This window comes from Xyrauchen texanus, chromosome 3 (assembly GCF_025860055.1).
Source record: "Xyrauchen texanus isolate HMW12.3.18 chromosome 3, RBS_HiC_50CHRs, whole genome shotgun sequence".
NCBI lineage: Eukaryota > Metazoa > Chordata > Actinopteri > Cypriniformes > Catostomidae > Xyrauchen > Xyrauchen texanus.
In genome coordinates this window covers 51,498,972-51,571,060 of record NC_068278.1, presented here as the reverse complement: position 1 = coordinate 51,571,060, position 72,089 = coordinate 51,498,972, and the positions used below count along the sequence as shown (strand labels likewise).

General features: G+C 37.5%; 2 protein-coding genes across 5 annotated transcripts; one reads left to right on the top strand and one right to left on the bottom strand.

Annotated features, from left to right (window-relative positions):
* Nucleotides 1–8,129: 8,129 nt before the first annotated feature.
* On the top strand, nt 8,130–19,036 carry tbx1 (T-box transcription factor 1). 3 transcript variants are annotated; one of them, XM_052093317.1, is made up of 8 exons: nt 8,130–8,746; nt 10,080–10,419; nt 12,904–13,005; nt 13,278–13,449; nt 14,741–14,896; nt 16,345–16,412; nt 16,686–16,786; nt 18,013–19,036. In XM_052093317.1, the coding sequence occupies exons 1-8, from the start codon at nt 8,560–8,562 to the stop codon at nt 18,393–18,395; spliced, it is 1,509 nt and encodes a 502-aa protein (XP_051949277.1). In that variant the 5' UTR covers nt 8,130–8,559; the 3' UTR covers nt 18,396–19,036. The 3 variants fall into 3 exon arrangements, with proteins under 3 accessions (XP_051949277.1, XP_051949270.1, XP_051949285.1); XM_052093310.1 differs by having other exon boundaries at nt 10,029–10,419; XM_052093325.1 differs by lacking the exon at nt 8,130–8,746 and having other exon boundaries at nt 8,777–10,419.
* Nucleotides 19,037–23,209: 4,173 nt separating this feature from the next.
* LOC127620282 (guanine nucleotide-binding protein subunit beta-like protein 1) lies at nt 23,210–63,470 on the bottom strand. 2 transcript variants are annotated; one of them, XM_052093474.1, is made up of 7 exons: nt 63,426–63,470; nt 48,328–48,480; nt 48,043–48,168; nt 47,604–47,766; nt 42,481–42,573; nt 32,835–33,044; nt 23,210–24,491 (listed from the first exon to the last, which is right to left on the bottom strand). In XM_052093474.1, exons 2-7 carry the CDS (start codon nt 48,438–48,440, stop codon nt 24,225–24,227), a joined length of 972 nt encoding a protein of 323 aa, XP_051949434.1. In that variant the 5' UTR covers nt 48,441–48,480; nt 63,426–63,470; the 3' UTR covers nt 23,210–24,224. The 2 variants fall into 2 exon arrangements, with proteins under 2 accessions (XP_051949434.1, XP_051949426.1); XM_052093466.1 differs by lacking the exon at nt 63,426–63,470 and adding an exon at nt 58,955–61,323.
* Between the last annotated feature and the right edge of the window lie 8,619 nt (nt 63,471–72,089).

Here is a 72,089-nt window from a genome sequence, read left to right as displayed (position 1 = left end):
TTTTTATTTTAAATCATATTTTTTTATCAATTCTGTTTTCCCATACAGTTATCTGATATATATTGTATATTTAAATATGTATATAGAACATATATGTAGCCTACATATCCAGATGTGATTGGAAATCAGTACTATATGTACTATATAATATATGTTTTGAAATATAGCCAATGCTGCATATATGTAGTATGTGGGGTTTTCTAACAGTAAAAAACAAGTATGAATATATATTTTATTTGTGTTTTGCACATATTGCCATATATCAGATTTCTGGAAATAGAATCTAAATAATTTTCTATATAATTAATACAACATCTAAATACATGTACTATTTATTTAGACAAAAAGACATCATAGAGACATCAAGTAGTTCTAGACTGTATAGTGACTGTAGATGACACCTGTTTTAGTAAGTATTATTAGTTTAGAGGTCTAATCAAATCCTTGACATTACAGAAAACTGCATGTGGAGTGGTGATAGAAATATAAAAGAATAATAAAAATTGTTATTATTATTATTATAAGATAAATATATTACAAATAGAAGTGTATTCATGTTTAGTTGATGACGACAAATATGGTAATTAAATCTTTACAAACAATAAGACAAACACTTGAGCATAACATTCTCAACGTCAGCGTTAAAAGATATTAACTAAATTCTAAAAGGAGTCAACAGTAATCTCATCATATCTCAATGATCTCCAGCCTGTGCGTGACAGCAGTGGAGTTTGTCGTCCAAGGTTAGTGTTCGGCTGGACACAGGGGATAACTGTTTCATTGTCCGTAACCTTTGTTTTTTTTTTACGTCCCAATACTCAAATGACAAAAATAAAAAATGAACAGTTTAACAGGAAACCTGAATTTTTGAGCCAAAAAGGAAGCGTGTTTACAGTAAAAGTTCTTTAACCATGCCCAGCTCGTATCCCCAGTTATTGTCCCATTTCCCGAAAGATTCCATGACAAAACTATCAAAACTCCAACGATACGTGAAACACCCTTCTGTATGCAGCTTCGGTGGATTTCGTTTTCAAATATATTGATAAACCTATGCAAGAGATCGAGACATTATTTAAAACATACAAACACCAAAAACAAAAATCAAAAATCAAAACATTTGAACAGAAATTATTCAACCTGATCATTACTTATAAATTGTATACTGATTATGAAAATAAATAAATTTTATATTCATAATTATATGCATATATAAATACGTAATTACTATTTTGCTTATAAAATAATGTAATTATTCTAGAACAAAATTGCATTGCCAACATCGTCCAAACCCAAACAGAAATCTGATATATGGCCGTATATGAATACAAAATCACAATGTAGGATACACCTACGTATATATGGGCATAAATGTACATAATCAAATTTCACTATGATTTTGGGAAACACATATTATGAAATGTTGTATTAGGGCCTATTTTAAATTGCATGTACAAGTACAGTATGTGACATTTTATTTCAGTTAATATTATGGACATGGACACAGTAAAAAAAAAAAAAAAAAAGTATATAAAGTGTATAAAAATATACAGTTGTATTGTGAAGAGAATATAATTTACAGTCATATATTATATTCTCGTCACAATACTGTATATTTTTATACACTTTATATACTTTTATTTTATTTTTTATTTGTTTTATTGTATGTGTATTCTATATTGTGTGTATTGTTTACTGTACATTGCATATTATTATTGTGTTGTGTAAGTATGTGTACATTTGATATGTAAATTGTGTTGTGTAAATATGTTGTTTATTGTAAATTAGTGTATGTCTCGTCACTGTCATGACTGCTATGTTGCTCGGAACTACAAGATTTCCACCCACTGTTGCTCTTGTGTAGGCTATATGGTCGTGTGACAATAAAGTGATTTGATTTGACATTCTTATGTGTTTTACACATTACCATATGTACATTTTCTGTAAGGGAAAATGCTCTATTTCTTCATACGTCACTAACATTCTTTCGCTTGCTTTAAACGTTAAATGCATCATGCAAATTCGCAAAAAGCCATTTTTACAAAGACACTTTTTTGGGCATCCTTCTATGTTTGCGCACAACTGCTATGTGAAACCAGCCTGGGAATCAGGGGACATCTACTCAGCAACTCAACTGTCAGCGGTCAACTGCTCACTTCCTGCGGGTCCTATTCGGGGATTTGGGCTAATATTTAGATAGGATAGGATTTTATATACCGTCCCCATATATGAATGGTCGAAATCAGCGCAGCGCACTCATCTGGCACGGCATGATTTATTATCTGCTAATTGATATCGGGTTCTAATTAACATCTGACCGGCCGCTATTCTCCCTCCAGGGTTTTGTCAAAAATGGCTAGATATCTAAAAAACGCCCGGAGGCTGTATGCTGCAACTGTGAGCTACATGCAAGGATCCGCTTCATAAATCTTGTATGTTGATAGAAGCAAATATCAAAAACAGACCCTAGTGAAAAAATTCAAATAAGTCCTTTTTTTTTTTTTTTGGTTTCAATGGAAGGCATGAAATTAAAGGACTAATTTTGTTTGGGTGTTTGCGATGTTTCCCTGCAGGTTAATCGTCCTCGCATCTATGAATGCGTACGACACACGTCTTAACATATGAAAGATTCTCGTGAGCTTTCTAATGAGGCATGGGTGCGAGTTCATGTCTCGTGTTACCATAGCAGAACACAAACCCCGCGCGCAGGACCACATAGTTCACATCTCCCTCTCTATACATTACCAAGAAATGCATAAACAACTGCTAGACTTATGCCCCTTCCATTTCATAAATATTCATATGAACATATCAATATCTTTCAGCATAGTTTTCTTTACCTTCTATTTATTCTTTACTCTTCACAACTTACTATTAATATCGTAAGTAATATAAAAGTAGCATCAATAATAAACTATACACCAACACAACCACTAAGAACAACAATAGGCTATTGCATTCCGATATAGCCTTATAATATATATATATATATATATATATATATATATATATATATATATATATATATATATATATATATATATATATAGGCTATATATATTATTTGAAACAATAGGCATATTTGTTCTTAATTTTGTAATATGAGCGTGTAATATGAGAACGGGTTGCAGTAAGAGGAAAGTCAACTGATTTTGTATTTATTTATTTCATTATTAATTTCAGTGTTTTGTTTAAACCTGTACTAAAATAATCCGAGACAAAAATTCCCGTGCTTATGTTGCGTATATAAAGGGCAAGTCTCATAGTTAATTTAGAAAATCAATAACAACAACTATAATAGCCCAATAATAATGACAATGATGGTTTTAACATTTTGGATGCACTATTTTGGAAAAAATAAAAAATAATAATAATAATGGACTTTTACGGTATTTTACTATTTCAATCTCATTATTAGCATAAACGAGCACTATTTTCGTTTAGATTGTTCTGTTGTGATAGAATGACTGTCCAGAGGACCGTCAACTGTAGACGAAAGAGCAGTGAAATGAAAGGCGCATCAATCCCTTCAGAAATATAATAAATGATACAGTTATAAGTGTAAAGAATCTTAGATCATTTTAGCACTGCAGACCGATCATAAATGAAATGAAAGCAGTAATCTGTCTTCATTATTTTTGGCTGGTAGCCAAGAGTGTCTAATAGTGTTTAGTGACTGATGTGAGTCTAAAATATCATGATTGACTTGGAAATAGTTCGACATTTTTTTTTATTAGCACATATTGAATTGGCATGTGTTTATATACTTTTGTAACTGTTATAGTTACATTTTCAGAAATAAATACAAAAATCTAAATAAGGATCTCTCTAAAAAGGTGCTAATTATACTGAGAATTAAACTCACGAAAGAACACAAGTAACATTTGCTTTTCATTAACATACAGTTGCCAAGATATAAAGAGATACGTGGTCAAAAAGGTCCTTTCGATCAAAACAATGAATTTAAAGAATTTACAAACCTAGAAATCTGTATTTTATATCCTCTAGCAATACCTACAGGTTATATAAATCATATGGATTGAACGTGAACAAAAGCAAGAAAGTTTTGTTCAAACGTGTTCATTATTTTTTTAAAACCATGCAGCTAAAGAATCGGGAACACTTGATATTAATAATAGCCCGATCAGTTAACGTACAGAACACTGAAATAGCAGGCCTGTCGAAATAATCACGATATATATATATATATATATATATATATATATATATATATATATATATATATATATATGACTGAATGTTCATGGACCATCTGCGTATTAGCAATATTGGATTTATTTATTTATTCATTCATTTTCTTAAAGAAAGTTATTATAGATCCTTGGAAAAACTCCAAACAAGACCATAAGTGCTAATTAATTTAAAGACATGACTTTCTATGGAAGGCTATATATCAAGGGCGTAGCAACCGCAGGGACGTAGGGGACTCATACCCCACACTAAGGTGATTTTGTCCCCCATACTTTTTCAAGCTAAACCCATACTGAGTCCAAATGGTGGATTTGTATACAGTATGCTTTGCGTTTTGTTACTTTGGGCTGATTGAGCAACCATCCAGCCATACACGGGTGAGTTTCATGAGCCAATACAACACTTACGTAATAGGTCGTCAGTCAGATAGTCTAATCAATGCAGCTCTGTTCATTTTTAAAGTTGGGCTTAACAATGCTCATTGATCCTCATTGATCCATGCTTTTTAAATGGCATTGATGTTGATCTAAATGAATAATCTAGAGATGCTGAACACACAAACAAGAGTTATTAATTAGCATATTGTCCTTGATTTCATTACATGAAATGCACTGCAGAAAAATACAAAGGGCAGTCCTTTTTTTAAGCCGGAGTTTAGTGGAGTTGGAGTTTATGTCAGCGCCTGTGTCTTCATTAAGTTATTCTTTTTAAATTATTTTTGTGAGGTAAAAGTTTGATCAGTTATTTTTGCCAATTTAAGTAGATTACTAGATCGGTGTTAAATATGTAAAGCTATTTTTTATTATCAGCTCCTGATTTTTTTATTTACCTCTATCGACAAACTGTAGGAAAAAAGATAGATCTGCTGTGTTCTTACTTATGCATTTTACGGAAGTGAATTGATATGCAGACACCTTTTTATACATGAAAACGTACGGCTGTTATTGAAACTCATTATTATAAGACTATTATTGTTGTCTTTTGATAAAAGTCTCAGCAGCTCACAAACTGTAGAGAAATTATAGATTTGCATTGTTCTCTTAATGCTTAAAACCTGTACTTTAGTCTTTAGGTCTGCAGACATACAAATGTTAAAGGATTACAATTTTCTTATGATCGCTAATTCAGTGACTTACTAATTTCTCACAAGAAACTAATTTGTCACCACCTTCTGCATCACCAGATATGGTCACTGAACAAATCATGAAATGGATCTGAACGAATTCTGGTAAACATACTCAAAACACTAGGAGCCATTTGGATACATTTAAATCCCACAATGCACAATAATTTTTTTTTATTGTGTACATGCACAAATGTCATTATTGTAATTGACTAAATAATTTATTCAGGACCAGCTTGTATGTCATTTATTGTCTTGTGTGAAACAGAAGCAAGTGCTCCATAAGATGCCCTTAAAATTTGCAGCTAATTTATCAAAATGTTGCAATTAATTTGCAGTACTTGAATCTTTAACATTTTACATCTGCATTCTACATGTATATTTACATATACATTCTTAGTATATAATATGTATATATGAATATAATACTTCTATCATACTCGTATATTAATATATGCTGTAATATATTAACACTGCACAAGTAAGGGGTCTGTGCAGGTCACCTACTGACAGCTGTGCCCCCACCCCACTTTTAAAATGACTGCTACGCCCCTGCTATATATGCAGATAGAAATTGCACACACACACACAAACACACACACGCACACACACACACACACACGGTGGATTCTTTAAAGCGCCGCAGAGAGAAAAAAAAAACAGGAAATATTCCTCCATTTAAACAGCATCCAAACCACAAATTAATTATGTTTTTTTAAGTTCCATTACAATGTAACCAATGCTCTTTTTTTTATAACTAAGATTCAATTTTAATTGTCTGACATCCCCAAATGTCATGCATGTATAAAATAAATAAACAAAACAAAATAATAATATTAAAATAATTAGTATAATGATTAGTTTAATAATAGTATATTATTTTAATAATATATAATTAGTCTATTCATTTAACAATAGTTTAATTATTAGATATTATTAGTTTCATTAAAACATATTGGGAGGAGCTTGCCAAGAAAGTAGCTAAACCCCCAATCCTGAAAATCTATTTGTTGTGTTACACTACTTTACTTTTTGTTGTGTTATCCTAAAATTATGATTTGTAACGTAAAACGTGCGTCAGAACAAATGAATAAATAAAAAGAAGAAAGTGTGTATTATCTGAAAGGCAACCCGGGTCACACACAAATATAAATTACATTTTTCCCTCATGTTTGAATATTCTATTGATGGATTCGCTTAAACTTGTGCTTGCAGAGGATGCAGTATGTCGCTCACTTACACGAAAAAGTGTTTATATATTTATATGGAGAAATGACATATAGTGACATATTTTGTCTTTATGTAGGCCTAAACTTTTTATTTACATTAGCTACCTGTGGATTTTTCAGTGCGCAAAGTCTAGCATTGTTTTCCGTTGCGCAACTTGTACATGCCTGTAATGACAAAGCGCAAACTTTATGGTCTGTAAAAAGACCTTTTTTTTTTTTTTTTTTTTTATCAAGCTCTGAATTGTGTCTGTTATCACCTGTGTATTTACAAAGGACGCTTCCGACTTGTCAGTGACGAAGTGATCTGGAATCAGGCGCATCTGATAAAAGAAGGAAATACGCATGCACGTCTGCTGCTTGATCTTGCACAAAATCACTGCACATAAACCCAATTTCTAAAAATAGAACGAAATAGAAAAAAAAAATCTATCCAATCTAGTCGGACAGGCCATGTTTGAGAGATGCGTCACCAAAGTAACAATTTGGTTTACATATTTTTTCTCTTTTAACATCAAAATCTATTAATCAGAGGGATATAAAATGGACATTTAAAATGCCATGTAGCCTCCATGTTAAAGAATTGATCAGTCAGAAAAGCCACCAGGAATTGGCTTCAAAAAATAACTTATAATAGACTAATTATTATATTTGAATTATCAGCTCACACATCAACTCTTTCCATATAAAGAAACCATCACGTTTGTTTTTTTTACGACCGATAACATGCTAGGAGTAAGATAAATATCCAAAAACAAATAGTGTTAAGCTGCAGTGAAAACAGTTGTGTCGTTAACTAGGTTATCTCATTAGTGCCCCGTTGCGTTTGCCTGTTATTCAATCGCCCGAGTGTAAATTAGATTAAATCTGGTTGCTATCGCTGCTGGTCAACAAAACAACTTTTGTTACTATTCATTAATTATGAACCTTGAAAAGCCGATAACCAGTTAGATTTTGTATAGCCTACCAGAGAGAAGGGTCAAGTGCCAAAGCCACGCGCTGCACTCCTTGCGTTACACGCGCACTTGGGTCATTTTCTGACTGCATGCATTGACTTGGTTTGCAAATAGGAAAACATTTTAACTCAGCATTTAATGTCTGGCTTACCGTTACTCCCAAATGAGAACAGCAGAACTGCATCAGTCATTTAAATATTTTATACTTACTTTGGACTGGTGGATTGTTGATTGCATTGGAGAAATTACAACTAAAGACATAAAGCGACTCGAGCAGAAAGTACAAATGCATTATAAGTCTGCAAGGTCATTGTCCTATAATGCACATTAAGGGATTTCAAACCCTACACAATATGTAAGAATAACTAATTGGCTAGTTACTGTAGCCTACCCATGAACTAAAGCTGGATTAATTTACTGAGTAGTTCAGAGTATCTGCAGTTCATTGCACATTCAGAGTATGCAATGTTTTCCATTGCATACTCTGCACAATATATAATTTGCTATAAAACTGCAGCACTTTGAAGCCGGACATCCTCGTGACGTTTTTCTTTTTTTTTTTTTTTTTTTTTTTTTTCTTGCCCATGAATTCAAATTTGGTTCCGTGATTGTCAAGGTCCTATTCAAATAAAACATCACGGAGATCGTGCACACTTTTTTCTCCAAGCCGTGCACGGGAGGCGTGGAGCTCGTGTGTTCTGACATTCTTTCCCGCAGTAGCTCTTCTCCAGCGAGCTCTAATGACATCAGCCAGGCAACGCGTCTGTAGAAAAGTTTTTTTTAGTGGAAGAACGATGTTTTAACACGGCTGGACGTGTACGAGCAGATCTTTTTAATTGGAGCATATGAAGCCGACCATGCCTTGCCAAATTCCGTGGGAATAGTTTGTTTTGAAAACAGTGGAGTTCACTAACATCGCCAAAAGGCCCATTCCCAACGAATGCAACTTCGAGTTATTGTTTAAACTGTCTGTATTCTCGACATGGAATAGCTCGGAAGGGGGAGTACAGGGTGAAACGTCGTTCCTTGACTCGGTTTCTCGCTTATGGACGACAGTAGTCCCCTTTCTCCAAAGGCAAATGCTTTCAGTATTGCTTCTCTGATTTCAGCGAGGGAGCAAGCAGGAAACGCAACATTTGACAAACACGGCATTGGCCTGGAAAAGCAAGTGGCACAAAACTGCTCCGGATCCTTTAAAATGCATTACAGCACTGTCACGCGGGAGATGGAAGGTACGGGCACGATCTTGACAACAACCTTGTAATTTGTCGGGCTCGCGCAATTTGTTTAACTTGACGCGTACTGCAATTTCGGTTAATGCCACATCAGAGACACGTGCATTTCAATATTTGACTACAAACATATTCACCACAGCATGCAACAATAAATTAAAAGCTGTGTTGTTGTTGTTGTTTTTTCCCCGCACATTAATGTGTAGAAATTGCCTTAAAGCACACAGTTTGTTCAAAGTTGCATATTACACCTTCAATGTTACATGCACGTATAAAATAGCCATTGCATGGTCCACAGATAACAGAAACTTGCAGAATAAAATAATAACTCTATAACTTAAAATTCGCGCGTGATAGAAGAAGTCTCAGAAAAGTCAAAAACAACTCTGATTCCACCTCCAAACCAAGTGTAGCTACAAAACCACGAGTCTGTCAACAGAGCAGTGTCACAGATAGCCTAAAACTGACCGCAAATCTGTGAATAATAGGAAATAAATTAAAGCACACCGAAGAGTTGTGTCTTCGCTTATCCAATGAACATCACGCGACATTCGTTGTTTTGTTTGTCCTTGTTGCGCGGGTGTTTGCTTTGCAAATAAAAAAAAAAGTTTACTCTCCGCTGTGCCAGCTAACCAGTCTATTGTTAGAGGAGGGTGATGTGGGCGATACACTTAGCCAAAAGTAAATGGGTGCCGGAAAGCCCATTATAAGGGGCGCACTTCTCTGTCAATCAGTCTCGTCCCAAGGCGAGGAAAGGCACATTACCTGCAGTTCATTATCTAAATAGAAATAAGAACCGGTTTTATCGCAAAGGGGAGGCCCTATGCGAGAGATAAGAGAGAAGTCTGGATTTCAGTTTAGCATACAGCAGTGGTGCAGGAGAGAGACCGCCTGAAACAGTTCAGCACGCAACCCTTATAAAACAACGGAGCGCGTATACGCATGCGTTTGTGATAATCGGTAATCAATTTAAACGTACTAAAATAGTTTGGAAAAGCGGCTTTTTTACAGATTCAGCGAATAAGAAGACATTTCTTGAGCGGGGGTTTCATTTTAAGTAAGCTACGCCCAATGTGTTAACCTAGGAGACCATCGTTCGTAAAGTTCTTGGATACACCGAATTTCCCATAAAGGCGAGGAACATCGTTTAATCTCTTGGGGACATCGTACAATTACTTTCTGTTTGTTAACCATAGGCGAAACCATTGCATTAACTTTTACGTTTTTGCTTTGAACTCGAGTGCAGCGCAAATTGTAAATCCAATTTTTGGAATGATTTCAGCAATATCAAGCCCGTGGCTGACGCAGCTGTCCCATTTTTGCGATGTTGCAGCCTTCACGACCAGCAGCCTGAGCAGTCTCAATACGCCCGGGAATTACCATCTTTCTCCTTCCCCCGGGGATCCGTACAGCCATCATGAAAGCCAGTTCGAACCGTGCCCGGCAGCCCAGCACGGCTACAACTATTCCGGACCCAACCCAGCACAGGCCCCGACGCAGGGAGACACCGGGACATCCAACTGTTCCTCGTCGTCATCAAGCTCAACGCCAAATAAAACGCTGGTGAAAAAGAACCCTAAAGTGGCCAATATTAATGTACAGTTGGAAATGAAGGCGCTTTGGGATGAATTTAATCAACTTGGAACTGAAATGATTGTCACAAAAGCTGGGAGGTGAGTTGACAGGCTTCTATACTAAACTTTAAATGCGCTGACATTTAGTTGTCTTCTTTAATTACAAAAAGGTAACACTTTACAACCACTTTATTAATAACATAAACACATATATAATGCTTAACAGATCATTAATGTAGCCTACATTGAAATATAGTTAGAAATATAATGCAACGTTGATTCATATATAGGCCTATGCATATGCATGTATTAATGTACATGTATTACTGACCTGTTAAACATTATAGAGTAAAGTTTGTTAGTGAATTATTAATCAAAGTTATTATGAAGCGTCACTCCAAAAAATCTTGCGTGAAGCTATAAGCAAAGCCGTTCATACGCACTTGTACAGGGGAAGATACATGTATCATATTATTGTCCGTTCAATAGCTTGGAACAATAATGAGAATTTACAATTGAGTGTAAATAGCTCATTGTGTGTATTTACTCAGTGATAAGACAGGATATGCAGATAGCACGAGATAACGTTAAAACATGTTTTGCTCACCATTCAATTGCAATTGCATAGCTGTGGTGGCTTATTTCTACAGCCCTTCTGTTTATTCAGGTGAATGTCGAACGCTTTGGTTTACCATTTCTTCTGGTAGAACAGACCATGATTAAATGCATGCATCATATACTATAAGACTAAGATAATAATCAAAATGCAGGCGCGAGCACATACACATTTGGATATATGACCAGGCCTCAGCCAGAAAGGAGCATTGTATAATGCTCAAGGAACATGTAATGTTACATTATAGTTTTTTTTTTTTTTTTTTTACAGTTAAAATCACACTGGAAAAGGCAAACTGGAACACTACTTTTAAGTCATTAACCCTTATTTAAAAGCATTGCATCTGCGTAAATGCTGACAGTGAGGTCAATAAACCCCTATATGGACCGTTCATTTAGTTTAGTGTTAATTTGCTGCAGCTGCTGTGGCCTACTAAAACTCAAAGATTGTTTGAGCAAATTGGGGTGTTTCTTCCAGTAGGCAGCCGAACATCGCAGGAACACTAATCTGTCCGTTAATATTATAACAGCCTTCAGACAGATGTTGCACATAAAAGTACAGTTTCTTAAAGCCTCCCCACCTATTTATTCTATTATTTTCTAATTTGTTCCACAGTTACTCATGGCCTAAACATTTGCACTGAATTATAATTTTTCTTTCACGATTTTACAAGCGACTCTACCCATACTAATTATCATGCAGTAGTAGGAGATTGCTGCAGGCCTGAAGAGGTTACGTCATACATTTTTCGAAATAAAGCATAACTTTTGTGACACCTACAATACAATTTATTTCAGATCTGTAGCGTGTTTGAAGGTCAGCAAAACAGGCAAGGTATTTATTGGTTATGTTACTATAGTTAAGACGAAAAAGGAAAAGGAAAAAGACACTAGTCTGGACCTCTATATCAGCATGCTAGATAGTTAGCTGCACTGGAAAATTATTTTATTCAAAGGCAAACCACAACATACTTCAGTGCCAATTTGCACTTGTCAGATGCTAACTGTATTTCACTGGCTTCGTACTTGCACTCTGAACAATGACAACAAAGTAATTCTGCATTCTACAATACATTTATTTGAGAGATGGCATACTTTAATGGAGTTAGTTGCTGCTTAGCACTTGCACAGATACACTGTAACTGCTATATAGCCTATTTATTTGTGGATATAATCATTTAAAATAATGTATTAGTAAGGTTAATTCATGACACTTTCAAAATCACGGCCTATTTAAAGCATACTCGAGGCTAAATGGTGCAGATGTGGCAGAAACAGAGAACAGGATATTTAAATAGCACAGATATTACAAAAATACATAGTGATATATTTTTTGCTGGTTGTCCGCTTGCCCGTGTGTGTGCGTGCGTGTGCGCGCGCAAGGTCATCTATCATTCCAATGGTGCTCGCTACTTTGGATCTAGGGAAGGCTCTTTAAAAGCTACTTTAGCTTCACCTACCCACAACTGGCACCCTGAAAAGACACTCACGTTCACTGAACAATGATTCCAGTATCACTTTCACTGGTATGCAACATGTGGTCTGCCTAAGCTTTAGAAGGTATCTCTGTATTTAAATAGGCTTACTACGGTTTCATAGTAATGCATTTGTCAATCCGCTTTTGAAAACAAATTCGTCCTTGTATGTTTGTGCTGCTTAAGCGACAAATGCATGCACGGTTGTGTGTAGCCTTATCTGCGTGTGTGTAAGAGATGTTTCATAGTGGGTATGAAGAAGTGTGCTGGAGATAGTTCCTGCGCGTAACAGTGGGCCTAAATGGAAAAATGGTATTACGGAAGGCTTATTTCATATCAATATGAAGTCAAAACAAGAATGCATGAACATCAGCAAGATTTGCACCAAAAAATTTGTGATTTTCAGTATCTTGATTGCATGAAGAGAAACTTCCATTCATAAATGCAAAACCTTAATATCAATAACCAAACGGATTCTATCTGCATTCTCCAGGCGAATGTTTCCTACGTTTCAAGTCAAAATATTTGGAATGGACCCAATGGCAGATTACATGCTCCTGATGGATTTCTTACCAGTGGATGATAAACGATACAGGTATGGCATAGTCCCACTATGCACTACAATAGTAGCTATTTATAGTAGGGCCTATAGTGTTTATATAGTAACCTTCATGAATCGTTTATTTAAAAAACATTATGAAGAACAAATCAGTTCAATTCATGCACATTCAAATATTAATATAATTGAATCGTGCAATAATGCATTATGGTTTAAAGAATAGCGTGTTTCAGAGCAGCAAACCACAAATGTGTCCCTTTCCAGGTGGCGCACTGAGGTCATTTTCCATTCTCTTCCCTATGTTAAAGGTATGCCTTCCACAGTTCATCGTGGCTAGTAGCTGGAAAAGCTGATCCAGCGACTCCAGGTAGAGTGCACTACCACCCCGACTCACCTGCCAAAGGAGCGCAGTGGATGAAACAGATCGTTTCCTTCGATAAACTAAAACTGACCAACAATCTGCTGGACGACAATGGACACGTAGGTGTTATTTGCCGGTCTTATTGTAGGCCTACGTTTTTGAATATTGAGGTGTTGTCATCTTTCATATTTATTAGAGAAAAGCACCAGTGGAAGAATGCGAGTAAATATCTATAGGCTACATTATTTCTGTGACAAGAATGCATTTTTTAAATGTAGTATTTAATGGCGTTATTCATGTATATAATGATATAGCAGTGGCAATAGTTCGACATTTACACTCGGTTTACTTTTGCTGTATGTCTACAATTTCAGAAGTTAAATATATGGTCATTATTTAACGCGTAGTTACAAATGAACACGGAAAACTTGTAATGATTAATTATTAATAACGAATTAATTCATGATTCATGGTCGTTAGAACCTTTATTCGTTTGCTTATTGTCGTTGAATAGATTATTTTTACTTTAAAAGAATAACATTTGTACATAAAAATATAAAACAATTAAGATATCCCTGATTAGTATTAATGTAAATTAGTAAATATTACAAATTAAAAAATGTGAAATATATATATATATATATATATATATATATATATATATATATATATATATATATATATATATATATATATATATTGCAACCCGATTACAATTTATAACGTGACACACAGTTCAATTTTAAATAATTGAAATCATTGTCAACTATTGTACGGTATCAGTTCCTTATGTCCCGAGCTGCACGTCAAATATCAGGGTTTGTGTCCCTTGATTTATTGTCCACACTCTTATGTCACGATTCTATGACCTTTAATTGAAGATACATGTTATGAAATGACATTACACACACTGGAGTTGGACATCAGCTATTCAGCAAAATTATTTAGATTTATTTGAAGTTTGAAACTCATTTCTTTTAATTTTCCTTTATTTTGTGGTTTTATATGTGGTCAAGCATAACATGTCCACCCTGTAATGGGAACATATATGGGAAATTATTTTAATTTTAACATTTCAATATATTTGTTAACAGAAATATAAATATGTTTGCTAGATATCATTCACAAACCATGTTAATGTCCACCAGTTATTTTCCACCCTGGGTTACATTTTTTTTTAAACTGGATGGACATCTGGTTTATTTATTATTATATATATTTTTTTCATTTAGCTTGAACAGTATTACTTTTAAACATCTTTAACATATCCCTTCAATTATGAAAACAAAGATAGGTTATTTGTTTTTTATTTTATGTGATAATAGTCATTTATAATGACATCATACGGAGCACTGTCAATGTGTTCTACACTGATTTATTTAATCATGTGAAACTCTTTTCCTATTGCAGATAATCCTGAATTCAATGCACAGATACCAGCCCAGATTTCACGTGGTATACGTAGATCCTCGGAAAGACAGTGAGAAATACGCCGAGGAAAATTACAAGACTTTTGTTTTTGAGGAGACCAGATTCACCGCCGTTACCGCATATCAAAATCACAGAGTAAGCCCAAAGTCAAGATAGGGTATTATGGGATAGTTATAGTTTTAGAACTGACTTGAACAAGACTTTTTTAAAATGTAAGAACATTTATGCAACTTTTATGACTTATCTTAAATAAATTACCACTTTTCATTACTTTTTACATTTAATTTCCAATGCAAGAAATTTCGATGGGGGCACAGATATGGCAATTTACCATAAGATTTAACATTGCTGAAAATTATGTGTCACCCATCTATCCATTTATCAACCTAAATAACGTTTAAGACAAATTAACTTATATTCATAAAAAAAAATTAAGCAAATGAACTCACAATTAGAACAACTGAATGCTGGTGTTAAATCTCTTGTCTTGAGGGCCACAGCTCTCCACTTATGCATGCACTTTTTAACTACATCATTTACATAATTCATTCATCTTTACCTTATAGGTAACATTTCTTAAATCCATTTCCCTTCTTTTAGACTTTGAGCCTCTGAGCTCTGACTGAATTACATGGCAGAAAAAACATTTCTCATTAAGAAGTTTGAGAGCACTCAATTGGCCAGACAGCTTAACTCACCTTCCACCTGAATTGTTCAAAAATTGCTTTATTTAATTTATTTTACAATTTAGTTGAATATTTTGTCTTGCAAAAAAGTAAAACGCATTTAAAAGATAATAACTAAATAATACAAATTGGTTCAAAATCAAATACATTTTTAAAGAGGGGGCACAGTGGTTTGACTGAGGGGGCACTGCCCCCTGGTGCCACCCCCCCCCCACCCCCGGTGGCAAGAGCTATTTTTTTTAATCGCTTATATTTAACAGGGCTCTAGTCATTTTATGCATAAAAAGCAAAACATATTTGTGAATATAATACATTTTTAAAAAATACACTTGAATTTTAGAAGAGTTGAGTGCTGAATAAAGACTGTGGTGTCAAACTGATGCTCCCGCACAGCTGTCCATTGTTTTTCTTCTTTTTTCCTCAGTCTTTCCTGCTCTGTCTTCTATCAGTTTGACCTCTTGATCTCCAACTCTCACCGCAGGCTTTACATTTGTTTTTCAACTCATTCCGGAAAATCACGCACACATATCTTCATCCAGCACTTTTCCACAGCCAACGGCGCACCTTGATATTTAACATAAATAGCTTTCAATCTGTCTAGAAATAAGTGTTTAAGCATGTTAACATAAATACAATCTTCAAGAGTCTACGCTATTTCACGAATAGCTCACATTCATTAAAGTTGCTGTATATGCTATTAATTGGAGCGTAACATCGCAGAAAAATTAGTTTACCATTTTAAAAAGCCTTATAATAACACACACTCTGGAATGGACTTTGAGAGATGATTACCTGTATAAACAATTTCATTGTCTGAATAAGAATAAATGAAAAAATATTGGAGGTCAATAAATCATTTGGCAACCCAAGTAACATGTGATTTTCACTCTTTCTCAGATAACACAACTGAAAATCGCCAGCAATCCATTTGCCAAGGGTTTCAGGGACTGTGATCCAGAGGACTGGTGAGTTTTTCAATTTGCTTCTGTGTTTTTGCTACATACTTTTTATGGGGGGAAATTTTATGGAAATATAAAGTATGTGCCATTTATATTTATATTGCCCTACAAAATGTAATGCTAAATATTCAAACTAGAAAAGTGCATTCAATATGAAGCATAACTGTGTTTGAAATGTGATATGTTCTGCTATACTGCTTGACAAAGCTCTTATTCATACACACTGCAAAACTATGCATATGAATGCACATCACTAATTCTATTTCACCTACTTTTCAGGCCCCGGAATCACAGGCCTGGCTCTTTACAAATCATGAGTGCGTTTGCTCGAACCAGGAACCCCATGTCCACTCCCCCACAGCTGAACGGCTCAGAGAAAGGTCTGTACATGAATCACAGTTAACAAACTCTAATTTAGCACAAAAACAACATATGCATTCAAATAGCTTTAGAGCTATATTGTTAAGAAAATTCATATTAATTCGGAAATAAAGGGTAAAAACCAGGATATTTCATTACCTACTTAGTAAACAAATGGCTGGTGGGCATTACAATCATGTTAAGGGGTTCAACTTTATGGTTAGGTTTAGGTATAGGGTTTGGGTTAGGTGGTTAAAATAAGGAAGAAAAAAAAAATCTCACAAATGTACGTTCAAAACCTGGAAACTTCTCTTTTTTCCACGGTACACAACAGGGCATTTTAATTGAGGAAAATCATAATTTTTAGGGTCTGGGTAAGGTTTTACAATTTATTCAGTTAGGTTAACAATTGCATTGAAATACGTTTTGTGTACCATGGAAGATTGTAAATACTGGGCTTTATAACAAGACAAGGGAAGCTTTGGTCTACGCTTTGTCCAAGTAGGATTTCGCCATCTTGTACTATTCTTACGACTTTTCATGAGATGGGTTTGAATATGCATTCAAACTCATTACTGATAATATAGTTAGTTCAGGAACATACACTAATATACTGTACATAAACACAAGACTGTATTCATCTGTGGTTATAGCACAAAGGCCAATCCACTAGAACTTACAAAAGGCTCAAATAAAGGCAGTTAGGATTTTTAGTCAAGTAATTTATCAAGTCTGTTTGATTTCTCTGCATCTACGTTCCAGTGGGCAAAACATTTACATTTGTCTGGTTGAGCACTGCAAATTTCAATACACAAAGGTTTGAACAGCTGCATGCCTGGAGGACATGCTCGGACTGAAATCTCTACACAGAGGTTTTTTTTCAGTCCTGCGCTCAGTGTAAAATGATTTCCTGTGAGAATTTGCCTCTTTGGCAGGACATTTATGACTTGACCTGCCAATCAACCACAACACATCTCATTTGACAAACTAACTAAATTGCACTGCTTTTCCATTCGAGTTCAACTCAAAGGTCTCTAACTCATTGTTTGGCCACCTACTGTACATAATTTGTAGAGAGCCATTCAACTGTTAATGTGTGTCTATGCACAAACAGGTCTCTAATCAGCAGTTTGAAAAACACTTCTATAATCACATATACCTGATTATAACCATGTAATAATATTGTTTAACAACTTACACCTAAAACTATTTTGTCCTAACAGTCATTTTTTTCTCCTGAAAACAGAGGACAGTAGACGAGAATATGACCGTGACCCCAGCAGCACTACCCTCCATTCTGACCCAGCTCACCAGCTGATGTCCCGAGTTCTCAGCCCTGCGCTTCCTGTCCTTGGTGGACTACACGCTGTGCCCCTCACAGCTGGCCACCGCACCCCACCCCACGAACTGCGCCTCGATGGACACCCCCAACCACCAGACACCCTGCACCACCATCCATACAAGTACCCCACCACCTATGAACATTATCTGGGAGCCAAAACCAGGCCGTCTCCGTACCCCTCACCGAGCATTAGAAGCCACGGATACCACCCCCACATGAACCCCACCACAGCCAACATGTACTCTGCGACAAGCGCGTCGACTAATTACGACTATGGACCTAGATAATGACAGAGCCGCCACTCACTTGGGTTTCCTCAAAATATACAGAAAAAAAACACACATACCTTTGTGTCCCAGACTCACGAAGCACGAGTTTTGGGTTGGGCACATCTTTTGAAGTGGCTTCTGCAGACGGAAAGCTAAACTGCCATATTTATTGAAGGGAGAAATGTCCTTGTGGAACTTAAGGATGAGCTCTGTGGACCCAGCATTAGCTCTGGCATGCCTGGGAACTGAGAATCAGAACAATACCTGGGCAAAAGTAGACTTGGAAACTGCAGTATAAGTGTTCAAAGTAACAAGGAGGGGAAATACTTTTTTTAGACAAATAATGCATTATCACAGACTGGAACTGAACTTTTTTTTGTGTTGGATGCACTTTTTGTTTTTGCTTTTAAAAAGCCATAAATTATATATTCACCTTGAGCCATTGAGCTTCTAGATAGATGGAATATCTGCATGTTGCGCTGTTTTGAAGGTCCTGAAATGTCCTGAATTTATTTTATTTTTTTCCTGGTTGAGAATGAATCATTTTTGAAAATGCTAGACCACCTTTAGAAGGTCCGTGAAGCTTGTAACGTGGCACTGACTAAAAGTAACTCAAATAAAAAATAACAGAATGACTGTGCTGAACTTGTAAAATAAATATGACATATTTTACCTTTGAACATGTCCATTACTGTTTTTAATTCTACTCCAGTTTTACAAAATCTTTATATAATTCAACTCTCATAAATCCTCACATTGAGAGGGGATAATACATTTCAATTCTTTCCTTCATCCGGATTTGTACATGTTTACCTTTGAAAGGAATTAGACATTAACAAATCAGAAATTGTGATATTGTTAGTTTGGGCACATTCTGACTTCCAGACATTTCTCCTTTAAAAGTAATAAGAAAGTGCACAACTTTGATTTTGGTTGGTTTGAATATTTTACAATCAATGTAAAAGACCAAGTCAGAAGATGCCATTTTGGTTGGCCAGATTAATATATTCAAGAGGTTTATTGTCCTTTCAATGCATTAACCACAAAGATTTGCCTAAAGTCAATGTGCTAATTGCTTAGCTGCTTCTATACTCTACCTTTTCTTTACAAAAGTGATTTAGGTAATCCCATGGTAGAGGAAAGGAAAACTTGCACACCATTTGACCTTTGACAGCTAACAACTATTTTAAGTATCAAAGGTTAAACAATGTTTCCAGCCATTTGAGGAACGACTAATTGGTCATATAATTTTTTTGTTTGAGGTAACAACTTGATGCACTGGGACATCGCAACGTGTTATGTCCAGAGTTTGTATTGCTTTAAGGTAAATTAAACTCTTAATGGGGATTTTATTACTTTTTACGCAAAATAAATGGATATCCTGCCAGAGAATGTATTCTAACGGATATCTAAAAAATAAAAAAATAAAATATTTTTATTAACTACTCCAGCACATTATTAATTTCACATTTGAAAATAAAATGTGTATTTTAAAATATATAGGCTATATATTTAATTTAAGTATTTATTAGGCCTATTACATCAATTTCTTGTTTAGATATAGCTACATAGGCTATAGTTAATCTTATAGGCCTAGTATATGTTCATCCTAGCTTTATGATGAACTGTAATACAATCTTTTAACAATCCATCCGATGTCAAGAAAAGCGCGCATGTTATTTCCCTGCTCTAGTACATTTGGGGAAGGAAGAGCCCGTTTGGAGGATTGGGCCTCCCTTCGCGTGAGCCTGTTCCCGGTCAGAGGTAATGAGTTTGGCCCGTCAGGAAGACGGGGACCACAGGACCCATGGCTCTTCCGTTAGGGGTCTACCCATCTGTGTTTTCTCTGGTGGCTTCGCCTTGATGTGAGGGGCCGACAGATGTATACCTGCATCCCTGAAAGAAGATTGACGGCTGTTTCCAACAATGACCGCTTCTAAAAATGTTCAGTATTTATGGACCGAATACACCGAAAATTGCGTCTGTTTTTGAAGTTCAAACGATGCGTGAGAAGTTCGGCATAGGACCACTGTTTGATCCCACAGGAAAATATAGGCAAATGCTATGACAGATCGGAGTAATTATGTGTAAGACATACTGTTGAGCATATCAAGGGCATATATGCAAAGCATGTAGGCCTAAACACTTGCGATTAAAACTATTTTATTGGAAACAATTGTATGAAGTGATAAGAAATAGCCTAATACTAAACGTTTGAATTGTTAGACATTACAGTAGGCTATATGAAATATAACCTAAAATATTAAATAATGTCATTTGCGATATTATCCATTTCGAAACAATATTAGGGTGCGCATGTTAATTGCTTTTATATAAATATGGCTTTACATTTTTGTACGCAGTTTAAATTATTAAAAAAAGGTTAGAGGTTCTCTGGGCCACCTAATTAAAAAAATTAAATGTAGGCCTAAATAATTTCAAAAAGTTGATTAAGCCTATAAACTCCACTGGCTGGGTAATAACTGTAGTTTTAGACAAGGCAACAGTTCAATTATTATCCCTACTGTTGTCAAAATTAAAAATATAAAATTAACAACATAAATAGGCCTATAAATTATTGTTCTTTTTGTCCGTTAAATTTTATTTAGCAATTATTAAATGTTGTTATTGTTCAAAAAGCTTGAATTTACACTGACATTTTAGTTTAGGTAGCTGCGTTTGTTTTATATTACCGAATATAATCAAGCATTCAATCAAGCATTCAACAGCCCTGTAGTATAAAAAATAAATAAATACTAAAATAATCTTGCAAAAAAAATTAATTACTTGGCCCTATATGAAAATCTATTTAAAAAGGTGAGAGAATACATTGAGACTACTGCTGTAACTGACCGCTTGGAAATTTCTTATCTGACATCTTACTAATCGCAAATTACTATGCTGCAACACACACAGGTTAAAAAAAAAATAGATCGCCAATCATCTGGCAATGGGGTCGCATCTGGAACATCTGTTGCGACAAGCCTATCTTGTGTATATTTCTTTCGCTTTGCACAACCAAAGATAGACTTTAAAAAAGAAAAAAAAATGTTTACCTCAGACGAGCACGTGTTTCACGTTTTCCCGCCTTTTTCAACAAGAGTTAGGTTTGCATTTCACTTGTTTTCGCTGAATAGCCTACTCCGATCAGCCACAACATTGAAACCACCTCCCTGATATTGTGTAGGTCCCCCTTGTGCCGCCAAAACAGCGCAAACCAGCACCTCAGAATACCATTCTGACATGCTATTCTTCTCACCACAATTGTACAGAGCAGTTATCCCAGTTGTAGATTTTTTTCAGTTTGAACCTGTCTAGCCATTCTCTGTTGACCTCTCTCATCAACAAGGCATTTCCATCCACAGAACCACTGGATGTTTTTTGTTTTTGACAGCATTCTGAGTACATTTTGTCACCAGCAATCATTCATGCGATTATCTAATCAGCCAATGGTGTGGCAGCAGTGCATAAAATCTCGCAGATGCAGGTCAGGGACTTCAGTTAATGTTCACATCAACTATCAGGATGGGGAAAAAGTGTGATCTCAGTATTTTGAACCATTGCATGATGTGTTGGTACCAGATGGGCTGGTTTGAGTATTTCTGTAACTGCTGATCTCCTGAAAGTTTCACGCACAACAGTCTCTAGAATTTACTCTTAAGTGGTGCCAAAATCAAAAAACATCCAGTGAGCGGCAGTTCTGCAGATGGAAACAACTTGTTGATTTGATTGGTCAACAGAGAATGGCCAGACTATTTCAAACTGTCAAAGTCTACGGTAACTCAGATAACCACTCTGTACATTTGTGGTGAGAAGAATAGCATCACAGAATGCTATCCTGAGATTTGGGTTGGCAGTGTTTTGGCGGCACGAGTGGGACAAACACAATATTAGGCAGGTGGTTTTAATGTTGTGGCTGATCGGTGTATGTAAACAGATCACATTCCCACTGATGTTTGAAAACCAAAACATTTCAAATCAGCAAGTTGAATAATTTACATTAACCAAAGTTCAGTTCCCTTAGACATGATTACCCAGGATTATTATGTTTCACAAAAATAACATCTCTACAGGTCTAACCATAGGAACACAAGGGTATATTTTAATCTAGTAGCAGTCATATAGAGTCCATTGTGGGGGGATGTGAGTTTGTTTAAACTGCTGTAGAATTGGCAGATGATCTCTGACCCCTGGAGCAGTAGTAGACAGGCGTGTGTCTGTTGTTCAGTGAGCCACAGGTTTTTGTCAGTGGCCCATGTCGAGGTTCTGCTCATATTGTCTTCTTAAGTGATCTATCATGACTTGGGAGATATAGGACCAAATCTCTCGCAATGGACACTTATGTGCTTATTCACAAAATGGGTGGAAAGGACCCTCACGTTTTGTAGCTTTGCACCCCGAAGTCTACAGAAGTAGGAAGTGATTACCAATCAGACAAGCTCCAAAGAGGTCATGGACAAAGGTACATGAGGGTCCACAGATGACAAGGAGTGGGCTAATGACCAGGCAGACTGTGAAATGAACTGTTTTGTCTTCCTCTCTGGCCGGCGACTCGCCTGCTGTTGTTTTTCCTTTACAAGGATGGCCTCCAAGTTCCCTGAGCTTCCTGTACTGTTTGATGTGATATTCCAGTCTGGGTCCATCCCTAGAGACACAAGCTTTATGGGACAGAACGGCTGTGAGCCATTTGATGTTCTAGTGTCATCGCTTTCAGACGCATTAAATCCCACTTAGCTTAGTACTGTGGATGGCTATTATTACCATACACGCTGAAAAATATATCCACTTAAATTCTTTGCATGTTGTTTAATAAGTTCATGATGAGTTAAATGAAAATACTTTTAATGCATGAATATTAAAACGAACAATTTAAGCTATTTAAACGTTTTAATGAAGCTGTCTTTTAATGTTTTTTCCAACCACTCAAGAACCTAATTTACAATTAGCATAAACAATGCTAGATATCGGTTTACCTAAAGCGTTGGTAAAAATCTTTGTATAAACAAGAAATTATAAAAGAAAAATAATCCAAAAAGAAAACATTACAATGTAAACCAGAAATTAATTTCTGTAACTACTTTGGTGAGTGAGCTGTCCAGCATTCACAGAGCAAAGGAAATAAATGCAAAAATAACCAGTTTGTCCTGTGGCCACATTCAAACACAAAAGGTCAGCCTTGTCTTCAGACTGAAAATAGTCTCCTTCATTAGCTCATGTGCTTAAAGGGAAAAATGAAACAAAACTTGTCCAATGAATCTTTCTAACAAACAGGCCTGTCGGTGCTGCCTGAGCCCTTGTGATTAACCCTGCATGATATATGCAGGTCAGTCCCGAGGGCAATCTTAAACTCTGAGACAAATTGGGAAAAACAGCGGTGGATTACTTTTCCGCTCAGGTGCGACTTCAAGTGCAAATACACGCCTACTGAAGCACATCACCCTGCAGTAAAGCAAACAGATCAGAGCGGATGGTTTAAGCTGTGCCTTTGACAATAAAACTATTGCCCATTGTGATAAATGGCAACAAAACATGATGATGGAGTATGTTTTTATATTATCTGCTTTTGTTTGTTTGGTTTGCAATGAGTGCATTTTACTAAGCCAAGCTTGTTCGTTTGAGGTGAAACACAGAACAGGGTGTTATAATGTAGTCTTAGGACATGTAAATAATGACAGTCCTGCTAAATGATACAATGCAGTATGCCCGCCTTTAAATGGCGGTCAGCCACTATTTTAGGTGTTTGAAATGCTTTCCTTCAAAGAAAATGTATTAGCACCATGCTCAATTATGTAAATAAAGTCTGAGTAATTTGCAACAATCAGTTTGAAGGAAAAGGTAAGGAGGGCCTCAACTTTCTCTATATATTGACCACACACTGATCCGTTGGTCTTTGGACCCTGCGGCCAAAAGTCTCTGTTGGGGGTCCCGATGGTCTGAGAAGGCCACACTATTCACCATGTCAGTATGATGCTGTAGAACAGCCAGTGGCTTTAGTGTCTTCCAGCCAAACACTCTGATGTTGTTGTCCCAGCCTGCCGCTGCTAGGATCTTGCCATCTGCACGGATACGCAGCTGGGAGACCCCAGGATTGGTCAGATGACTGGAGTTGTGCATCTGTGAAGGAACACAAGTCAGGATCAGTGTTTGTTGGACTAGGCAGACAGAAATCCAAATTACCCATGATAGACGGCACTTGAGAATGCAGGACTAATTAACAAATGGCCCCGTTGGTATTCCAACAATTTAATCATGGAGGTAGAGGCATAAATTGAATATCAGTTGCAAAATGAATATTGCATCACCTCATGCTAATTGTCACTGCGTTTGATAATTCATCCCCTTTGGATAGAAAGAATTACGGTTAAATTTGCAACACAAACTATTTAACCAAAACAAATGAGATTGTTGTTAAATGATCTGAGCGAGAGTACATTTAAATCCATAAAAAGAACAGGGGAAAGAGAGAAAGCAATTCCCCTCAGCCACCTTCAGCTGATCTGATGATTGAGCCACAAATGAACAGCTAAATAGCTGTTTAACCTGGCAGAGGAAATCCATGCACGACTCCAGCCCCTCAATCATCGGCCGTAAAACATTCAAGCATGAGGGTCATGAGCGAAATGCTATTATGGGTTGGAGTATAAGGTGGTAGGTGCAGGGTAAGTTACCTTTGTCACTTGTAAGAGAGGGCCATTTTGCTGAAATTTTTGTTTGCAAAGCTGTTGTTTTAAGAGTTTATAGTGAACTACATTTAAATTGAAAGGTCTGGTCAACAGTGCAAGGAACCAATGCTGCACTGCTCGCTGGCTAAAGATTACCATTTCCTTGCTTTCTGTGATCTACGGTGGCCAAGAGACCAGATAAATCTAAGTAATAGGCAACAATGTGACGTATAATAAAGTATTACTGAGAGCTCATTATCTGTGGCCCCTCTCCTTTGAGGACATTCTGGAGGTATTTCCTGGAGAGACGCACAGGTTCTACACGTGTGCTAAGTGTGTGTGTATTGTCTCTCTGCAAGAGGCATCTGTTCCCAATGCTGGAATCAAACTGGACAGCATAAAATTGACTTCATAAGCGTTGTCCAAAGAGACTAATGGCTCTCATGCGGGAGAAGACAGTGAAGAATTTGTCGGCATGGTCCTGTTTCTGCTTGGAAAATCAGAGCCATTCACTCCTGCATGTGGAAGACATAAGCCAGTCAGGTATTCCCGACCCGAGCGGATTAAAGAATGCACGAGTAAAAACCGTCCCATGAAAAGCCTAACATTACTCTTTTACGGAAAAGGAAAAATTGCATGTTTGACTTGAGCATTTGTCCTATTCATATCAAAACGTTGAAAAGAAACCAAATCAGACTTCTGGAACACAGCAGTGATGTCACTTGCAAGACACGAGCTGAAACTTTCCCACAAAGGGAAAGGGAGAGACAGGGTGGCGTGTTGCGTTCAAAAGGGACGGGAGAGAAAGATGAATCGTTCCGAGCTTAGGTTGGTATGCCTAAACTAAATGGCCATCTGGTCCATATTACAGAGCTGATAATGATGGGTTAATGTGTCTTTCTGTGTTTGCTATGCTTCCCATAGTTTGTGTCAGGAAAATACATTAATTTAATTAAGAGGTCACAGCAAAGTGATAAAAAAGGTAAATGGGTGTTTAAAAAGTGAGCCATGAGGCCTGTATTGTGGAATAACCATTAGAGGACGGTGACTTACAAGGCGTTCAAAATTAAATAACGTCAGATAGCATTCTGCCTACTTTATCAGTACAACTTTCACTATTCCTGGAAGTCTGAAACTGTTCAGAGGTGTATGGATTGCAAATTGAAAGCTTTTCTGTATACTGAAAATTCTGACTAACTGAGTATATGTAATCTCGGTATCGCTTGTACGCACAAATGCAAAACTTTCAATTATGTGTGTACACCATAATGAACATCTATCAAATGTACTACAAGTAATATGGAGTTTGAGAGTGGTTGGATCATTAACTTTAATTTACGGAATCCATTCTCCATAGGCTCAGATCCTGTACAATGAACTTCTAGACATCAAAGAGGTCCGTCTTTAAGAACTATCCTTCATTTCTCTGTTTGAATATTGTTTCCTGATGGGGACACTTACCAAAAGGTCATCTATGCACGCACTGTATATTAATAACCCAGTTTCATCAACGATTAACCAGAAACAAACCTCAAAATGCCCTAACTGGCCACAGGCCAAGTGCTGGACTGGAGGTTAAGACATTTAAATGGTTTTGATACAAAAAGGCTAATTAAAAAACTAAGTTTGACTTTTAGGCAGAAATGCAATAGGATGAAAGTATGCAAAGATATTTCACATTTGTCCCTAAACAAAGGCAAATTAAAATGGCAGCAATGGAATAGAACAACTGCAATAACTTGCAAAACACTTGGAGGTTAATTGATTTCACTGTTTTCTCTTACCAAAGGCCATTAAAAAGCAAATTGCGTTGGATTTGTTTTGGCAGTAATACAAAAGGGGCAAATGTGTGCAATGGCTTGGAGAACACTTGGAGCTTTACACGTTTCTTTGGTTAACCTACACAAAGGCCAATTCAAAAATGCAATCGTTCTTTGTCATTAACACAATGATACGAAAGTATGTAATGATTTACCGGTTACATTAAACGAAAGCCAATTAAAAGGCCAACTATGTTAAACATTTGGCAGCAATGCAATGGGACAAATGTGAGTGATTACATCAAATTTGGAGCTCAAGAATTTCCTTGGTTAAACAACATGAAGGCCAATTAAAAAGCTAGTTACGATTAATTTATAGCAGCAATACAACAGGACAAATGTGTACAATGACTTGCAGCATGCTTGGATGTTAAAGCATGCATAATTTTCGCAACGGACAACTGTACGATGACTTGCAACACACTTAGAAGTCAAGACGTTTCCTTGGTGAAGCTACACAAAGGATCATTTTAAAAAGTAACTGTTACATTTTTGACAGCAATGCAAAATGTTTGATGATTTGTTCCACGTTTGGAGGTTTAGACATTTTCTCCGTTACACTACAAGAAGGCCAATTAAAAAGCTAGTTACGATCCGTTTTTAGCAGCAATACATCAGGATGAAAGTAATGACATGCAGTATAGTTGGTTTCTTTGGTTACTACATGAAGGCCAATTAAAAAGATAACTGTAATACATTTTTGGCAGCAATGCAACAAGACAAGAGTGTGCGATTACTTGCTTTACACTTGGAGCTTAAGATGTTTAATAGTTTTTTAAAAGCTAATCATGTTACATTTTTGGCAGCAATGCAACAAATAATACGCAATGACTTGCTGCACAATTGGAGGTCAAGATGTTTTATTGGTTACACTACACAAAGGTCAATTAAATGGTAACTACAATCTTTTTTCGAACTACAAAAATGTTTTTTGGCAGCAACAGGATGTTCAAAGTGTGTGATGATGTACAGCACCCTATGTAGCTTTCGTCGGCCTGAACTTGGCAGGCAGAACTAACTTTACAATGATCCACAGACACTAGTTATCATCACTTGTCCACTTGAGCCTAGTGTTCCAGTACAGGCGAGAGGTGTGTTTGCCTTTTCCTGTGACATGGTTTTAGGACACAAACTTTTGCTTTTAATCGTGCTACAAATCACAAAGTTTTTAAAACCTATGCTACCCAATTTAAAGCTATACATGAGTATGCACTTGAGCAAAAACATCTCGGTGCAATATCATGGGAAAATCAATATCAATACCTAATAATGTTGATGACAACAAAGGAATTTTAGTGGGAATTTACATGCCATTCCACTTCCCCATTCCAGAACACCCCTTGATTGGACAGCCTGATCCATCCACTGGGGTGCTGACAGACACTGGATACCTGAAGCATGGAGCCTTGTCTGGTGCAGGATGGGTGGGTAAAAGGAGGGCCATTTAATTGAGGAGGGTGGTAGGAATGCAGGGACTGAATGTCAAGAGATGGAGAGATCCACCTCTGTGTGCTGTCAGCACTTGCACAGACAGCATGCACAGACAGCCATGCCTGATTTACACTAATCTTTGAGCGCGCATACACACCAACCAATGCAGTCTTTAGGATCTTGTCTGTCTACATCTGTCAATAGATAGGAGCGCCGCCAACAACCCATAGCTCGTCAAAAGCCAAATCTTGATTGTCCAACTTCTTACTTTTAGGCATCGCACAGACACAGACATACTGTGGCAATCACACATGCAAAGTGATTTGCAAGCGTAATTACTCTTAGTCAAGCCTGTGACAGATACGGCTGTTAAATTCCACCATCACAGCTATCATAACCCTGAACGAGTGGTAAGATTGGCAAGCTGCTCTGAATGAATCGCAGATTCATTTTTGCTTGATAAAAAAAAATGCTTCCCTGTCCTTCACTTCTGTTGCAGCTTTTGCAGGGTTCCACAATAAGGATGACCCAATGGCCAGGGGAAAGTGTGGGAGACTATTGGCCAGCTGACAGAACTATCCCTTGCCCTTCCTGGCCAATGAAAAAGTTACATTACAATGCATTCCACGTTAGCGGTACATTCAAAGTCTTGCAATTTTGAGAATAAATTGTGATAGGCTTGGAAGCCTCAGTAAGAATTGGTAGAAAATGATAAACAAATTAGTAATGTGTCACACCACACCCCATAATTTTCCAGCAAATGTGTGTTGAGTTACAAAATTAGAACACTTAATATTTTATGAAACATCTAATGTTATGTTATACACTCAATATTGTCAACACTTCACAATAAGGTGATCATTACAATTAGTTAACTACATTAGTTAACACGTAATGAAAAATGATCAATAATAGAACAGTACTTCTTAATCTTTGTTCATTTTAATAGTACTAATTATATATATATATATATATATATATATATATATATATTTAATTAAAATGAATATATTAACATTAGTTAATGCATTATGAGCTAAAAATATATGATATTTTTATTAAATAACATTAACAAAGATTAATAAATTCTGGAAAAAATATATTTTTAATTGTTTGTTCATGATACCTAATGCATTTAAGTTAATGAATGTAACCTTATTGTAAAGTGCTACCCATTTTAATGTAAGGTCTATTTATTAACATTAGTAAATGCATTAGATATCGTAACTAACAATAAAAAATATTTTTACAGAATTTCTAAATCTTGGTTAATATTTAACCAAGATTAATAAATTCTGTAAAAATATTTTTTTATGTTAATAAATACAACTTTTGATTAGAATGTGTTACTATATGTTGAAATTAACATTAACTAAGATAAATAAATCCTTAAAAGTATTGTTCATTGTTAGTTGAAGTTAACTAACATGTTACTCTAATCAGTAATTTTTTTTTTTTAATAAATAGCATTTAATTAAAAAATATACTAAATACACAAACATTTCTGAAATATAAGATATGATGCTAAAAATAGCTATTTTTTATATATGTGGTGGGGTCCAGTGAACATGTTGGCAGGTGAAGTAAAAATCTGGCTAGTGGGCCAGTAGTAAAAAATCCTTATTTTTGAGCCCTGCTTCTGTCAGTACTGTCAGTTTCCCTGCAGCACCTTCTCCACAGTGTCTGGATTTCAGCAGCAGGTTATGGTTTGGACAGTGAAGTCTCTGGCCTTGTTTCTCCATCTCTCCTCAGCCTTTCGTGGAACCTCCCACTGTGAACTACTGTTACTTTTATTGCAGATGTGTTTTTTGTTTGGTTAGCAGCCTGCAAGGTTTTGATGTTTTATTACCTCTCGTGGGTCATTCATCAAGCGAGAGAGCGGGCCGAGTGAGAGGAGCAGCCACCCGGCAGATAACCCCAGCGCTATCGCCACACAAAAAATACTTCTGTGGGAAGAGCTCACAGCGGCTGTCTGGACGTCACACTGCGCTGCACTTTGGGGTAATTTAAAAGCCCCAACATACATCTTTTCCAAACCCTCTTTTTTTAAAAGAGCTCCCCTCCAAGAAATACATTCTAAATCAATTTTTTTTCAACATTCAAAATAAACCAAGCCATCCATCTAGCGCCTATTTTGAAAAATTCTGAAAAAAATTCTGCTCTTGCAGTATTATTGCAGATTCATTTTGCATGCTAGACAAAATAGGGAGCAAGGTTTGGGAATATTTCTAATTCGTCCATTCATGTGTAAAAGACTCTGGAAAGATCAACAATCCCAGCACAGGGCAAGAGTGTTGTATATCAGACCCTTTCAATGCAGAGTTTCTGGACAAATGTGAAATACGCTGAATCTGTAAGACCTGAAATCAGTGGAGAGTACGGTTGGTAATGAGGCATTACATTTCAGATGAGTAAGGTGTTATGCAAGATAAAGCATGGCTCCGGTGCACGCACATTTTTTTTTAAGAATGTTGCACAAATGTAAATTTAAAAGCATATGTTTGTGCAGAGTATTCTAGGAGAAGAGATATTTTTGTCTAGGAGGCACAATTTGGCACACAGCTTCACAATGACATCATCACAATGTGGCTGAGTTGCCAATCTAAAGTAAAAGAGAGTCTGATTTATCACCCCGCAGACCTGTGGAAACTTTATTCTAGCCAAATACTTTCCAAGTATATCAGGTGGTGTGTATCTTATATGGCCACGTACACACTGCAGATAAAAGGAGGTTGTCACTTGACAATAACAATTTAAACAGCACAATGAGGACTTCAGCATCATTTTCCTTCACAGCATTATTTTTTTAAAAGGTGCTTTAAAACTATGTGTGTTGTGAAAAGTGGCATACAAATAAACATGACTTAACTTCTAAGCGCATACAGGGTCAGTTCACCCAAAAATAACACTTGTCTTCATGTTGGTTCCAAAGCTGTATTACTTTCTTTCTTCCATGGAACACAAGAGGTGAAAGTTTGAAGCATGTTGACGCTGCTCTTTTTTTCCATAAAATGAAAGTCAATGGTGACTGAGGCTAATATTCTGCCTAAAATCCTGTTTTCAGCCATGAGACGTCAAAACGTTGTTATGGTAGGGCTGAGCGATATGGCAAAAAATATTATCACGATATTCTTTTTCATCTCATTCAATATCGATATTTATCATGATATTCAATCACATTTGCAATTTTTTTTTTATTTCCATAAAAGGAAGAGAAAACAAAATTCTAAACAGGCTAAATAGTCTTTACAAAACTGCATTGGGGGCCCAGACACAGCCAATGCAGTGGTGTCTGAGGGATCTTCTATGAAAATATTGCAATATTTTATAGAGTTTATCAATTGAGTGCAGTTGGATATGAATGTTATAAGATGATCTGTTCATTTTGAATCATAATGAAGGTATATATATATATATATATATATATATTATTTTTATTGATTTGTTTACATTCAAATTATTTTCATATTTCTTTACATACAGATATCCAAGTATGGGGCATAGAAGCCCTTGTGACTGAGGAATGATACTGTCTCCAGAGAGAAACCTTTGAAAATGTAAAAGTCTGAATGGACCATTTTTCTATTTTCATTAAAGTGAGAAAGTCTAGGCTACAAACTAGTAATTGTTACTAGTCAAAGATGATGAAATCTGAATACTTTCACAAAATTAGAACAGAAATCTATTAGTTTATTATTAAAGGCTTGGAACAAGCTGATTAATGAAACTAAATTTAGAAAGAAAAAATGTTATGGTCTAAAGGCGCTCTGGAAACACACACCTCATGTTTACTCACATGTGGGGAAAAGAGGTAGCGGGTGCGGACAGGGCATCAGTGAAGCGTGTTTCAGTACTAGAGAAAATATTCAAGAATACAGCGCAGAAAGATCAGATATGATGAAACCGGTGTTGTTGTTTTGTCGCGCTGCTCACTAGAGACGATGAGAGGGCATAACCGTCGTCATGATGTCTTGCAGTAAAAATGGAATCAATCTGGGGTCCGGATCCGGAACGCGGTAACCTGCATAATGGGGGCAATAGCAACTTCATACTGTCTGAGGTTGTTCCACTGGCGTGGAAGAAATCTGCACAAAGCCACTCCCAACGCTATAGAGAACCGCTTGCCCCACGCTGCTGTCAATTTTACAATCCACCTTGCGTGTTCCCTCTGGCAAAACAGCACGAATACAGTATAATCAAAATATTAGTTATTTTTGTATAGTACAAGTCGATTTAAAATTAGTAAACTAATTAAGTGTTAGGGGCCAATGTTTAAACAAAACATTTTGTATGAACTGTAAGATTAATGACCAAAGTCGCAAAGTGCAATTGAAGGCTGCAATTAATTTATTATCTATGTATTCTATTTTAAGAGTGCAGTCCATACTTTGACCAATAAGATGCAGACAGAGGTCAGTAAGGTACACCGCAGTTTGACTGTAAGCTTTTTATGCATTTGTCCTTCACTAAATATCAGTGTACATGGCCTATGTGAATGTATACAGGAGGATATGTGAGATTGTGTGAGTTGTGGCTTTTCTGACCTGTAGACTTTGCTGGTTTTCAAGTGTCCAGGAGTGGATGATCTTCTCTGAAGACCCTGAAATGCCTTTCTGCCTGTGTACATCAATGTCTAGACACATGACTGGCTCAGGGTGGGCCTTTATACAGCTGAACGGACGCCGATTGGAAACATCCCATAAAACTAGAGAGCCGTCCTCATAACCAGCACACAGAACCGGACCAGAATCTGCCTACAGAGAGAAAGACAGAAAGAGGAAGGACAATGTAGCACAGTCTGAGATAGAGTTGGAGAGAGAAGGAAGGCAGAAATAATTTATGGGATACAACCCCCCCACCCAAAAAATATTTATTTACTCACCCTTATGTTTTTCAAAACATGATTTGCTCTCTACTGTGGAACAAAAAAGATGATGTCAGGCAGTATGTTAGTCTAAGTCACCATTCAATTTCATTGCATATTTTGTCCATACAATGAAAGTGAATGATGACTTAGGCTAACATTCTAACATCTCCACTTTTGTTTTACTGAATAAAGTCAGTCATATAAACTGGCAGCCAAAAGTTTGGAATAATGTACAGATTTTGCTTTTTTGGAAGGAACTGGTACTTTAATTCACCATAGTGGCATTCAGCTAATAACAAAGTCTAGTCAGGACATTACTGATGTAAAAAACAGCACCATCACTATTTTAAATAAGTAATTTTTGATCAAATCTAGACAGAACCCATTTGCAGCAGCCATCACTCCAACACCTTATCCTTGAGTAATCATGCTAAAGTGCTAATTTGGTACTAGAAAATCACTTGCCATTATATCAAACACAGCTGAAAGCTATTTGGTTCATTAAATGAAGCTTAACATTGTCTTTGTGTTTGTTTTTGAGTTGCCACAATATGCAATAGACTGGCATGTCTTATGGTCAATATCTGGTCAAAAAAGGCAAAAAAGAAACAGTCAGACTGACAGATCGTCAGCCAATCAGTGTTTTGAGGAATGAAGGTTATACAATGCTCGCATCTGCCAGAAAAGTGAAGATTTCATACAAAGGTGTACACTACAGCCTTCAAAGACAAAGGATAACTGGCTCCAATAAGGATAGAAAGAGATGTGGAAGGCCAGCTGTACAACTATACAAGAGGATAAGTTCATCAGAGTCTCTAGTTTGAGAAATAGATGCCTCACATGTCCTCAGCTGACAGCTTCATTGAATTCTACCCGCTCAACACCAGTTTCATGTACAACATTAAAGAGAAGACTCAGGGGTGCAGGCCTTATGGGGAGAATTACAAAGAAAAATCACTTTTGAAACAGAAACACAAAAAAATGGTTAGAGTGGACAATGAAACACAGACATTGGACAACAGATAACTGGAAAAGAGTGTTATGGATCTTAACCCTATTGAGCTTTTGTGGGATCAGCTAGACTGTAAGGTGTTTGAGAAGTGAGCGACAAGACACCTCAACTATGGCAAGTGCTACAGGAATCGTGGGGTGAAATGTCACCTGAGTATCTGGACAAACTGACAGCTAGAATGGCAAGGATCTGCAAAGCTGTCATTGCTGCACATGGAGGATTTTTTGATGAGAACTCTTTAGTAGTTTCAGAAGTACTGAATATTTTTTCAAATTCTAATAGTAATTTTTCACATTATTAATGTCCTGACTATACATTGTGATCAGTTGAATGCCACTTTGGTGAATAAAAGTACCAATTTCTTTCCATAAGAGCAAAATCTGTGCATTATTCCAAAATTTTGGCCGCCAGCATAGGTTTGAAACAACAGTGAGTAATCTATTCCTTTAAGGGGAAGATGGAGAGAGAAAAACAGCACAACAGAAGCTTATGGCAGCTCTGTTTATCAGAGGTTATCTGACTGCTCACGCTCTGATGAACCACAGCATAAATCACCTGACACTGCCATCGGCCTATCACAGCACACCTCACTATAAGCTTTATGTGTGTCTTCTCCAGCCTGTAAACTTCCGTCATCATTTACTCAACCTCGTGTTGTTCCAAATCACTATGGCTTTCTTTCTATCGTGGAACACAAAAGTTGATGACAGCCTCAGTCACCATTTAGTTTCATTGCATCTTTTGTGCACACAATAAAAGGAAGTCATACAGATTTGGGGGAGGTTAAGTAAATTATGAGAGAAAGGTAATATTTGGACGAATTATCCCTTAAAAAGTAATTACTAGAAAAATCATGAGATTAATCGTATTTTCTTTATACATGAAAACATACATCTGCATTTACATCTTTAGAAGAGGGTCCCTTGCAAAAGGATAATCATACTTGGGTGTCCTTGGCATTAAAAAGTTTTAAACCCCCCTGCTCTAGACCATGGCTTTGACAGAAATGGCAATATTTAAAATGAAACTACATACAGTTGCTTTAACACTGCGCTGCAATTTCCTTGGGCAGAGTCTTTTTTTTACAACCACAATCAGTGTGACCTCTGACATTCTGTTTACAATCTGTGACCTCTTTTCACTTAACCTCAAAAAACCGACAACTCAGGTGTGCATGTGTTTGTTTACTCAGATTTACAGCACCTCTGAGGATCCCCGCTCATTATCTCTGAGAAGCGCTTGCACTACACAGCTACACACAGTAGGTTGTCTCATAAATCAGTTTAGCAGATAAAAGCAGAATGAGGGAGCTGATAAAAGCCTACAGTCTCATAACTCACAAAAAAGCTGCAGGCGTGCTGTCTACACAACAAGATTTACAATGGAGATGTTCTTCCCCTCCATTCCCCATCCTTCTCACACACACACACACACCCTTCAACAGATCATTCATCTCCTTACGCAAGTGATAGCACAGCTCTGCCAGATCTGCCCACTGGCATACATCAATGTATGCTAATAGCAATCCCAATAAAAACATTAAGCCTAATAACCATGTTGCAGTTATGGCGGACATTGTATGTTTTACTAAAATACCTGGTGAAAGCTAACTGTTAGCCTTCCCACTCATTTCCAAGGCATCTGCTCGGCTAGCACAGGGTTCCCCATTAGTACCCGAAATGGAGGCTGCCATCTTTGTTCATGGGCACAGTTAAGAAGAACTTAAAACATAATTTTTTTCAAAGAACTCAAAGAAAGTTCCGTTCTTTCATTCGTTGCACTGCATCAAGCTTTTTGCACAAGAATGTGTTCGTTCTGAATGGCCCCATGGGCGTTGAATAATTTTTTTCATGCTTTGGGTTGTACATCATGAAGGATGTAGAATCTTTACAAATCATCTGTCTGCAGGCAACGGTAGTGTACCGGGTACAGGCGAAGCTGGTGAAGAAAAATTATTTCCATATGTGTAAGGGCCAAAATATGGGAACTAATCTTTCTCCTCATATTCATATTCCCTTACTCCCTCTTTTTTTCACACAGGACATCCTCTTGATGCGTAGTGCATTTCTTTTTCCTCTAAACTTAAATAATATTTTGCCCAAATCACGAATGCCATGTAAACATATCACAAGCGAGGCAATATTGTACGATGAAATATAAAACAAAACAACTGGAAATCAATCCCCAAGCCTCATAGACAGTGGTTAAGCATTACCGTCTGTTGCCCTCTGGCCCCTGCACTTCAGCTAAGTGTAGGTGCTCCTTGATTGATGATGTCACAGGTCAAGGGTCATGGAACCCTGGGTAGACACCTAATTCATTATATCCTCCATGGCTGGTCTACAAGAGGGCGCTTTAGCCGGATTAGGACTCAAGCTTCAGGGAAAGATTCATCATCCCAACAGCTGCTTCAGATGGATGCTCTACGCTGAAGCCACAACAGAACAGAGTGGAGGAGAGCAGCAGCGTTCCACTGGATGGCAACAAGATGCCATGCAACAACGAAGGCCCTGCTGAGCGGGAAACCACAGAGTTGATCCTGGCACAGACCCTCCTTGCATTTCAGGGGCCTTCAAAGGAACATCAGGAGAGAGGAGCTACCCCAGGTCAAGTTGTGTGAAGGACTGTTGGTGGTGTTTTGTTTGTAAGCCACACCTAGAACAAGAGTGAACAGATGTGCGGCAGGGTTAGTAGAGTATGCAACACATAGATGAAAATGATGATGCCGTTTCAGGGGCTACAATGAGGAACCTGAGGTGGCGAGACACTGAAATATGGACATGTAGGTTCTTTGGAGGAGAACGAGAGGTAGTGTTCTAGAACAAGCATTCAAGAGGCAGTACTCTGAGGGAGAGGATATATGGAACCAATCACAGCAGAGCTAGTTAAGGGTGATATCATAGCCCTCATGGGCAATGAGCTGATTTTGACAGATATCTGTATAGAAACATTTCCTTCCCATCAACAGCATCTGCTCATACTGAAGGCCCTCTCACATTCTACATCAGTGCATCTCTGACACCAGGACCTGCACCATCTCAAAGAGGTGCTCTACTTGACCAATCTGACCAATCATAAGCCACAGGCCCCTTCAGAAGCAATCAGCACTCTGACAGTGTAAAAGAGAAGGGGCGAAAAACGGGCAACAGAGGCCCGAGCCAAACCCAAAAGAAAGCGTTACTTAATGTGGCATTTAATCCCATCCAATAGTCACAAAGCACTTAAAGAAGGACAATAAATATGTTGTCATGCCAAGCATGATGGATGTGAGAGGAACAGGCGGGATGAGAGCGAAGTGATCATCTATATGCTTGTGAGATTGAGGAAACGGCAGTCTGCACTGGTAAGGATCATGAGGATAACAAGACAACTGCTTCTTGATAAGGTTTACCGCCGTTATATCGCCATGGCAAAGAAGTATGATATAACATTGCACAGATAAGGTGATAAAGTGATTTTATCACACTAAAATCATGTTAACAAGTATAATATTTACGTCTTGTTTCTATACTTTTAAAACAAATTCAAGTTCAAATTCTTTTATTTATATAGCACATTTGAAAACAGCATCAAGGCTGACCAAAGTGCTGTAAAATACTAAATTATAAAAACACACAACGATTCAAGACCAAGACATTACATACTATACAAAGCCATTGAAAAGAGATGAGTTTTATTAGAAGATTTAAAAACAGATAATGAAGGTAACAATCTGATACTGATAGGCAAACTATTCCATAAATTAGGACCCACAACCAAAAACCTCTACGCTTTAGCCTCGAGTGTGGGATATCGAGGAGATATTGATCACCGGATCTCAGACTTCTAGGTGGATTGTGAGGATGTAGTAAGTCTGACAATTAACTGGAAGATCTTAAAATGGGGTAACATGATCATACTTCCGAACTCCTTTGAGAAATTTTGCTGCTGTATTTTGAATTAATTGGAGTCGAGTAATTAGAGATTTGGAAATTCCACAATAAAGAGAATTACAGTAATCCAGACGAGAAGTGATAAAAGCATGAACTGCCATCTCTAATGTTTTATCCGACGAAGCTAAAAGAAACTGGAACATATGAAAGCAATAAAATGTTTGTCAAATTTCAGCTGGCTATCAAACTGGACACCCAGGTTCCATACATGAGGAGAGAGGAAAGCATTAATATTTCCGCAATCAGCATTATTTACATCAAAATTGTCTGTAGGTCCAAAGACAATCACTTCTGTCTTATCTTCATTAAAAAATAAAAAGTATTGGCTAGCCAATTTTTTATTTCCTCCAGGCAAGGTAGAAGAGATTGTATTGCAATGTGATCATTTAATTTAACCGGTAAGTAGATTTGAGTGTCATCAGCGTAGAAGTGGTGGGAGATACCATGCTTTCTGATAACGGAAACCAGCATATAGAGAAAAAAGAACTGGTGCAAGAATAGAGCCCTGTGGCACACCATAGGTAAGGCGGGCCACAGAAGATGTATATTTGCCCAGCTTGACAGAGAACATTCTATTAGTTAAATAGGATTTAAACCATTTAAGAACATTTCCTTTTAAGCCCACAAACTATTCTAGTCTGGTGAGCAGTATAGCATAATCAACAGCATCAAACGCTGAAGTCAGATCTAAAATAACTAAAATCCCAGTATCACCTGAATCTGTAGCTACTAAAATGTCATTTAAAACTCTAAGAAGAGCAGATTCTGTGCAATGTGAAGATTTAAAACCAGACTGAAAGGTTTAAAAAATTTGATTGTTCTTAAGAAATTCCTGAAGCTGCATAAACACAATCTTCTCCATTATTTTGGAAATAAAGGGTAAGACAGAGATTGGTTGGAAATTATTTAAAAAAAATGCATCAAGTGAAGGCTTCTTGAGCAAAGGAGCAATTTTGAGGCAGTCAAGGATGGCCCCTTTAAACAGACATTTATTCAAAAAGGACACCGGACCAGGACCTACCGAGTCTATTATTAGTTTTTGAAGTACTGAGGATGAATAATATCATGGGGGCAAAAGGCGGGTTTAAGACTGGCAGTTATTTCTATAACTGTGTGTAACATGACAGGGTCAAAGGCATCCTGACAAAAGGCTAGTGACTGCATTGAATTTAACTGATCCTAAGCGCAATGCATTAACCGCGATCTTAAGTTAGTATTTTTGTCACAAAAAAATCCCATGAATCTTTCACATAATACAACAGAAGGATTAGATATAACATTAACAGGGGGTTCAAAATAGAAGTTATAACAGAAAACAAAACCTTAGGACGATGGTGATTATTTGTAATTAAATTAGAAATGTAAGCAGCCTTTGCTGATTTTACAGTTCTCTGATACGTCAATAAGCTGTCTCGTCCTTTTTTCATTTATGCTCAGCACTTCTGCACACTTGTCTAGAAAAGAAAGTAATGGAGTTGAGCCATGGTTCAGATCTGGATTTACAGTGCTTAAGTGGTGCAGTAGCATTTAAAACTTCCAACCATGCAGAGTTTAGCAACCTGAGGTGGTAGTCAGCATCCAGATCGGGTACCAGAGATTCGAGGGACAGTGATGGTCATATTAAAACGCTGATTGATGTCCTCACAGAAATTAGGGGAGTAATAACGGACCAGTTCTTCATCTTGAGTGAGCATAGGGAGAGACATAATATCGGCAGGTGATCGGAAAACAACATATCCGAGACTTCTATATCAGCAATGGACAAACCGTATGAAAGAACCAAGTCTAGAGTGTGACCATGAATGTGTGTGTGGTGTCCTTTATCCACAGGACTAGATTAAAAGAGTCAATAAGGCTGAGGAACTCCTTCGCTAATGGTTTTGACTGACAGCACACATGGATGTTAAAGTCACCAACCAGTACAATGTATAAAATCTGTGTGGAGGTCAATAAACCACCGCTAGCATCACTGGTCCATTCCACTCCAGCTGTAATAGCTGAGCTTCGAAGCTAGAATACACAGTACAAGATACAACCTGGCAGAGTGTCTTATCCCACCGCTAACCCACCCCCATTTCCAGTAAGTCGGGGGGCATTAAAACATTTACAGTCTACAGGAACCAGATCAGCAAAAGGACTTAAATCTTCCACCTTTATCCAGGTTTCAGTAATGAAAATCCAAGTCCAACTTGTGAGTGGAGAAGTCATAGTTAAGTAAAAATGTATTGTTGACCAAGGATCGTGCATTGACGAAAGCTATTTTCAGAGGAGAAATGACGCTGGAGGAGTCTGAGCCTTTATCCAGGGGGCAGAGGTTTGCAGGAGTTACTTCACCCCGATGGAAGCAGAGACCAATCCGGGGAGAGGGATCTTGGCAGGATGCGCACAGGATTTCAGGGAGAATAGGGCGAAGCCAATGGAAGGGTAAATCCAGCGGGCAAAAGAGTCGCTTTGGTCCATCATACATGCATAGGAAGCAGGGCTAGATAAGTAACTAGCCTGCAAATGTGCTTTCAGTCTGATGGTGATACCCCCTGGTTTTCCACGTCTCCTGCGCTTTTTGCGGGAAACATCCAGCGGCCACCGGCGTAAGTAGTCAGGAACGTCCAATTCATAGTTTGCCCTCATATTATTAATAAAGTTTTCCAAATTCCACCTGTTAATTATCCAAAAAAGTGGTTTTAATATCCAGGAGCGTCTGGCGATCGTATACCAGAAGCGACCAGCAATTAGAGACACATAGAAACATCCAAAAAAAACACACACGGAGAGCACCAGATGGCATGCCACACACACTAGTGCCATCTTGGGAAAGAAACAGTGTGTTTTAACATTTATGGACTGGTCCCATTCACTTCCACTGTAAGTGCCTAACTGTAATAGCGATTTTTGTATATTTGTTTTTAAATAAACGAGGGACGAGTTGAAATATTTTTTTTTGGGAATCATTATTATGCCACAAATGCTGTCATTTCAGCTTTACTTGCACTGAACCTAGAGCATTTCATTAACACATTAATTCATGCTTGACTCATTCATACTCTCTCCCTCCTTCCAGGCTAAAGTCTCCAGCTGAGCAGGCGGGTCCCTTACAATTGAACTTGTCGGCCCTATCATGACAGTAACAGATCTCTCCTGTCTGAGCAATGAAAGACGATAGCTTAAAGTGATTCACAGCCGCCCAGGATCCTGCTGTTAGCTGTCATCATCTACCTGTGGGGCATCCAATTAATACTTCATAATTATCCATTCTAATTCAGGCAGGCAGCATTAAGAACACCACTGTCTACACAAGACCTGGAAAAAGGATGAGGGTAGGCTGGTGAAAAACAAACGGAATTACAACACCATTCTTTTCTTTGGATGTTATTGATACAAGCACCCAAAGTGCCTGCAGCCAACGCTGTCTTCATCAAGTGCTTTGATTAGCGCTGCAAATTAACTCTGAGGAAACCCTGCCTTGCTCTCAAATGACCTGAATTTCTTTTACATCAAAGGTACAGATGAAAAACACAAATACAACAACAAAACAAATAAATTAATTATCCTTAAAAAATAATTATAGGTTGCTTTAAAGGTGGTTGAATACAATTTTCAGCAGTGTTTACCAAACATACACCAAGAAACTGGCAGTTGATATATGACGGTGAACCGAAGCTTTTCCAAACACTATGATTACAGTGTAGGAAGTGGAGGGGGGGGACAGCCCGGACAGGTCGCACATCTATAAATCAGTTGATCTGTCCCGCTATGCACTTGGCAATTGCTCAGCTAAGCTGTGAGCCCTTTATCAACATTTGCTGATAACAATGAAAAAAAAAATGGTTTAGAAGAACAACGTTACAAAAAGTGGTGTAGTATAGTGGGCTAAAGCACACAACTTGTAATCAGAAGGTTGCTGGTTCGTTCCCCACAGCCACCACCATTGTGTCCTTGAGCAAGGCACTTAAATCTAGGTTGCTCTGGGTGGGATTGTCCCTGTAATAAGTGCAATGTAAGTCGCTTTGGATAAAAGCGTCTGTCAAATGCATAAATGTAAATAAAGTTCTACGACTAAGACAAACTGTCATCATTTACTAACCTTCATGTTGTCCCAAACATGAATGACTATGCACTGGCAGCCTCAATGCACACCATGCTCCTTGTATGGAAAAAAGATACAATGAAGTGGATGGCAACTGAGGCTAACGTTCTGTGTAACATCTCCTTTTGTGTTCAACGCAAGAAAGTCGTACGGGTTTTGAACAATATGAGGGTGAGTAAATGATGACATAAGTTTCATATTTGGGCAAACTATCTTTTAAAAATGGTAAGTAATCTGGCAAATACAGGTATATAGACATTTCAGGTCAACTATAGTGGAATGGTGGGAATCTTACCTGGCACATCTTCATACACATGAGCATGCCCAGTTTATAGTCTGACTTAAGAGTGCACACTGGAGTCCAGCTCCTCATCTCCACCACACTCACCTGAAAACATCACACATATGAAACACTCAATATGCAATTATTTGATTGCATTATTTAATGCAACACATTTCAAATAATTCAATGATCTGTTGTTAATTTTCCCTAGTTGTTCAAACAGTAAAATGAGTGGTACTCTCCAAATAATCTAGAAGCACGACCTTAAAGGGAAAGTTCACCCAAAAATGAAAAGTTCTGTCACCGTTTACCCATTCTCATGTTGTTCCAAAACTGCATGCATTTTCATTTTCTTCTGTGCAACACAAAATAAGCTGCAGCCACCATTCACTTTTATTTGCACTTTTTTGTGAATTGCGATTGAGACTGAATCACATCTTTTGTGTTACACGTAAAAAAGAAAATACAGTATTGGAACAACATGGTGTAAACATGGTGACATCATTTTCATTTTTGATGTGAATCAGACAACTGTCCTGTTTGTTTGACATTGAAGTATTTGTTCACAGGTGGTGAGTGCAGCCAACATTGGGCTGATTGCCAGCAGCTTCCCGTTTTCCTGCGATCTGCCTTATCAAGTCTTGACTTGACTCGCCTGACTTCAAACAGGGACATCTGAATCAAAACACAACACTTTCCAACAGAGATGTGCCATGTATATTAGTATGCAACTGGTACAATAATGCTGCCCTCTGTCAGTTTAAAATCTGCTGATAAATTTAGTCTCTTATGAACAAACATGCAGATTTTCCTTTAACTTCCTTTCCTTTCATTTGAAAAACACTTAAGTCACACTTAATATATGACAAATCAAGTTAAAGTATCATACCAACAAGCATATGCAAACAAATGATGCAAGACTTTTTCTCAGAACTAACTTTTCTTTTCTGGCAATTTATCAAATGCAATTTAACCAACTTGTTTCAAAGTCATTTTAGTGAATGTATGAATTCAGTTCCCCTCAAGTTCACACAGGTGTAGTTCATCACATTGATTATGGACATGTATTGTCTAATCATTTAAAACCTAACAAACCTCTTTTGTAAAATGTTTTTATTGAAAATTTTTATATTTTCTTACTTTAAAATAAATGCCACTTGATTTGATAATTTGTCATCTAATGCAATAACATTCACACACTTTTTTAGCGTTGCTTAAGTGTTAAAATACAGTTTGCGGGCACTGTACACTGTATGATATACATACAATGTAATAACACCCATGAGAAACTGGTCCAGAGCAATGCGTCTTAAGTTGACTGCAAAGGCAGCCATGATTAAGAAACTTCCTCATTAAGATCTATTTAACATCTCTGATTTCAGACCACTTCATATTTTAACACCAAAACACATCTGCACATTACATATGTTTACATCTGTATCTATAAACAGCAGAAAAGGGCAGCTCTCATCCCCCCAGGTTAAAGAGAGAGGGAGAAAGAAAGAGAGATCTTGACTCGAGTTAAACGGTCAATAAATAACAGTGAGTCTATTAATTAATGCCCTGCTTTGTCAGCCATGCTGGAACGCGAAACATGAAAGTCTCCAAAAATATTGGTAGACATGGAGATGGAGTTGCTCCAGTTCCGGGCTCCCAGCATGCCTTGCAGCATTGTTATTTGTTTTAGGAGATGTATGGTGGTGAAGTTTTCCTGCAGTGATCTTGTGATGGTTATTATTACCTTGTAGGGCTTTTGACATGGACTTCATCAGGGAGCGTGAAATGGGAAGGAGCAAAGCAGTAAAAGTGTTGTAAAAGCAACAGCTAAAGATATGCTTGAGTACTAGGGGCATTAAGTACACTAAGTAGTGCACCCTATGTTGCATGCTTAGTAATGAAAGCTCCCATACCCCATTTCCACTTAAATTGTGTTGGTGCTTGGTCAAATCACTACAAATTACTACTCTTAATGTGTAATCACATTACTGACTATATTGATAACTTCATCAAATAGAGTAAATCAAATTATTATTACAGGCCCACATGACTCCACATGCTGAAGTGTCCTTGGGCAAGAAACTGAACCCCAAGTTGCTCCCAATGGCAGGCTAGCACCTTGCATGGCAGCTCTGCCGCCATTGGTGTATGAGTGTGAATGTGAATGGGACACAGTGTAAAGCGCTTTGGTAACCTCTAAGGTTAATAAAAGGCACTATATATGTGCAGACCATTTACCATTTATTCATTCATTTTAAGTTACTATCTAAAAAAACACCATAGAAAAGCATTTCCGCTCAACGAATTAAAAATAATGTCTATATATTTCCACTTTGTTCATTGATTTATTAGAGGATACATGCCGTCCAACTGTCACAAAACACATACTGTACAATGAAAGTGAATGGTGCCTCAGACTAACATCCTGCCTAATATCTCCTTTAGTGTTCTACGGAAGTAAGGATGTCATAAGAGTTTGGAACAACATAAAAGTGAGTAAAAAATTACAGGATTTTAATTTTTTGATGAATTATTCCTTTAACCTATTCACAAATACATACAATTCTAAATAAATCTCATAGCAATCAATTCATTCATGCACTATTTTGTTAATAAATTAATTTAATTTCAGGCGGACTGAGAATATAAACTGGCTGAAGTAGTAGCTTTGCAGGATGACAAAAACAGCGTTGTTTTTCTGGCACAAACTGCCTTTTCTGTGGTGGAAATGCATGGACAAGGGTTAGATTGGGCACTGGCTCAGCAGCCCGCACCCTGTCAGTAAAAAAGTTGTAAAAGTGACAGGGCATATGGAGTGATGAAGTACACATCAAACAGAGAAAAAGAGAAACATATTCGGTGTCATAGTGAAAAGGACGAGGATAATAGCAATACTGAAGCTCTGTGTTTGGTCTGGCTGCAGAGCTGCTGGGAGCTGAAGCATGGTAATGCAGATCGAGTGACAGCTCAGACTCTCTCAAGTGAAGAACTGGCAGAACGGATGGTGAAACATGAATCTGGATGCAATAAAAGCCATGACAGACCAGAGCTCACACTCTCTGCTCTCTATAGCGTGCTTCACTGCACAGATCACACATACAGTCTGACTACAACCACCTTACCTAAAAGGACCGCTACCAACTCTGATTTAAATTATTTAATCAAAAATGCATTTTGGCTTTTGCCTTTTTTTGAGTAAATATACAGTGGAGTTAAAGAAAATTATTGGAAAAGAGAGAAGAAATTAGATGTTGCAAGCACGACTCGAACCTGGGTCACCTGCATGATAATTGCGGAGGCTTTCATCATGGTATACGGTATTATCACGGTATTGAATTACATTACAAAAACAGGCTGAAGATAATCAAACTATATTGTTATTTACTTAACAAGTTGTATGACTTTTTTCAATATCAAACTGGCCTGTAAATGCATGTTTTTTTTTATTCAGGATAGCCAGTTGCTAATAGTTGCAAAGTTGCTAAGTACAAATTAAATTACCTCAAGTTCACTCACACTATTGCAACATACGATTGTGTTGCGTACCAACTTGAACTTTTTACAAAAGAGGTTTGTGGTGGTGGTGTAGTGGGCTAAGGCACATAACTGGTAATCAGAAGGTTCGATACCCACAGCCACCACACTTGTGTCCTTGAGTAAGGCACTTAACTCCAGGTTGCTCCGGGGGGATTGTCCCTGTAATACGTGCACTGTAAGTCGCTTTGGATAAAAGCTTCTGCCAATGCATAAATGTAAATGTGAAATGTAAATTGAAATCCTCATTGTGCTACATCGCCAATATTAATTAAAGGACTAAAGCATTAGTTGATTACAACTGTATTTTAGCTGTTCCTACAAGATTACTGTGTAGCTAGCTGAGTTTTAGTGAAGAGAGCGAGAACCACACATTATAGCAACCATGAGGAGGTTACCCAATGTGACTCTACCCTCCCTAGCAACCGGGCCAATTTGGCTGCTTAGGAGACCTGGCTTGAGTCACTCATTAAGCCCTGGAACTTGTGACTCCAGGGGTGGTAGTCAGCATCAATACTAGCTGAGCTACCCAGGCCCCTCATGCCATACTTTAAAAAATATATATATATTATCTTCTTTCCTTCTGTGAACCAAACCCAGTCCTAATTTAGCAATTTAGTAACATTTTTCTTAAAGCAATTATTTTCTTAAAGCGAACTCTGTCTCTGGCCCTCTGACTGAAATACTCAGATTTGGCATTGCATGTCTTTTAATTGTCAATATAAACATCCCCTTTTATGATTGGCTAAAATTTTTGCATGGGAAATAATACTCGACAACACCTTGCAATACGTATAAACTCCAAATTGTAATAAATACAGCTTGAATACAGCATTATACACTCACTGAGTACTTTATTAGGAACACTGTGGTCCTAATAAAGTGCCCAACGTGGTCTTCTGCTGTTGTGGCCCATCTGCCTCAAGGTCCGACATGTTGTGCATTCTGAGATGCTGTACTGCTCGATACAATTGTACAGAGTGGTTTTTGGCACCATTCTGAGTAAACTCAAGAGACTGTTATGCATGAAAATCCCAACAGATCAGCAGTTACAGAAATACTTAAACCAGCCTGTCTGGCAACAACAATCATGATGGTTGATGTGAACATTAGCTGAGCCTCTTGACCTATATCTTATGATTTCATCTTATGACTTTATGATTGCACTGCTGCCAAACGATTGACTGATACGATAATCACATGAATAAGTGGGTATGCAGGTGTTCCCAATAAAGTGATCAGTGAGTTTATGTTTAAAACACAATCTGGATTAGAATGAACCAGCTACACAACCACAAAGACTAGATTTTGGTGTCAACACGACACGCATATTTGAAACTAGTGTATTAATAAAACTACAATAACAAAAGAAAATCACCAAACATTGTTAATCCTGAATGTGTCCAACAGTTTACTCAAGCTCAGATAGTTAAAAAAAAGTCCTTAAACTCCTCATGATTTGACCCATTTAAAATAGTCATTACAATAGTCTGACCTACATTAGTCCCACATTAAAAAATTCATTCAAGTGTTACTCTGTGTACTGTGGTGTTGGAGGAATTTAAAGTGTGTGTTGTAGTTAGGATCTCTCTTTTGTCTCTCACCTGCTCCATCTGTTCTGTAGGGTGAGCCAGTAAAGTGGATCCGGCTTGGGTCTCCAGCAGAGAGCACTGACAGAACCCAACACTGCCTGTGAGGAGAGAGTCTGTCACTGTACTGCGGCCTTCAGACAAATCCCACACGCATACCCTCATGTCACGACCCTGACTGACATCATACACACAAACAGCCATAGACACACATGCGATCACAAATTAATTAACAGAATTATTTTTTTTTTTTGTGTTTAGACAGAAAAAGGGTGGAAAGAGATGCAGGCTGCATTCAAATCTGTGTTTCCCTACATGCTCCAAGGCTCATGATTTCTGGACCGCTAAGCCACAGCTCTGACACATTCAGATCAACTTAACCATACTGTGTTTGAATGAACCAATGGAAATAAACAGAACTGTTAATATGCTTTGGAAACAGGTCATGACATACCTGATGAGGGTATTGCGGTCATTGAAGGTCTGTAGCCAGATAACGGAGTTGCCAGCATGACTTTCTAGCTCACGTTCTGCTCTCCTGGTGGTCAGGTTCCACACATGGATTGCACCTTTACCTGACCTAAAGCACATCAATGTCACAGGATAGAGGTTTCCAAAAAAATAATAATAATAAAAACATAGTTATTACCATGAAACTGAGCTGTGACTGCAAGTGTAAGACTAACATCGCTTTCCAAGACAGTTTTTTGACTTGTGAAATTAGTTTTTGGACACTAACCCAGAGTACAGTAGTGGTGCCCCCTGTCCACTACAGCAGAAGTGCAGGGTGTTTACTGCCGCCCTTGAACCCCTCAGGATATACAATGGGTCAGGAGAAGGGCGAGCCATCATCCAGGTAACTCGTACGTGAGCAACTTAAGTAGTCTGTATCCTAGAATTAAAAAAAAAATCACTCTTAGCATTAAGTATAGAATAATTGAATGCCTCCTTTCAAAAAACAAAAAGACAGCTGCACCAATATAGAAATTTAAGCCGATTCTACTAACCAATAATTAAAGGAATATTCCGGGTTCAATCCAAGTTAAGCTCAATCAACAGCATTTGTGTCATAATGTTGATTACTACACTACCAATAGAGTAAATGGGGCCAATGTTTTTAAAGGCCCAAATCTGAAGCTATAATTTTATAAAATCACTTGCATTAACGCTGTTAAATTCCTTGTGCAATATGCAATAAATTTACTGTACTAAAGCATAACATAATCATAATATGTTATCAGAGATTTAGGAAACATGCCAAGTTTAAATCCTGGCTTCTCCTAAAACAATGCTACAGCCAGTATATTCTACTTTGACATGTCCATTCTGGGCCGGAATTTCTGTTTGTTTTGGCCTGTGTGATCCTGCTTACTGCCCAATTCCCAATAGTATTTCGACACCCCGGGTTGCCATACTTCAAACAGTTAGTGGGCAAACACAGCGCGCTGCAGCCATGGAAGCCAGCAGTACATCTAGCTAACATTGACAGTTATAAAAAATCCACATGAGTTGGTTTCAACTTACAGTGTAAGGCTCGTTGCTTGCCACTGTCAGTTAGCTCGTTCCTGTTGCGTGAGCTTAGAGTCTGGGGAGGAGTGGGCGGGGGAGAAAACTCTCTTCAATATTTTGAATTTGGACTGCAGTACCCATTTAAAACACTTGATGTCAATGTTACATATTGCTCCTTTAGCAGTAAAGTTGTTTAAAATGGTTGTTTTTGTGTTTACAGCGCTCGTCATGGCAAAAAAAGCTATGAAACTGGATATAACAACACAGAAAAGGTAAGCGATTATTATCACACTAAAATCAAGTAAACACGCATATTTGTTTACATCTTGTGGCTATACTTTTGAAAAAGTGAGTATTTTAACATTTCCAATTTAACGTTTCCATTGCAAGTCCCTTACTGTAACCCAGATTTGTGCTTCTTTTAAAAGAGGGACAAGTCGGAATACATTTTTGATGTAAACAGCATTATGCCACAAATTCTGCCGATTAAGCTTAACTCGTATTGAACCCAGAATATTCCTTTAATATGTTATAAATAGTAAATGGTCTGCACTTATATACCGCCTTATACCTTAGCAGTTACCAAAGCGCTTTACACTGTGTCCCATTCACCCATTCATACACCAATGACAGCAGAGCTGCCATGTAAGGCGCTAGCCTGCCATAGGGAGCAACTTGGGGTTCAGTTATGTTATGCTTATTACCATTATGATGGCCATAATTGCACATCAATAAAGTACTTGATATTCAATATAGAAAAGATTCAATCTTGATTTTTACATTATAATGTACACATTAAAAACAGGAAAACTATTAAGTACTTTGAAAACTTGACATAGACACCAGCATAGTTTGTAATGGGGGGAAAATAAACACCAAAATGATCTGCATCCAATATAAGTCTAATTAGACTGAAAATGAAGATAAGAAAAAAAAAAAACACTAATATTAGCTGATACCAATATGATGGTTGATATGTTGATTAATATGGATCATGCATATCTTTCTACAGTAGTCAAAGTAAATTTTCCTGATTAAAAAAATACATCATTAAACAACATTGCTGAATGAATAAATAGTTTGTACAGAAATGTTCTGCATTTGTGTTCAAGAGCAGCGCATAAACAACCTGCAATTAGAACATTTCGATATCATTGGTTCAACCCAAGTCAATCTTGATCAATTTGGCAAATTTAACATAAATGTTTTTTTTATTATTATTATTAGACTACTTTCATAAAAAAAATAACATCTATTGGAGATTCTCAGTTAACACTGTAAATGTCAAAAGCCCAAGGGCACTATGGTAAACAGAAAAAAGGTGTAATGTTTATTTTTTTTGTCCTCTCTCTTCCTTCTAGTTTGAAAAAGCTCTTACTCAATTTCATAAATCAAAAGTGAGACAGCTTAATTACAGTAAACAGACTAGATTTTGCCTTTTTTAATTTAAATTTGATCAACCTTTGTTAAAGCATGCAGAGAGAGTGCAAACAGTTCTGTCTGCTGCAGGGAGGGCCACAGTAGAGATGCAACAGACCACAAAAATCCAGATGGAAATTAGATGTCACTGTCAAATTCTTTTTAACTGCTGCATGAAGTTGAATCTCTAGACAACTTGAGACACTGATGTGGTTTGCAACCAGTTAGACAGCAACATAAAAACAAACAAAACAAATTCAATATAAAATCTCCTTAAAGGAATAGTTCATCCAAAAAATACAACTTCTGTCATTATCTACTCTTCCTCATGTTCTTCCAAACCCCAAGGGCTGTTCAGACCGGGAAAAAAAATCTAGATAGCTAGCTACATATATAACAGAACACTGGTGTCTCAAGATGTGCTTTTAAATGTCTACGTTCTTTTATACCTGAAACTGCATTTAAGATAATGTGCTACTCTTGAAAAAGGTGCTGAAAAAAACAGAGAGGTGTCACAAAGCAGTCAAAGATGTCAATCTAGCACGTTTACATGTGAAGTGTGAACGCATTCTCATACGCAATAACGTGTGTACATTTTGTCAAACTATTCATTTAAAACTGCTTCCAATGTTACAGAGACAGCAGGTTTTCTCCTTTGAATGGCAACTGATATTGCTGATTTGAGATATGGAGGCTGCCTGGTTAATGAATACCCCTTGTGCTCAGTGTCATTTCTGGTCACCTCTGCCCCTCGCGCTGAAACCGGAGCCACAGGTACTTTGAGTGAGCTCATTTCGGAAGGTTAGTGGTTAAATTGTGCATGTTAATCTGTCATGCAGAGATTCTTCACTGCCCTACCTTCCTAATTAAGAGTCGAGCCCCCTGCCGCCCCATTCCAGCTCCTCACAAAGAGGACAGTCACTAAACATCCCTATACCTTCTTACAGGAGAGCAGGGAGGAGGCTGTGGGATTAAACCTGTGACTATCAGTCGCCATCAGGCCTGTATAGGAGCCAGACCCTGTCTACTGCACATATAGGGGCCAAAATGAAACCTTAAGTTTGGGTAATCCTCTCTACCTGTCTGCTTGCTTTTCGGCAAACCCTAAACTGTAATACCTTTTTTAGTGCACTTAGAAATTTCAAGAGTTGTTGTTTCCTGTCCCTTTGAGTAGTGTTTTATGCAAAAAAGCTTATGCAAGGGTGGTGGAGTGCTCTGTCCGAGGAATGTGTGTGTGTGACAGTGAGGTTTTTCTTGGGTTTAAAGAGGATTAACATGCCCTTATTGTGAAGCTCACAGAACCAGGGCTGCTTGACACATGGGTCTGGAAATGCATGTTCTTATTGTGCAAACACAACGCATCAAAACATTCCTCTGCCACTGTGGTGATGTCAGACAAAGATGCGGAGAAATAGAGACGGAGTGGAAAAACAGGCTGAGGAACCAGATGGAGTCAATCATTGTTGCATTGGCAGGGCAACTTTGAGTGTTTTTTTTTTTTACTTTCGATTGATAGAGATTGGAGGAAAGGAGGGGATATGCGGTCTGGACAGGGCTGTTTCTGAGCATATAGTGGCCTTAAGTGAAATCCCACTTGCAGCTTTTAGTATATTTAAAAAAAAAATTAAATACCTTGTGGCTTGGGGGGCCTAAGCAGCCACTTATACTGTTTGTAGCTAGAAATGGCCCAGGGTCTGGACACAATCATGAGCTTCACGACTCAACATGTCTGAAGCATTTGCGCTTTCCACCAAGCCACGGCTCCAACACCAGTGCAACTAATTTTAGGCTAGTATTTGGGATTTTTACTGTTCCAGTAAAAAACTTTACTTTACTGTTCCTTTACACTGAACGTTCAGGGATTCAAAATCAGCACAGGAAATGCAAAATGTCCATAGATTCTTACCGAGCCTGATCATTACTCACAAGTTTAAGGCAGTCACAACAGCAACCACAACTTTTCACTAGCCCTTATTCAGGTAACCCACAAAAAACCCTTTTCAGGCCTGAAAGGCTTGGGACAACACAAAATCTATAAACAAGTTTAAACTACTGGCCTGTAATCACTTTTAGCAAACCATCCCACTGTTTAATGCAAATAAGAGGAGGCAAAAAAGTTGCCATCAGTATGGGTATAAAGATGCATGATACATCGCAACACATCTATGTGATACTGAAAAATCTATGAATCTATTATAATTTATATTGATTTAATGTACAATCCGAATTCTGGAAAAGTTGGGACATTTTTTAAATTTGAATAAAATAAACTAAAAGACTAAAAGCTACAGGTCTCAAAATAGTTGGGACGGGGGCATGTTTACCGTGGTGTAACATCTCCTCTTCTTTTCAAAACAGTTTGAAGATGTCTGGGCATCGAGGTTATGAGTGTCTGGAGTTTTGGTGTTGGAATTTGGTCCCATTCTTGCCTCATATAGGTTTCCAGCTGCTGAAGAGTTTGTTGTCGTCTTTGACGTATTTTTGTTTAATCATGCGCCAAATGTTCTCTATAGGTGAAAGATCTGGACAGCAGGCAGGCCAATTCAGCACCCGGACTCTTCTACGATGAAGCCATGCTGTTGTAATAGCTGCAGTATATGGTTTTGCATTGTCCTGCTGAAATACACAAGGCCTTCCCTGAAATAGACGTCATCTGGAGGGGAGCATATGTTGCTCTAAAACCTTTATATACCTTTCAGCATTCATAGTGCCTTCCAAAACATGCAAGCTGCCCATACCGTATGCACTTATGCACCCCCATACCATCAGAGATGCTGGCTTTTGAACTGAACGCAGATAACACGATGGAAGGTCTCCCTCTTCTTTTGCCCGTAGGACATGGCATCTGGGATTTCCAACAAGCATCTCAAATTTGTACTTGTCGGACCATAGAACACTTTTCCACTTTGAAATAGGCCATTTTAAATGAGCCTTGGCCCACAAGACACAACGGTGCTTCTGGACCATGTTCACATATGGCTTCCTTTTCGCATGATAGAGCTTTAGTTGGCATCTGCAGATGGCATGGCAGATTGTGTTTACCGACAGTGGTTTCTGGAAGTATTCCTGGGCCCATTTAGTAATGTCATTGACACAATCATGCCGATGAGCGATGCAGTATCTTCTGAGGGCCCGAAGACCACAGGCATCCAATAAAGGTCTTCGGCCTTGTCCCTTACGCACGGTGATTTCTCCAGTTTCTCTGAATCTTTTGATGATGTTATGCACTGTAGATGATGAGATTTGCAAAGCCTTTGCAATTTGATGTAGAGGAACATTGTTTTTAAAGTATTCCACAATCTTTTTACGCACTCTTTCACAGATTGGAGAGCCTCTGCCCATCTTTACTTCTGAGAGACTCTGCCTCTCTAAAACATCCCTTTTATAGCTAATCATTTTACAGACCTGATATCAATTAACTTAATTAATTGCTAGATGTTCTCCCAGCTGAATCTTTTCCAAATTTCTTGCTTTTTCAGCCATTTGTTGCCCCCATGCCAACTTTTTTGAGACCAGTAGCAGGCATCAAATTTGAAATGAGCTCATTTAGTGGATAAAAGTGTAAAATTTCGCCGTTTAAACATTTGTTCTGTTATCTATGTTCTATTGTGAATAACATATTGGCTCATGTGGTTTGAAAGTCTTTTAGTTTTCATTTTATTCAAATTTAAAAAACTTCCCAACTTTTTCAGAATTCGGGTTGTAATACCCAATGCATTAAACAATTTATTATCCAATATAATTTAATTTACAATAGGGCTGGGTAAAAATATAAATTTTCAGCATAATCACGATCTTCATTTTATTGATCCTGATATTGATTATTAATTTTTTTTTCCAAGATCAATCTTATACTTGTACTTTTGTATACTTTATTTTGGGTTGTGTTGATTATTACTGTATACCTGTTAAATAAATAGCAATTTGACTCCATAGTTTTTGCCCTGACAAATGTTGTTAATTTCATAATGCCAGATGGTTCCCTGTATAATTCACAGCATTAGGTAAGAGAGAATTTTTTTTACATATCTAAGCAACGTATACATTATAATTGAAATATACCCAAATAAATCAGAATTGAATCAAGAGAATGTAAATAAAATAATATCAAGAAAGCTGTATCGATAACCAGCCCTAAATTACCACCTAATTTCAGTTGTAAAAAACACATACCCAATTCACTTCTGGTACATACAGGTCCGATGGACCAGGGCGAGAGAGGGATAGGAAAAGTGTGTTCAGGGTAAAGAGCAAATTTAATAGAAAAATATTTGTAACCAAATTTCAGATTTAATGATGTATAATATCATTAATCAAATCAAAAAGTCAAAATCATGGCAGAGTAGGACTATCAAAATTTCAGATTTCACAATATATTTAAACACTTTATTATGTACACCAGTACACCTACTTTATCGTGAGATTATCTAATCAGCCAGTTGTGGTGCAATCCATTAAATCATGCAGATACGGGTCAGGAGCTTCAGTTAATGTTCACATCAACCATCAGAAAAAATTAGATCCTACTAGTGGGCCTACCATTTGTGTACATCAGCAGAAATTGAGTTTCATCAGACTATGCTATGTTTTTCCAGTCTTTAACTGTCCAGTTTTGGTGAGCCTGTGCCCACTGCAACATCAGCATTCTGTTCTTGGCTGACAAGTGGAACCCGAAGTGGTCTTCTGCTGTTGTAGCTCATCTGCCTCAGTGTTCGACGTGTTGTGCATTCTAAGATGATATTCTGTTCACTACAATTGTACAGAGTGGCTATCGGAGTTATAGCAGTTTGGCCAATCTCTGTTGACCTCTTTCATCAAGGCATTTCCGTCTGCAGAACTGCCACTCGCTGGATGTTTCTTGTTTTTGGCACCATTCTGAGTAAACTCTTGAGACTGTTAAGTGTGAGGACATCAGCAGTTACAGAAATACTCAAACCAGCCCGACTGGCAACAACAATCATGCCACGGTCGAAATCACTCAGCTCACATTTTGTCCCCTTTCTGATGGTTGATGTGAACATTAACTGAAGCTCCTGATCCTTATCAGCAATATTTTATGTATTGCACTGATGCCACACGATTCGCTGAATAGATAATCACATGAATAAGTATGGTAGGGGTACAGGTGTTCCTAATAAAGTTGTTAGTGAGTATTTTTTTTTTAATGAATCGTATTGTAAGCATTGTCAGACCACTTGTTTTCACCCCTACTGGTACACCACCAGCCATAATAGATGTGGTTCAGAATGTCTAACTGGAAATGCCATGAATATGACTTTAAAAATTATGAATAGGAACAGTAATTACATTTTCAACAGCAGAAAAGTAATGATAACGTAATGAGTTTCTTCTGATGGGATTATGAAGAAAGAAAGTAAGAAAGAAAGATAGAGTTTTTCAGTTCTCAGTGTAACAGATAAGACAGCTCCAGTAATCTGACTCTAAAACTTCGGATAAAGGCAGTTTGTCTCTTTTTGGGCTGTCTGTCAACACCTGCTTGATAATTAGGCATAATTATGAAAGAGAGTTCGCTTCCCCTTCATGTTATTAAATAAGCAGAAGCCACGTCAGCCAGGTATCTCTCAACACAAGCAAAGGGCTGGCGACCTTCAGATCAAACACAGGCACTATCTGTGCCCCCTGCGCTGCAACTTATACCAGTGGAGGGGGAGCAGCAGTCATTTTAATGTAGGCTTCAAAGATCGAGGATAGGCTGTGTGCATTCCTCCACTCCCCCTTTTTTTGCCATTGATGGGCAGCCACACACCTCTGCCCAAGACAATGTCATATGCTGCCATTCATAAATAATCCCAAATAAGTTTCTGGAGATTGTGAGAATATAGAATGTCATAATTGCTGCCAAGATTCAAGTGCAGATCAGGTGAATGTCATCCCTGAAGAATTACACTGGCAGTACATCATGTCAGATGTAAAAAAAAGTCTAAAAATTAAAGTAGGCTCAACACTCTGTTTCACCAATGTTTCTTAGGCAAGCACCTTAGAAATATTTTTCTTATTTCTTCCTGCACTGCATGCCACATGTTTACTATAGCTTCTCCCATCAGCAGTGAGAGAATCACATATGATAAATGTAAGGAATTATTCAGGCTGACGGAGAAGGTTAATGAGATAGAGACACATACTCAGTAAGCCAAAAAGTCTAGAAGAACTTGATGTAATCTTGTAACTTGATGTCCGACTGTTTGTACTGTATTTTATTTTATATTCTAAACTGTTTCAATTATTCGTATTATTTTATTCTTATTTGAATATCTTCTATGTAAAGCACTTTGAATTACCATTGTGTATGAAATGTGCTATATAATTAAACTTGCCTTGCCTTGCCTAATAACAGAAAATATAAATACAGTCTTCTCTAGCACTCTTGATAGTGTCGCACCCTTCCATTAAAGAAAAAAGCCAAGCACCATAGTACAATGATCATACTCATGCTCTCAATAGAGCAGCTTGGAAAATGAAGCACAAGTGGAAGAATACAAAATAAGAGGTATTTTTCTGTGCAGGGAATGTAGAGGTCTGCAACCCGACAGGTGCCCGACGGGACCAGAGAACCTGACGGGTTTTGGACCGGGTTCGGGTTTGTAATGAATGAAAAAATAAACAGGCTTACTTAACTTATTCGAGCACGTGCTTTCACTCACAAGCACGCGTGAATGGACGAGTTCACACTGAACATGTTTTTGTGTCTGTTTTGTTTTCCCATTTTTTCCCCTATGTAAACACATGCTGGACAAATGTCAGAATTGCACAAAAGTGAGTCTCACTTTTTCTTCAGTGCCTCGTGCAGGACCGGCACATTTTAAACACCATGCCAAGTTAAAATTTTTATGTAAAAATAAAAGATGATTTAAAAAAAAAAAAAATGCATGTTGAGACACCTGCGCTCTGTTTCATTCTTTGCAATGTGTCAAGATTTTTTTTTTAGCGCAGTTATTACAAAGATTCAACATTCTAAACAAGTTCAGGCTGCATAGAGGGGGCTGTTGCATTGTTTCATTTTATTCTAGATTGTTCTGCACCAAGTGAAGTTTCAGCAAATAAACAGTAAGGCAATGCTTTTTCCCCCTTCTGCTCTAGTGTACTCTGGGGCTGCTGTCACTTGTTAAAACTGTGTATGTTAAAGGTTTCAGGGTAGGGTTGGGCCATACGGTCTCGGGTACAGGTCGGGTTTCATTTTAAGGCCCATACAGACCTTTAATGGAAGGACAGTGGCTGAAGCTACAGATAGGCACTAAAAGCTGCCAGGTCAGCATATTTTAGCAAATTCATAGAAAATAACCACAACAATCCTAGGTGTTTAATCAGTACTGTGGCTAAATTGGTTAGGAATAAAGTCTCGACTGAACCAGATAATTCCAATAAAATTGGAATTATGCAATCAATTGTCAGGGCACCTCAGAAAAAAAGTGTCTCATAATTTTCCTCAAGAGCAACTTCAAGCCTTCACTGTCATGAAGAGCTAACAAAACATATCAAAAAATCAAAAGCCACAACATGTTTGTTAGATCCAATACCAACTAAGCTCTTAAAATAAGGTATTCCCTGTAATCTCAGAACCTCTTCTTAATGTTATTAACTCCTCGCTATCCTTAGGACATGTCCCAAGAAACTTTAAAATGGCAGTCATCAAACCACTTAAGAAGCAACAGCTTGATCATGGCGAATCGGCTAGTTATTTAACGATTATAAATCTCCCATGTCTGTAAAAATACTAGAAAACGTTGTGTCCTCCCAACTATGTTTATTTATACAGAGAAATGGTACATACAGATGAAGTCAGAAGTTTACATGCACCATAGCCAAATAGGGCTGCAACTAATGATTATTTTGATAATCAACTAATCTAACGATTTTTAGACAGATTATTCGACTATTCAGTTGATTATTGCAACGATTAATCATTAGCTCTTAACCGACTATTCAGCTTGTGCCTAGACTTAAAAGGTTGTATTAAACATGCTTACTATCAATAGAGGGAAAAAATAATCTTAAAAATATCCCTAAATGACATACACTGAATTCCAAGGAATAATTTGTTTTTTTATCGTTTAATTCAGTAAAAATTCACTGCAAAAACTTTTCACTTAATTCGAAATCCAGTGACAATTACATGACCACTAAACAGAAACATGTCACAGAGTGAGCTTATTTTTCATTTTGAGATTGATTATGTTGTGATTTTGCAGCGTACATTGATTGTCAGAGACGTGTCATAGCAGCCAAACTGATATACAATGCTGAAATGCTATCATTACAAAAATCATTACAATTAACCATGTTTTGAACACCCGTCTCAGCAAAATGTTTGCTAAACAAGTTTTATTATAATTTAATGTTCGTTGATGGATATTATTCAATAAAAGTGAATGTTCGTTAATGACTGTAAACCTCCATGCCCTGCATGACGTAACGCATACCTGCATCTTATCGGAATGAATGAAAGATTTCCGCACAAGTTTCCAAGTCCGATAAAGTGTCATTCCGTTGCACTTTCCCCAGCTGAAAGGTGGAAATTCCAACTCTCGGAGTTCCTCATAAGAGAGAAAATTTGTGGACACACACACACACACACACACACACACACACACACAGAGTGCATATGTCACTGGACTCAATGCACTGAAGCAGCATATATAGCCTACAACAGGCGAGTGTTTCAAACAGCTAGACAGAGCGCAGTTAAATGGAGCACAATGCAGCCTCTTCAAAACTGAACTTCAACTTAACACACATATTAAAAAAGCAATGGTTTGGTGTCTCCTGTTAAGCCATCTGCGAATTGAAATTAGACAGTCTAGACCGTCACTAAAAAAATGGTGTGCGCTTACTAAGATTACTACAGTAACCTGAAAGAAGAACAGACAGACGCACATTGTGCACATTCTTTCACTGAGTTGGGCAGCGAATCTTCACATAATGACAGAATATGATGCATTATATTTTAATTATGCAATCTTTAAAACATTTTGTAACATATTATTTTATAACAGCCTATAATAATGAATAGACGATACACTAGAAAAACAAAACACAATACAGCAGCCATAGACGTAGTCAGACATGTTATTATATATACAGTTATGAGTATGTAATTGCCCCTCGAGTAGACAACTTGTGGCTATACTTTTTAAACAGTGTTTAAACAGTGCCTTACCATAACTTATTTACTATACTGTATTTTTTTATAAACAAGGAATGAGTGGTAATCGACATTCTACCTTCTACAAGGCTATATTCCATCACGTTCATTATGCAGACACTTAACCATCACGTGTGACAACATCAGCACATGGACGCTTCACTGTGTGTGTATCACTCCGCTTGTATTCATGCTGTTCTAAACTAAAGTGTAAGAGTTGTGCATATGTGTTAGGAGTTACTGTCTTTATTTTTGAAATTACATATGTTAGCCAGCAGGTTGTGGAAAAATATCTTTTTTTGTGTAATATGAGCCAGTTGGTGATGTAAAGTGAATCTGTTAGTCATTGTTTACATAGAACAGCGCTCGTGCTCCGTGATCTCTCATATTACTAATACATTACCAAAGCTAGGAAATAGCTTTAAACAGCTTTAAACTGACAACTGCAGGATTAAGACTAATCACTGCTGTGAGACACAACAGACTGATTTATTACTGATTTTATAAAAGATGCTTACGTTTTATCTGAGTTTCCACATTGGATACATTCTGTTTGAAATGGCGGAGGACATAGCTGTTTCTATAGTGAATGACTCTTGTGCACAGGCTTCCGCGAAATAGAGGAAAACCCCCGCTTGGACGTGGAAAACAGACGTCCAACAGCTTTGCAGATCCTTGGCATTCTAGCTCTCATTTGTCCAAGTATTAGCACTTGCCATAGTTGAGGTGCCTTGTCGGGCACTTCTCATGCACCTTATTTTCTGTCAGCTGAGGACATGTAAGGCGTCTATTTTCCAAACTCTCTAGTACTCTGATGTGCTTATCATCATCTCATCTAGGAAGTCACAAAAAATCCAAGTACAACGTCCAAAGAACAGCAGGCTTCTCTAGTATCAAAAAAGGTTACAGTTCATGGCTCTACAATCAGAAAGACACTGGACAAAAATGGCATGCATGGAGGCGTGGTGAGGCGAAAACCACTGTGTTGGGGCTTTGTTCGGGTTATTAGCAATAATTAATAATTATCAAAGATAATTATTAAAATCAAAAGAACATTGATTACAATCAACATTAGCGTATCAATCCTTCAAATGAACAATCAACAAAGATAACTATCAATTATCAAAATCAATATAATATTAAGAATTAATTTTGCCGGGGCATCACCCTGGAACCTGGGACTAATAACCAAACAGTATAGCAGTCTCAATACAGTAGGGTGATCATACGTCCTCTTTTTCCTGGACATGTCCTCTTTTTCGTACCTTAAAAAAAACATGAGGCCGGGATTACAAAATTTGCAAAAATGTATAGGGATTCGGCATTAGTTGCATTCATGATGTGCATCTGGTCTAATACTTCATTGTGTGTGCACACATATTTGCATTGCTTTAACCCGCCTTCTCGCACACCAATTGGTTGATTTTTAATAGACTTGCAGCAACTATTGGCCAAATTCCTGCCTATTAATCTCTCCGCGAACGTGCGATGCACCTCGGCATCAAACAGTTGCTTGACAGTAGCAGCAAATGACAGCTGAGTGGAAACAATGCCCAAACGAAAGTGCAAATTTACAGAAGATTTGCATAAAAAATTCCCATGCTTTCGTCAAGGTCGAGATCCGTGGGAAGAAGTATGTATGACATGTAAAGCTGGCACTTATGTTATGTTACAGCCTTATTCCAAAATGGATTAAATTCATTATTTTCCTCAAAATTCTACAAACAATACCCCGTAATGACAACGTGAAAGAAGTTTGTTTGAAATCTTTGCAAATTTATTAAAACTAAAAAACAAAAAAATCTGTGTTAGCTCTGCGAAGCAAAAAGTGTCAGCAAAAGGTGAAAGTTCATCAGGTAAATTAACAGACTAGTTTTTGCAACCATGTAAAAGTGTTATCACGTTGCTTTATTTTCTATGGCCATTCAAAATAATAGCAATAGTAAATGAAGGTACAATCATGGCATCAAATGTTATATTAGTACATGGACATTCAAAAGAATGTTGGACATTTTTATTTATTTAAATACATTTATGTTATGATAATAGTGTCTTTTTCACTGTATTAAAGTTTGCATTCCTAGTAACGCTGTTTTGCATTATTCGAGGTCTGAAAACACTGCACTTTTTTATTTTGACCAGTTGACATTTTTTGCAAATAAATGCTATAAATGATAATATTTTTGGGGGGAATTTGGGAGAAATGTTGTCAGAACTGTATAGAATAAAACAAAAATGTAAATTTTACTCAATCACATACCTATAAATAGCAAATCCACAGAAACTGATAATTTTGCAGTGGTCTCTTAATAATTCCAGAGCTGTGTATGTATATACTGTATAGTGTCGACATATCGGCAATCCTGCTCACAAGATATCACCATCAGGCACTAAAAAATAAATAAATATCGGTCGAACAATAATCAATAATATGCCATGAATGCTGTTGATTCAGCATGAACTTGGAAAATTCCTTCAAGAAAAATGTGGAAAATGGTCCTGCAGGTCCATTCTAAAGCTCAGTTAAACAAACAGAGGAGGAAATGAGTGGTACACACGCCCTTTATTGTGCTGCCAAGCAATGGTAAAGGAAAGGGGGTGTCTGGACTGGAAAAACAGCCCTGTAGAAGATAGAGAACTGAAGTCAGACACAAGTGCTTCCACACCCACTGTCACCCCTGTCAGAATGACAGAGCCGAGCGACGAGCTGCATTGTTCCTGTCCAAGGCATGAACGCCACGCTAAGGCTGAGACAGATAAGGGCTGAATGCATAGCTGCTCTTGTGTGTGTGGGTGATGGTGGCCACTTTGTCATTGCATCCAGACTTAAGGAGTTTTAGTGCTGATTACTAAAGAGGCCAGCAGGTAACACTTGTTTATCAGTGGACTTCATCACCTGTTCCCTTCCAGTGGTGTACGACGAGATTAAGTGATGCAGGATTACTGGACAGAATGCGGCAGGTTCGTGTCCACTGCTGACACCACTTTCAGTATTTGGAAAGATAAGCTACGTTAAAATGTGTGAATTTCACAACATTAGAAAACATAAAAAAATAACAAGTGCATCTGCAAGCAAATGATGCTGCCTTTTTTATGAAAACTAACATCAGTTATCTTAAGCCATTTTTGCAATTACTTTTAATCAACTCATAACAATTTAATATTAGTGGATTATGACATCAGTTCCCCTCAAATTACCACAGATTTAGTTCATCACATTAACTATGGACACGTTCTACTAAGTTTGACAACCATAGTGTCCAAACACTGTCTTGATTTTGAAGATTATATGCATTGTTTTAAACATGACAACTTTTTGGGAAATGTTTTGCTTGAAATGTTTGATTTTGGTATCATTTATATGAATAAATACCCCTTGTTTTGTTGTCTAATCTATCTAAATCCACTAAATGCGCATGGATGCAATGGGGGATTATATTTCTAAAAACAGCACACTAATGCCAAAGAGTTTGATGCACATATAAGCACCCTGATTTAAAACTGCAGTAACAGTCTGTGTTGACAGGAATGATAAACCCTTGACAGCTTCATACAATAGCACCAAAAATACTAAACTCTCTGCACACACTGACGCATCAATACTACCAACTAAAGAATTAAAAGTCACAAAATACCTCGCATAACAACATATATATAAATAATAATATATATAACAATTATTTTGCGTTAAACAATACGGTCAAAACATAACCATTATGCAATCAGTTAAAGGAATGTGAACGTAGTACCTGAATAAACTGTAGCGCGACACGTGTAAGGGATGAAATCAAAACATGCGACAGTGAACACGAAAAGCCCCTGTGCCGGTAAAATGGTGGCTTCGGCGCTGCCTGATTTTCATTTACAAAACGAACTAACTAGTCAGGCTTGAAAGTGTTTATGTTTGTTGGTCAGGGTTTGTTTCTTTCTATCTATTTCAGTTTGAAAATATACCAAACAACTACAACAAAAAATGGTGAAAATTAGATTAGATATCTCTGGTAACCATATTTCAACCAATTTCATAATAATTTGATACATATATGCTACTGGCAAAATAGCATATTAAAGGACCATGGTTTTTACATGGTATTCCAAGGTACTCTCTGTAAATTTTAAATGACTAAAAGCTACTTGAGGCTCTATATTGGATCAGACATCAGGAACCCTCCCCTCCAGTCAATGGCCGAGATCAGAATGGCACACTACCACCATACTTACAGTCATATGTGGCAGACGAAGTAAGAGTAGTTTGGGTAGTAGTAGAGTACAATGGGGCAAAATGCTCCTTTGATTTGATTTTCTCCCAAAACACTAAATAGCACCAAAAACATTCAGTATTTTGCTAAACAGCTATTTGTCACTATGAACTGCACATTTTTCCTCACCTGTGAGATCATTTTCAATTTTGTCCAATAACTGTCCAATAAGTGAAAGAATAGTATTTGGGGTAAAAAGCCCCCTTGTTGCAAGGGCTAAGGCCCCTACTAAACTAATTGTTTTCCTTAAGTGGGGTGAATAGATTTTATATAAAAAATGTTCGAAGTGGGCACACATTGGAATCATCCAATCATGTGGCGATTCATTTGTTTATAGAATACTTAAGATGTACTGAAATGTGATTGAAATTAACAAGAAATTATACCTTTTCTGAAGTGGTTATTTTGAGTAAGCATGAACTTAATTTGCTTTAAAAAAAAAAAAAAAGCACCTTGTTGTTGCAAAAGTATTTGCATAAGTTGAAAAATTGTGAATTATTACTTTTGCCCTGTATGTACACTATATCTCTATAAGCCCCCTAGGGGGCTTTTACCCTAAATTATTTTTTTTTAAACAAACTGTATTCAAAACAGCCTTCTGTTTTTGTTTCTCTTTACTCAAATATGTTGCTCCATCAATATTCAATAAAAATACATGTATTTTTTAAAATCTCAAGACATTTTGTGACCAGAAAAAAAGCTAATTTTCCTTAAGGTGGGCCTTTAGCCCCATTGTACCCTATGCCAATCCAAACTCAGGTAATGAGACACAAATATCCCATGCTACAAGAAAGCCATTGCTTTCCTGTAAGGATGGGTTTACTGAATAGACCAGTCTCTCTCATCTCATTCATGGCAAAAACACTTCTAAGGGCAGTTTTCAATCAGATCTCTATCTATTTCTCACAGAACAAACTGCTGGATGACAATCAGTCAGGTCTTAAAAGTGGACACCCCACCGAGACTGCCCTGTTGTCTGTCACTAAGTCGCTGAGACAGGTGAATCCATCCAGATCATCCGTCCTGACTCTACTGGATCTTTCTGCAGACTTTGAAACAGTCAACCATCGGATCCTACTCTCCAAACTCTCTACTCTGGGCATCAAAGGAACCGTACTTGACTGGTTTAATTCCAATCTCTCAGGTAGCCTTGAGAAGTGAGGTGTCCAGGTCACATCAGCTACTTACTGGGGTACATCAGGGCTCAGTGCATGGGCCCCTTCTCTAATTTATATACACAACATCACTGGGACCCATCATTCTTGCACATGATTTCTCTTACCACTGCTACGCCGATGACACACAGCTCTACTTGTCTTTCCAGCCCAACAACAACACTGACTGCTCGAATCTCTGCCTGTTTGGCAGACATCTTAGCCTGGATGAAGGAACACTACCTGCAACTTAACCCAGACAAGACTGAACTCCTTGTCTTTCCAACCAGTCCTGCTGTTGAACCCAACATCACCATGCAGCTGAGTTAAACTACAGTGATGCCTTCCAAAATGGTCAGAAATCTAGGGGTAACCATCAAAAACCAACTACATTCACATTTATGCATTTGGCAGACACTTTTATCCAAAGCGACTTACAGTGCACTTATTACAGGGACAATCCCCCCTGAGCAGCCTGGAGTTAAGTGCCTTGCTCAAGGACACAATGGTGGTGGCTGTGGGGTTCGAACCAGCTTCCTTCTGATTACCAGATTACCATTTATGTACTTTAGACCACCACCACCACAACTACATTTCTCAAAGACAGCACGATCACACTCTACAATACCAGGAAGATAAGACCCTTCCTCTCTGAACATGCCACACAACTTCTTGTTCAGTCACTTGTCATAACTAGACTGGACAACAGTAACGCTCTCATTCAGGCCTCCCTCCATGCACAATTAGACCCCTGCAAATGATCCAGAATGCAGCAGCACGTCTGGTCTTTAATGAACCAAAGAGAGTGCATGTTACACCACTCCTTGTCTCTCTTCACTGGCTGCCAGTTGATGCACATATCAAATTCAAGGCTCTGATGCCAGCATACAGAACAGTCACTGGCTTTGCTCCAACATACCTAAAATAATTTCTGCAGAGCTACATTCCTACCAGAAGCCTGCAGTTGGCTAAGGAATGGCGCCTTGTTGTACCAAAACAAAGACGCACCAAAAACACTTCCTGGACATTCGTTTCATCGTACCATGTTGGTGGAATGACCTTCCCAACACCATCCATGAAGCTGACTCACCTTCTGTATTCAAAAAATGCTAAAAACACATATTTTCCATGAGCACTTAGACAGACACTAAATAAATTAAAAATCTGTCTTGAATACTACTATTCTGATGCTAGTGAAACTTTGTAATACAGCACTTTTCATACCACTTGTTCTTAAGATGATTCGCTTACAATGTATTCCTCTTTTTTTTAAGTTGCTTTGGATAAAAGCGTCTGCCAAATTAATAAATGTAAATGCAAATGTAAACCATGGATAAACTTTAGAACATCTTGATCTTGCAGGAACAAAGAGTAAGTTTCTCAGAGAACAGAAAGGGTGTCTCTAGATGAGGATGGCCAGAGGGCTCCGCTGGTGAGGCAGCTGTGAAACCCCAAATGGTGCCTCAATTGACTTTTCATTTCTACAGTAAAACAAATGTTACATAATTCATATGGTAAAATTGTTCCTTTTTTGTGAATAGTGTAATAAGCCTCTAGAATCTTTCTGTAATTTATTTATTATGGCAGTGGTGGCTAAATACCAGGATAAAACTCTTCAGATAAATTACTCATTAGTTGTTTGCAAGTTTACATACACCTTAACCAAATACATATACATACATACATACAAACTCAGTTTTTCACAATTCCTGATATTTAATCATAGAAAACATTCCCTGTCTTAGGTCAGTTAGGATCACTACTTTATTTTAAGAAAGTGAAATGTCAGAATAATAGTAGAGAGACTGATTTATGTCAGCTTTTATTTCTTTCAACACATTCCCAGTGGGTTAGAAGTTTACAGTCCATTTTGTTAGTATTTGTAGCATTGCCTTTAAATTGTTTAACTTGGGTCAAACATTTCTAGTTGCCGCAATAAGTTGCTGGAATTTTGGCCCATTCCTCCAGACAGAACTGGTGTAACCGAGTCAGGATTGTAGGCCTCCTTGCTCGACAGAATATCCACATAATTTTCCTTCCTCATGATGCCATCTATTTTGTGAAATGCACCAGTCCCTCCTGCAGCAAAGCACCCCCACAACATGATGCTGCCACCCCCATGCTTCATGGTTGGTATGGTGTTCTTCGGCTTGCAAGCATCACCCTTTTTCCTCCAAACATAACAATGGTCAAACAGTTTAATTTTTGTTTTATTAGACCAGAGGACCAAAATAGTACAAACTTTGTCCCCATGTACACTTGCAAACTGTTGTCTGGCTTTTTTTCTGGTGGTTTTGGAGCAGTGGCTTCTTTTTTGCTGAGCAGCTTTTCAGGTTATGTCGATATAGGACAAGTTTTACTGTGGATATAGATACTTGTCTACCTGTTTCCTGCAACATCTTCACAAGATCCTTTGCTGTTGTTCTGGGTTTGATTTGCTCTTTTAGCACCAAACTACTTTCATCTCTAGGAGACAGAACGTGTCTCCTTCCTGAGCGGTATGATGGCTGCGTGGTCCATGGTGTTTATACTTGCCATATACTATTGTTTTTACAGATGAATGTGGTACCTTCAAGCATTTGCTCCTAAGGATGAACCAGATTTGTGGAGGTCCACAATTTTTTTTCTGAGGTCTTGGCTATTACTTTTGATTTTCCCATGTTCTCAAACAAAGAGGCACTGAGTTTGAAGGTAGGCCTTAAAATACATCCACAGGTACACCTCCAATTCAGTGCACCTCCTATCTGAGGCTAATTGGCTTAGGGCAATTAAAAATAAATTGGAATTTCCCAAGCTGCTTAAAGGCACAGTTAACTTAGTTAACTTACCTTGGTTAACTTCACTTCTGACCCACTGGAATTGTGATATATTCAATTAAAAGTGAAACAGTCTGTCTGTAAACAATTGTTGGAAAAATTACTTGTGTCATGCACAAACTAGATGCCATAAAAGACTTGCCAAAACTATAGTTTGCTAATATTAAATCCGTGGAGTGGTTAAAAAAAAATAGTTTTAATGACTTCAAACTAAGTGTACTGTATGATAACTTCTGACTTCAACACAAAATCACTGTTATTACAATACAACATTTTACCACATTAACTTGGGCTCTGTTTGATAAAATGGGATTTAAACCACAATTAATATTGATAGTCATTATAAAATGCTTCCCTTTTGAAACACAAATCCAAAAGGAATTAAGTGCAACACAAAAAGTACCCCACTGTGCTTGGGTAAAGTACCCAGTCTGTAAACAGCCAAGTTCCTTTTTGTTTCCCTCCTCTATTTCATCCTTTCTCTAATTGAGAAAAAGGGAGGGGGAAGTCTGCTCTAATCCACAGAGCACATAGTGGCCTTTCATATATGCACCGGGTGAGAGAGAACTTTTTGTACATTTCTATCATGGTAAAGAGCTTTCAGGCTCAGCTGGGTCTGAGCAAAAAGATTAGATGTAACCAGAGCACTTTAAACCTCTTCAGAGGCCCTGGATTAGCTCAACTGAGGGTTACTCCATGCATATCCTGCTTAAATAAGACAATAAGATCCACAAGGAGCAGGTACTTCGTAGAATGTTAAAGTAATTTGAAGGGAATCTATGTGTAGCGTATTTAGGGGTTTCAATGAAAATTCGCTAACTGGTTAGTTTGGTGGTGTTGTGTTATGCTATTTGCTTAGCTGTATTGTGTTTACAATATGGCGTCGGCAGGTTGCGCATGTGCTGTAGATTGCCTCGGAAGAGTCTCTTTAGGACTTCCTGTGAACTTTCGTCGCCATGGCAACCAACACCAGTGATTGGTGATCTGGGTCAACACTAATGAAATCAGTTTCAAGGATGCCTATGCATGTCAGTGCATTACAGAATGCACAAACAAACAGTAATTAGTTAAATTGCCCAGATTCTCACACCAATATATGTAGCGAATTTGGTATGATAAATGTTCACTGCACGGGTTAAAGTGTCATGTACATTACCATTATTTGTAAGGGAAACAGTATGTGTGAGCTAGGAATTAAATTAAATGGTCATATTTCTACATTTCTATGTAAGGTAATACAACTTCTCGTTGTATCAGCTCACACTTTCTACTGTAGGGAATGATTAATTCTCTTATTGGAGTAATATTATTCTCATGGCTTATTGACAATAATATTACATATATAGGTATAGCTTTGGAGCAAAATCTTTTAGAAACAGGGATGAGATTATTTATAAAAATATACCACAGTCAACATAGGTGGCGTAGTGGGCTAAAGCACATAACTGTTAATCAGATGGTTGCTGGTTCGAACCCCACGGCCACCACCATTGTGTCCTTGACCAAGGCACTCAACTCCAGGTTGTTCCGGTGGTGATTGTCCCTGTAATAAGTGCACTGTAAGTCGCTTTGGATAAAAGCATCTGCCAAATGCATAAATGTAAATGTAAATAATTTTACATTAGCTTGTAGTCCTGTCATAAGTCATGCATAAAACGTTATACAGTACAAAAAACGCTTTACAAGACAGTAATGATCCTATTCACAATGTCCTGTGGATATACATGTGAACTTATAGACAGTTTGTCTATAATTTAGTGAAGAAATGTCTGTTGTTCTGGGCATTTCTTATGGGGGAAAGGAGTGAATCTGCATTCCTTTGCGATAACGATCAGTGGTGGATCAGACATAAATGGAGCCTGCATGGTCCTCTGCTTGCTACAGTCTTGAGACATCTTTTGGCTTATTCATTAAATGATGAATACATGTGTGTCTGATTGGTCCAGATGCTACATATGTCAAGGAAATTTAAAAGCATTTATACACTTTTCCAAGGTATTTTGGAAAAGCCATTATGGTGAGAGTCACAAACAGAAGCATGGGAACAACCTACTAGCTCACACTTTACCCCACTGTGCAATGGCAACTACATAAAGTAGTCAGTTTAAATTAGGAAGCATTAAAGTGGTAGTTCACCCAAAATTGAAAATTTCCTCAACATTTACTCATGCCATCCCATTTTCGTTTTTTGGATGAGCTATCATTTTAAACAGTGGCTAACATGCTACACTTACTATTTCTGCAGTATATAGCATGTACTGTATACAACCACAGCACACTGCTTGGAATATTGAATCCCACAATGTAACGCGCTAGACTTGACCATCAATTTTCAGTGTGATGAATGAACCAGAAACAATTACAGCTGCATATTATTTCTCTATTTTGTATATAAAAGTATAACGTGTATATTTCACAATGTTCAGTAAGTAGTAATCTAGTGTTCTACTTTGAACATTGCCATGTCATCAGTCATGGAGTAATGAGAAGGACACTCAGGCCTCAAATCAGGCAATTAATGTAAATGGAAGGTGGCAGGCCGTTGAACCCACAGAGGGGGCCGTAAAAACACATCTTTTGCACAGGCTGGTCAGATGCCATGCACCACGTTATCATGAATTATTGGTGCCATCTCAGATAACACGCAATACACCACAATGCCAGTGAGGGAGTGCTGTGGTCTCCCTGGGCCTAAGGAGGGGGGCCAAACATTGTCCAACTTGATGGTAGAGGAGGAAAGGAAATCCCTTGGCTCTCTCTTGCCACAAGGGCATGTAGGTCAGCTTACAGCTCATCACTAAATTAGATAAGCTTTTAGTCAAACAACCAGGCTCTCTTTTAGACCAGTCAGGCATGACCTTGATATAACTGATGATTTAGGAAAATAACTAAACACCAAAAAAAAAAGAAAGTGCACAATCTGCTTCAATTTAATGAATTTAATTAGATGAATTTGACATCTGTGCCACTGCTTTTGATTTTCATACTGTATTTTGCTATTTAGTGCTGTCTCTACTGCAAAGGCTTGTAGCAAGACTACCATGTTCAACCAAGCTATGATGGTTTACTCTAAACGGACACTTTCCTGTTGCAAAATTCTCAGTGCCTTCTCTTATATCACAGCAATTTTATCGTAGTAAACTCCAAACATCAAATAGTTCATTCCAAAAGTACTGTTTAGTGTAAAACATGTTGAAGATTAGTGGACAGGCAATCATTTAATTAAATGGTGAGCTGTTTCCTCATAAAAGCAGTTTATTCAGCATAATGAAGCATCTCCTCCATAGACATCCATAAAAAATACTGCCTCTTATCTCCTCTCCTGTGTACCACCCATAGAATGTCTATGAGGCCACAACGTTATGCTATTTTAGGCTAGGCTTGTGGGTTCCCCTATGTAGAAGGGTTCTGAACTGGGCAGGGGATTTCTATTTCCCAGCATGCATTGCACAGCACTCGACGGAGAATAAATGTTAAAATTAAGTGTTGTATCATGTGACTGTGCAAATTAATGTAAAGAGGGAGACTTGTTGCTGTTTCATTTTCATTGTGTTATAGAAGAGTTTCTGTTATGTTAAAGTTTTTTGGGGTTACCATTATATTGAACAGTGGAGCTTGAGCTTAGTTTGAGGACAAGTACATCTATATATTGTTCTACAATGTCTTGCTTTACTAAATAATTCAATATACAATTAAGTGCCATTAAAACGTATCAGTTAGCTCACTCAGTATTTCAAGTTGAGAGCAATTAACATGCATGTGTAATATAAAGTAAAAAAAAACTATTAACTTAAATTTGAGTTCTGCTAACTTATTAGGGTGTACAGTGCAATGAAACCAGCACAAAACTAGCACTGATTCCCATTTACGAGCCTAGAAATTCATGCTAGTCCAGGCTGTTTTTTTGCTTGCTTGTTTTTTTTGTTTTTTTTTTTTAAAGAAGGGTCTAACTTCCATAGAGAAACAAACACTGTTGTTATTTTTCCTAAGTTTAACCCTTAACCCGAACCTAAACCTAACCATAAAAGGGTTTAGAATGAGACATGGTAAGAGTATTACAGGTTAATGACAAATATCTGTCATTTGAAGCCTATTGCATAAATAAATATGGAATGAGTAACCAAATTTATTCCCAAATGTTTACTTTCTTAAAATAAAGTGTAAGATAGGATGCTAGCCCCAAT

Coding starts and splice junctions, on each gene's coding strand:
- LOC127620282 (XM_052093474.1), bottom strand. CDS start 48,440: ATGATGGCTCGCCCTTCTCCTGACCCATTGTATATCCTGAGGGGTTCA. Junction 48,169..48,327: donor GCACCACTACTGTACTCTGG/GTTAGTGTCCAA, acceptor GATGTGCTTTAG/GTCAGGTAAAGGTGCAATCC. Junction 33,045..42,480: donor TGTGTATGAAGATGTGCCAG/GTAAGATTCCCA, acceptor TTCTCTCTGTAG/GCAGATTCTGGTCCGGTTCT.
- tbx1 (XM_052093310.1), top strand. CDS start 8,560: ATGGACGACAGTAGTCCCCTTTCTCCAAAGGCAAATGCTTTCAGTATT. Junction 13,006..13,277: donor GTGGATGATAAACGATACAG/GTATGGCATAGT, acceptor CCTATGTTAAAG/GTATGCCTTCCACAGTTCAT. Junction 16,413..16,685: donor GACTGTGATCCAGAGGACTG/GTGAGTTTTTCA, acceptor CCTACTTTTCAG/GCCCCGGAATCACAGGCCTG.